Source organism: Eulemur rufifrons, chromosome 9, assembly GCF_041146395.1.
Source record: "Eulemur rufifrons isolate Redbay chromosome 9, OSU_ERuf_1, whole genome shotgun sequence".
Lineage (NCBI taxonomy): Eukaryota > Metazoa > Chordata > Mammalia > Primates > Lemuridae > Eulemur > Eulemur rufifrons.
In genome coordinates, this window is record NC_090991.1 from 33,258,958 (window position 1) to 33,327,567 (window position 68,610).

General features: G+C 49.2%; 4 protein-coding genes across 6 annotated transcripts; 2 read left to right on the plus strand and 2 right to left on the minus strand.

Moving 5' to 3' along the window:
- The first annotated feature begins 10,786 nt into the window (after positions 1-10,786).
- Positions 10,787-25,720, plus strand: LRRC59 (leucine rich repeat containing 59). The gene is made up of 7 exons (XM_069482395.1): positions 10,787-11,124; positions 13,197-13,256; positions 15,093-15,251; positions 15,483-15,587; positions 19,559-19,631; positions 21,943-22,116; positions 23,720-25,720. The coding sequence occupies exons 1-7, from the start codon at positions 11,020-11,022 to the stop codon at positions 23,965-23,967; spliced, it is 924 nt and encodes a 307-aa protein (XP_069338496.1). The 5' UTR covers positions 10,787-11,019; the 3' UTR covers positions 23,968-25,720.
- Positions 25,468-33,488, minus strand: EME1 (essential meiotic structure-specific endonuclease 1). Its single transcript, XM_069482394.1, has 9 exons — positions 33,440-33,488; positions 31,014-31,807; positions 30,801-30,928; positions 28,369-28,455; positions 28,150-28,271; positions 27,819-27,942; positions 27,467-27,582; positions 26,453-26,642; positions 25,468-26,196 (listed from the first exon to the last, which is right to left on the minus strand). The coding sequence occupies exons 2-9, from the start codon at positions 31,780-31,782 to the stop codon at positions 26,014-26,016; spliced, it is 1,719 nt and encodes a 572-aa protein (XP_069338495.1). The 5' UTR covers positions 31,783-31,807; positions 33,440-33,488; the 3' UTR covers positions 25,468-26,013.
- A 42-nt stretch (positions 33,489-33,530) lies between these two features.
- Positions 33,531-38,785, plus strand: MRPL27 (mitochondrial ribosomal protein L27). 2 transcript variants are annotated; one of them, XM_069481218.1, is made up of 4 exons: positions 33,531-33,587; positions 35,701-35,826; positions 36,209-36,276; positions 38,379-38,785. In XM_069481218.1, exons 1-4 carry the CDS (start codon positions 33,548-33,550, stop codon positions 38,583-38,585), a joined length of 441 nt encoding a protein of 146 aa, XP_069337319.1. In that variant the 5' UTR covers positions 33,531-33,547; the 3' UTR covers positions 38,586-38,785. The 2 variants fall into 2 exon arrangements, with proteins under 2 accessions (XP_069337319.1, XP_069337320.1); XM_069481219.1 differs by having other exon boundaries at positions 33,548-33,587; positions 35,695-35,826.
- A 6,023-nt stretch (positions 38,786-44,808) lies between these two features.
- XYLT2 (xylosyltransferase 2) lies at positions 44,809-58,616 on the minus strand. 2 transcript variants are annotated; one of them, XM_069482401.1, is made up of 11 exons: positions 58,468-58,616; positions 51,552-52,044; positions 51,110-51,285; positions 50,658-50,860; positions 50,125-50,205; positions 49,699-49,915; positions 49,435-49,611; positions 48,905-49,167; positions 48,415-48,610; positions 47,419-47,752; positions 44,809-46,012 (listed from the first exon to the last, which is right to left on the minus strand). In XM_069482401.1, the coding sequence occupies exons 1-11, from the start codon at positions 58,600-58,602 to the stop codon at positions 45,690-45,692; spliced, it is 2,598 nt and encodes an 865-aa protein (XP_069338502.1). In that variant the 5' UTR covers positions 58,603-58,616; the 3' UTR covers positions 44,809-45,689. The 2 variants fall into 2 exon arrangements, with proteins under 2 accessions (XP_069338502.1, XP_069338503.1); XM_069482402.1 differs by lacking the exons at positions 44,809-46,012; positions 47,419-47,752 and adding an exon at positions 47,766-47,875 and having other exon boundaries at positions 58,468-58,613.
- Between the last annotated feature and the right edge of the window lie 9,994 nt (positions 58,617-68,610).

Genomic DNA, 68,610 nt, shown 5'->3' on the forward strand with positions numbered 1-68,610 from the left:
ACTAAAAATAGAAAACATTAGCTGGGCATGGTGGCACATGCCTGTAGTCCCAGCTACACGGGAGGCTGAGGCAAAGGATCGCTTGAGCCCAGGAGTTTAAGGTTGCTGACACCACAGCACTCTAGCCCAGGCAAGAGAATTAGACTCTGTCTCAAAAAAAAAAAAAAAAAAAGGTAAATTTTATTTATGCCTATTTTACCACAATTAAAAAAAAAAATCTTTTCTTTGGAGCATAGGACCAGGAGGAAGAGAACTTTTGCTTTTTGTTACAAAGCTGTTTCTTGTTTTATTTTTTTTTGTCTTATTTTATTTTTTATTTTTTTATTTTTTTGAGACAGAGTCTTGCTCCAAGTGACTTGCGTGAGTCACTGTGCCTGGCGTCTTGTTTTATTTTCTAAGGTGGGGTACATATTTTTCTTTTTTCATATCCAGGTATTATATAAATTAGATATATGTTTTATCCTAATACATTTTATTTTATTGACAGGCCTGAGAGAGCTTTCCTAACTAATGCCATCAAACAGTTACAGGGGCTCAGCACGGTGGCTCACGCCTGTAATCCCAGCACTGGGAGGCCGAGGCAGGAAGGATTGCTTGAGCCCAGGAGTTCAAGCCTGCAGAAAGAAAAGTTACAAGGACTAAAGTGTTCCATGATGTTTTCACTATAAAAAAAATGAGTGCAAAGCGGTTGCTTAAGCTTAAAGTCAGCTTTGGCATCAGACCTGGAAAGAATCCAGCCCTGCTGCATTTTCTGTCCATGACCTTGAGCAGATCTCTTTTCTCGGGTGCAATTTTTCATAGCTCTCTGTTATAATGGACTGTTTCTAAGTAGTATATGAAAAATGGCCCTTTTAAAGAATTTCCTTCACTGTATGTCTGAGAAGGGAGCTGTCTAAGAAGAAGTGCAGTGATCATGAAGGACAGGTGGGAAAAAAGGAGAGGCTCTGCTGACACAGAAAGAAGAACCGGGAGGAGGATGAGAAAGGGAGTTTTAATTTTCAAAGAGAATAAAATGACCTGGAATATAATGCTTATACTCTGCCAATCAGGCCAATTAGATCCTACAGTTAATACAAAAAAAAAACCCAAAACAAACAGCAACAACAAAAATTAAAAACCCGGCTGTGCGCAATGGCTCACGCTTGTAATCCTAGCACTCTGGGAGGGGGAGGCAGAGGTGGGAGGATCGCTTGAGGTCAGGAGTTTGAGACCAGCCTGAGCAAGAGTGAGACCTCGTCTCTACTACAAATAGAAAGAAATCATATGGACAGCTAAAAATATACATATAGAAAAATTAGCTGGGCATGGTGGCACATGCCTGTAGTCCCAGCTACTCGGGAGGCTGAGGCAGAAGGATCGCTTGAGCCCAGGAGTTTGAGGTTGCTATGATCTAGGCTGACGACGCCACGGCAGTCTAACCCGGGCAACAGAGCAAGACTCTGTCTCAAAAAAAAAAAAAAAAAAAAAATTAAAAACCCCCCAAACTAAAAAACAAGGCTAAGAAAAATTGTTCTAAAAATAAATGTTTCTGGTTTTCAAACAAAATGAAAATAAGGAACTTGCTCTGAGCTACTGTGTAGACTAAAATTATCTTGATCACAGTTGATGGCAGACACAGGCAGATGTAATCTTAAATGATCAGTGTTCTCTTGCTGACAGTCCAAAATTGAAAAACGAATTAAGCCATAATCCCAGCTACTGCTAAAAAGTTGTGAAAACCTTGCTTTGGTAAAGAGAAAAGAACACAAAAATCTTTCTTTGGATTGTGCAATATTTTACTTTTCTTGGGTCAAAGTCAAGAGCTAAAGTCAACTGTGATGTCTTGGATAAAAACCCAGTGTTATCAGACCACATACATTCCTATACTCATTGGTTCGATAGACATTCATTGAGTCCCCACCTGGTAACAGGCATTATGCTGGGCCTTAGGGCTGGAGATATGAATGAGACAGGGTGTTCACTGTCAAGGAACACCAACCCTGATACTGATGATGGCCTACAGTGTGGACAGTGCTATATGAAGGGGGACAGGGAGAGGGAACTGCCCTAGGCATGTTGCAGAAGGTCTCCTGGAGGTTTGATCTGAGTTCTGAGAAATGAGCAGTGTGTTAGTTTCCTGTTGCTGCTGGAACAAACTGCACATATTTATTTAGTGGCTTAAAACAACAGAAATTTATTTTCTTACAATTCTGGAGACCAGAAGTCTGAAGTGAGTCTTACAGGACTAAAATCAAGGTGTTAGCAGAGCTGGTTCCTTTGAGAGGCACCAGAGGAGAATCCATTTCTTTTTTTTTTTTTTTTTTTTTTTGTTGAGACAGAGTCTCACTTTGTTGCCCAGGCTAGAGTGAGTGCCGTGGTGTCAGCTTAGCTCACAGCAACCTCAGACTCCTCGGCTTAAGCGATCCTACTGCCTCAGCCTCCCGAGTAGCTGGGACTACAGGCATGCGCCACTATGCCCGGCTAATTTTTTCCATATAGATTTTTAGTTGTCCATATAATGTCTTTCTAGTTTTTTTTTTTTTTTTTTTTTTTTTTTTGAGACAGAGTCTCACTCTGTTGCCCAGGCTAGAGTGAGTGCCGTGGCGTCAGCCTAGCTCACAGCAACCTCAAACTCCTGGGCTCAAGCAATCCTCCTGTCTCAGCCTCCCGAGTAGCTGGGACTACAGGCATTCGCCACCATGCCCGGCTAATTTTTTCTATATATATTTTTAGCTGTCCATATAATTTCTTTCTATTTTTAGTAGAGGTGGGGTCTCGCTCTTGCTCAGGCTGGTCTCGAACTCCTGAGCTCAAACGATCCGCCCACCTCGGCCTCCCAGAGTGCTAGGATTACAGGCGTGAGCCACCGCGCCCAGCCTCTTTCTAGTTTTTAGTAGAGACGGGGTCTCGTTCTTGCTCAGGCTGGTCTCGAACTCCTGACCTCGAGCAATCCACCCGCCTCGGCCTCCCAGAGTGCTAGGATTACAGGCGTGAGCCACCGCGCCCGGCCAGAATCCATTTCTTGTCCCTTCCAGCTTCTGGTAGCTCCAGAGGTTCTTTGGCTTGTGTGGCTACATGACTATTCTAATCTCTGCTTCTGTGGCCTGGGGTCACATTGCCACATTGCCTCCTCTTCGGTGCCTTATAGCCCTGTGCCTTTTATTTATTTATTTATTTTTTGACAGTCTTGCTTTGCCCAGACTGGAGTGCAATGAAACAATTACAGATGTCTGTAATCTCTAACTCCTGGGTTCAAGCGGTCTTCCCACTCCAGCCTCCCAGGTAGCTGGGACTATGGGTGCGTGCCACCACCCCCAGCTAACCTCTGCCTTTCTTATAAAGAAGACTGTGACTACATTTAGGGCTCACTTGGATAATCCAGGATAATATCTCCATCTCAAAATCCTTAATGTAATGACATCTGAAAAGTCCCTTTTGCCATATAAGGTAGCACTCACAGTTTCCATGGATTAGGATGTGGATATCTTTGGGAGCCATCCTGTAGCCCACCACAGACAGGATTTGCAGGGGTAACCGTGGACAATCAATGGGATGTTGTGAGTGTAAGGGGAAAGTGTACGTGAAGGAAGAGAGCATGTACATTCTGAAAGTTTCTACTAGTTTTGTTATGGGAGCAAAGAGTGTTTATTTGGGGGTACAGAAAAATAAGGCATGGCCTTATGAGTGAGATGGGCAGTGCCTATGTTATTAATATAATGATTATGGATTTTACTCCTAGCAAGCCCTTGGCTAGTGTGTGGCATATGATAGGTACTCAGTATATTTTGGGTGACTTGAGTAGAATAAATGGCAAAGAAATAATATTCATAGAGTGCCTACTGTACATTTGTTGGCAATATAAATATAAAAAGGATCTCCATTAGGTGAGATCCAAGCCCTGTGACCAAGAGATGAGGCTTTTCAGGCCTGGAGCTTTGCCAGGTGGCTTGCAGATGCTGGTGTCACAACCCAAGCTAATCCATCTTGCCACTGTGCCATTTGCAATGTGTAGGAAGTGTCTTCTTCCCTCAGAGTCTCAGGATGGCAGTTCCAGGCATCACATGCAGGCACAGCCAGGAAAAAAGCTTGACAGCCTTTGATTAGCAAAGACATCCTTTCCCTGGAGCCCCTCAACGAACTCCCCTCAGGTTCCATTGCCATCACTGTTACCATGCCAACAACCCTAATGCAAAGCAGGACACAGTGCTGTGGACCACGGTGTAGCCAAAAGCTCTGTAGGACATCAGCAGAAATAGCTCACTTTTGGTCAGGGTGATCAGGCAAGTCTTCCTGGAGAAGGTGGCATCTACACTGGACCTTGAAGGATGAAAAGAATGGTGACCATGGAAAGAAAGGAGAGAGCGTTCGAAGCTGAACAGAATGAATGGAGGGGAGGAGGTGGGAACGTGGAAGAAGAGATAGGTTGAACAGTTTTATAGGATTGATTTTTTGAATGCCTTCTAGGGACTGAGAACTTTGTATATTTTTTCATTTAATCCTTATTAAAAATATAGCTTCTTCTATAAATGGAGTTTTTTTTATTTGTTTGTTTGCTTTGCTTTTTTTTTTCTTTTTTTGAGAAGAGGTCTCACTCTGTCTCCCAGGCCAGAGTGCAGTGATGTGATCATAGCTCCCTGTAGCCTCAAACTCCTGGGCTCAAGGGATCCTCCCACCTCAGTTTCCTGAATAGCTGAGATTACAGGTAAGAGACACATTGTCTAGATCCTACAGATGCAGATTTATGATTGAGGAAATCCAGGCTTGGAGAGATTAGATAATGTGTCCTAAATTGGTATAACCAGATTTTTTTTTTTTTTGAGACAAAGTCTCGCTTTGTTACCCGGGCTAGAGTGAGTGCCATGGCGTCAGCCTAGTTCACAGCAACCTCAAACTCCTGGGCTTAAGCAATCCTCGTGCCTCAGCCTCCTGAGTAGCTGGGACTACAGGCATGCACCACCATGCCCGGCTAATTTTTTCTATATATATTTTAGTTGGCCAGATAATTTCTTTCTATTTTTTAGTAGAGACGGGGTCTCGCTCTTGCTCAGGCTGGTCTCGAACTCCTGCTCTCGAGCGATCCACCCGCCTCGGCCTCCCAGAGTGCTAGGATTACAGGCGTGAGCCACCGGGTATAACCAGATTTGATCTCAGATCTGTCCCAACATATGATTTCATTCAGTCATTCATTCATTGCTTATCTATTGATATTGAACTTTTCTACTTCATAATTTATTACAAAAGTAATAAGGCTCATTGCAATAAATCTTTAAGGTAAACAAGGTTAAAACTGTGGACGTTCATCTATACCTTTTCCTAAGCTCATATAAACATGTAGACACATTTATGTGTTTACCTCCTTTATATATTTTTAACAAAACATGAGATTATGTTGGACAATCAATGAAATCAGAATTAAGTCCATAGATTAGATAGTAGCATTTGTAATTTGTTGACTTTTATAATTGTCCTGTAGTTATATAAGAAATTTCCTTGTATTAATACTTGGGAAAAACAGGGGAAAAAACACACCAATATATTTAGGGATAAAGGGGCATCATGGACTACAGCTTGCTGCCTTTTTTTTTTTTTTTGAGACAGAGTCTTGCTCTGTTGCCCGGGCTAGAGTGCCGTGGTGTCAGCCCAGCTCACAGCAACCTCAAACTCCTGGGCTTAAACAATCCTCCTGCCTCAGCCTCCCAAGTAGCTGGGACTACAGGCATGTGCCACCATGCCCGGCTAATATTTATTTATTTATTTTTTTTTTTTTTGAGACAGAGCCTCACTCTGTTGCCCAGGCTAGCGTGAGTGCCGTGGCGTCAGCCTCGCTCACAGCAACCTCAAACTCCTGGGCTCAAGCAATCCTCCTGCCTCAGCCTCCTGAGTAGCTGGGACTACAGGCATGTGCCACTATGCCCGGCTAATTTTTTCTATGTATATATTTAGCTGTCTATATAATTTCTGTCTATTTTTAGTAGAGATGGGGTCTCGCTCTTGCTCAGGCTGGTCTCGAACTCCTGAGCTCAAACGATCCGCCCACCTCGGCCTCCCAGAGTGCTAGGATTACAGGCGTGAGCCACCGCGCCCGGCCTAATTTTTATATATATATATATTTTTAGCTGTCCAGATAATTTCTTTCTATTTTTAGTAGAGACGGGGTTCCGCTCTTGCTCAGGCTGGTCTTGAACTCCTGACCTTGAGAGATCCTCCTACCGTGGCCTCCCACATGCTAGGATTACAGGTGTGAGCCACCGCGCCCGGCCTCCAGCTTGCTTTTGATTAAAAAAAAAAAAAAGAAGGGGTATCATTTCTGTAAACATACTCTTAAACAGTTCAGAAATTTGTGTGTGTGTGTGTGTGTGTGTGTGTGTGTGTTTGTATAGAGAGAGAGAGAAAGAGGGAGAGAGAGAAGGTTAAAGCAACTGTAGTAAAATGGGAAATCCAGAATATCCAAGAATTCTTCCTTCTATTCTTGCAACTTTTCTGTAAATTTGAAATAATGTCAAAATGAAATTTAAAAAAATGAGATCATGCCATGCATCTTACTCAATGATTTGCATTTTTTTACTTAGCCATATACAACAGACATTTTTTTCCAGGTAAACATACATAGTTCTTACTCATTCTCTTTCATAACTGCATAATGTTCCATTGCATAAATACATCCTAATTTATTTAGCCACTCCTCTTTCAATGGGCTTGACTTTAAATGTAATCTTAATTATATATTAAAGGCTTATAGGCTGGGCACGGTGGCTCACACCTGTAATCCTAGCACTCTGGAGGTCAGGAGTTTGAGACCAGCCTGACCAAGAGCGAGATCCCGTCTCTACTAAAAATAGAAAAAATGAGCCAGGCATGGTGGTGCATGCCTGTAGTCCCAGCTACTCGGGAGGCTGAGGCAGGAGGATTGCTTGAGCCCAGGAGTTTGAGGTTGCTGTGAGATAGGCTGATGCCACAGCACTCTAGCCCGGGCAACAGAGTGAGACTCTGTCTCAAAAAAAAAAAAAAAGAAAAGAAAAAAGAAAAAATCCACCTCCTGGCCACTTGTGGTGGCTCACACCTATAATCCTAGCACTCTGGGAGGCCAAGGCAGGAGGATTGCTTGAGCCCAGGAGTTGGAGAGCAGCCGGAGCAAGAGTGAGACCCCGTCTCTACTAAAAGTAGAAAAACTTAGCTGGGTGTGGTGGCACATGCCTGTAGTCCCAGCTGCTCCTGAGGCTGAGGCAGGAAACTTGAGCCCAGGAGTTTGAGGTTGCTGTGAGCTAGGCTGATGCCACGGCACTCCAGCCCAGGTGACAGAGTGAGACTTTGTCTCAAAAAAAAAAAAAAAAAAAATCCACCTCCTTCTGTGAGGAAAAACCTTGAAGAGACCCAGCTGCCCTTATTTTTAAATTTTATTTTATTTTGTTTTTAGAGATGGGAAAGTGTCTCTCTATGTTGCCCAGGCTGGTCTTGAACGCCTGGCCTCAAGTGCTGGGATTACAGGTGTGAGCCACCACGCCTGGCTGCAGCTGCTCTTAGAAAGGTTGACTGAAGCTGCACGATGCTATTTGGTACTTTCTGGCATGTGGATCCCTGACACACTTCCGTGTGTTATTATGCCCATTTTACAGAAGGAGGAATAGAAACTTGGAGAGGTGTGGTGATTTGCCAAGATTGCCCTAGAGCTAGCAGTGTCTGCACTGGCCTGATGGGTTTTCAGGCAGCTGCTGCCTCCTGTCCTGGTCCTGATCTTTGGCTTCTCCATGGCTGGTGGCACTTTTGATATTTGGCAGCTCCCCAAACAATCTCAGACATCTAGGCACAAGGTGGCACTTGGTTTGGGGGGTGGGGTTCAGCACAGGGCCTGTCTATTACTCTTAAGGAAAAGGCTGCCAAGAGATGACAGGCTTCATTTTCTCATGAAGCTGTGGAGTTCTAGCCTTAGGGACTTAAAAAAAAAATCTTCCTCAGAGTGAATATCTGCTGTCAATTCCTCACTCTGCTACTCTGCTTCACTGGGCTGCATCTCTGCCTGTCTGAATCTGACCCACTCTTCAAATTCCAACTTAAATGCCTCCTCCTCCATGGAGCCTTTTCTGATTCCTCTTTTCCTTCCAGCCTCCTCCTTCCCACCATGCTGGGTATGAGCCCACCTTTTTCAGAATGCATTCACTTCTTTGCTGTGATTGTCATTTAATAGTTGACCCCTCTGAACCTCTATCACTTCATCTGTAAAACTGAAATATTATCTGCCTTGTAAGGCTGTTGTGAAGACTGCATTAAAAGAAATAACATATGTAAAACTCAGTCCTAGGCACAAAGAATGCTCTTGCAAATGTCAGCCTGACGTTATCACACTCAAACACACATGCACACAGCCCTACACATTCACACACAGATGTGTGTGTTAGGGCACTTATCCTTCTACTTTATATAATAATTTTTTTTTTTTTTTTTGAGACAGAGTCTCACTCTATTGCCTGGGGTAGTAGAGTGCCATGGCGTCAGCCCAGCTCACAGCAACTTCAAATTCCTGGGCTCAATCAAACAATCCTCCTGCCTCAGCCTCCCGAGTAGCTGGAACTACAGGCATGCACCACCATGCCCGGCTAATTTTTTCTATGTAATTTTAGTTGTCCAGATAATTTCTTTCTATTTTTAGTAAAGACAGGGTCTGGCTCTTGCTCAGGCTGGTCTCAAACTCCTGAGCTCAAACGATCCACCCAACTCGGCCTCCCAGAGTGCTAAGATTACCGGCGTGAGCCACCTCACCCGGCCATACCTTATATAATAATTATTTGTGTGGATATAGGCTCCTTTGAGGTAGGAAAAATAGGGTGTATCAAAAAGAAACAGGACATGGAATCAAAAAGTCAGCCCCCTACCTGGGCATGGTGGGTTGTACCTGTAATCCCAGTTACTCCTGAGGTTGAGGTGGGAGGATCGCTTGAGCCTAGGAGTTCGAGACCAGCCTGGGCAACATACTAAGACCCTGAGATCCAGTCTCTAAAAAAAATTAAAAAATGTTAGCCAGGTGTGGTGGCACATGCCTGTAGTTCCAGCTGAGGGAGGCAGAGGCAAAATGATTGCTGGAGCCCAGGAGTTTGAAACTGCAGTGAGCTGTGATGGGGCCACAGCACTCCAGCCTGGGCGACAGAGCAAGACTTTGTCTCAAAAAAAAAAAAAAAAAAAGTCTGCCCCTCCACTAAACCAGCTGTGTGGCTGAGAACAAGCTGATTTTCCTCTCTGAGCTTTGGTTTCTTCCTCCATAAAGGAGAATTACGATACATTGTGCCTTATAGTCTTCTCATGTACATTATTAAAATAAGATAATGGATACTCAGGAATTAGAGATTGCCAAATGCTAATGTATGTATTACCCAATTGCCCTTGTCTGTTTCCCAGAAGCACAGTGCCCTGCTGGGAGTGGGGCAGGGTGTACACGGTTAAGATTTGTTAAATGAGTAGGCCATTACGCCGAATTCATTTGGTCTTCATAATTCCCTTATGATATAAGCTTTAATATCCCCATTTCAAGATGAGCTAACTGAGGTTTGGAGTAGCCTCATTCATTCATTCAACAGACATCTGAGTGAGCAACTCCAATGTGTCAGACACTCAGACTCTGGGGATATTTGCATAGGGATGCAAAGCTGATTAAGACACAAATCCCTGCACTCACAGTCCCGAGTTAGAGCACAGACACATGAGGGAAAGTACTAATACAACACAAGGTGGATATGAATTGCAGCTAACATTTAGTGGACACTTACTACCTGCCAGTCACTGCTTCAGCTCTTCATGTGCTTTCCTCATTCAATTCTCCCCAAACTCTTACCAGCTAGGTTCCATTATTGCCCACATTTCTCATAGATTCCTAGGCAAGACTGAGACATGATGATTGCCTAAGGTTTCATAAGCAGCAAGTGGCAGAGCCAGGATTAACACCCAGTTGGTGTAATGCCAGAGGTCCCACTTAACCATGAAGCTCTACCATCTCTGATAACAGGTGGCACACAGGACATTGCCAGAGCCCTAAGGAGGGACCCCCTAACTCAGCCAGGTGATCACAGTGGTCAGGAGAAATTTCCTGAAGAACCAGGAATTAGGTAGGTAGAGAAAGTGAGTGGGAAAGGCAGGGCCATTGCAGGAGAGGGCAAGGTGTGGATGGGAGGGGCAGGGCCACTGCAGGAGAGGGCAAGGTGTGGAAGCCACCTACTGGAAATCTGCATAGCATCCAGTCCAGGCAAGGGCTGCAGCATGTGAGGAGGCTGCAGAAGCAGGCAGGACCCAGCCTAGAGAGGAGAGTGGTCCATATCCTAGAGGTAGCTGGAGGTTTGGAGGGTTTTAAGCAGAGGAGAGACTTGGCCAGATTTTTTTTAGGAAGATCACAGGGGGAGCTGGGTGAAGGTGGATTGGAAGGAGAGAGAGAATAGTTGAAACAGTGGGGAGGAGAGAAGAGAAATTCAGAAAGTTGAATTTTCCGGATGATGGTGATTTGGTGGTGGCTACAGGAGAGGAAGCAATATTGGAGGACACCCAGCTTCGGCTCCTAATCCAGAGGGATGAGATTGATCTGATGAAGTCAGTTTTGGATGTGAACCCAGGTCTTCTGGGGCCCAGTCGGTGCCCTTTCGCCTCCTGGCGCTGCCAGATACGATACCAGCCCACACGCGTCCAGGGTCACTGGAGAACAGAGCTCAGAATCTTTCACCCCGCCCCTCTGGCGGTGGTGGTGACGCGCAGTGCAGCATCCTGCGCGCTAGAGGGCGCTCCCAAACACGCTCGGGTCGCTCTGGCCCAGCCCGTCTCAGTGGCCGCGGAAGGTGACGTGGACACGGAAGTGGTCGTCGTCGCGGCGGCGCCGGTGGGAGCGAGGCGCGGGGCTCCGAGTGCGGCCAGCGGGCGGACGGGCGGCGGCGGTCTCGCACCCGCGACGGCGGAGGGCGCAGGCACTGTCGGTTGGGTGGGAGTCCGCTGAACCGACGAGCGGCTTTTTAGCTCCTTTCCCCTGCCCGTCGGAACCCCCGAGCCGGGGCCCGCTCAGCCGGCGTCACCATGACCAAGGCCGGTAGCAAGGGCGGGAACCTCCGCGACAAGCTGGACGGCAACGAACTGGACCTGAGCCTCAGCGACTTGAATGAGGTCCCCGTCAAGGAGCTGGTCAGTATAGTCCTGCCAGGCCCGGGCGCCCACCTGCGCCTGGCGCGCCCCTACGTGAGCCACTTTTCCCAAGCATCAGTTTCCCCGTCTTTAAAACGAAGGAGGGTGGGGTGGACCAAAGTCTCCAAGGAGGCCGCGTCCAGCCCACGGGTTCTTCCCGGGATGTACACGTGTCACTTTGGCGCAGTTCCAGAAGACAGGGAAGATCTGCTTGTCCGGCCCTGGCCTGTTTCCGGGCCAAAAAGCGAATCTGCCTCCGTTTTGGGGGCTTTCACAGCGCTCTGCTCCGTTCCTAACCCAGAGTAGGAACCCACGGAGCGGTTGCCGGATGTTTATGAGAATGAATGACTCGGTCCGGGAGTAGGCCTACTGGTAGACCTGGGTGTGGCCCAGAACCGGGCTTTTCTAGGAAGCTGGCAGTCTCAGCTGGCAGCCCCAGCCCTGAGGCGGCCTTCCTTGGAGAGACTAAAGTCTCCTGGCTTGGCTGGCAAGGCCTGGTCCCAATTCCACTGAAACTGGCAGGAATCCCGCGGTGCGACTGATGGCCCCCCACCCCAGTTAAACTGAGGCATGAGGCCCCAGGGAGATTACACACCTACTTTGTTGTCAGCGTGGAGCTAGATCCCACAATCCTGCTTTTCCCACTGTGTTCCTCAACCCACACACTATCCTCACTTTGGATGATGCACACTTTGCTTATTGCCTTTGACAAATTACATTTCGTCTAGTCTTCCCTCCACTGTGGATGTGTCGTAGGGTGGTTAGAATGGGGTCCCCAGCTCCACCCAGCTCTATTGCTTAATAGCTGAGTGCTTTTGGCAAGCTAGTTAGCCTTTATGCTTAGATTTCCTCATTTATAAAACAGTCATAATAGTTTCCATATCTTAACACTTACCTTGAGATTAAATAAAATTGTAACATAAAATGCTTGGCAGGTAGCAAATGCTGATACATGTCGCTGTTATCATGATGTTCTTTCCACGGCTGTATCCAAAACTTTTTTTAGGTGGTCAAAATTCACTCTTAAGACTTTGTGACAGAAAGTGCAGGTTGGCGTAGGATTGATCCTTTCCTGAATGTTTGCCTCCTTTCCCAGACCAGGAAGATGGCCAGCCTTCTTGCAGCCTGGCCCTGGGACTGGTGTCTGAAACCATTTGCTCCAAGCATCTGATCAGCGCAGCATTGCCCCTAGGGAGAAAGAAGGGTCAGTTTTGCTGAGCCTCTCCAGGCCTGGACACCGTTGGAAAATAGAGTTGGGCTGTGAGGGCCTCCTTCTCACTCTGGCATTCACTCAATAATTCATTCATGATTCAGCCAACATGTATGTATATTGAGTGCCTGCTCTGAGAAAGACCCTAAACTGGGGAATTTGGAAATTGCAAAACGTGATTAAGACTCAGTCCCTCCCCTGAACTTAATTGGAGTGGGGGGCGGGGGGGTGGTGCTAGATAATACTTTGAAAGTGCTAGGAAAGAATTTCTGAAAATCTAAGTTTTCCTTTCTTGGATGCTCCACGGCCAATCCCCTGGTCTTTGCATTCTTCCCTAGATCGTGGTTGACTGAGTCACTTTTCCTCTCTTATCCTCAGGAACATTATAATTTGGTGCCATTTTTTTTTTTTTTTTTTTGAGACAGAGTCTCACTCTGTTGCCCAGGCTAGAGTGAGTGCCGTGGCGTCAGCCTAGCTCACAGCAACCTCAAACTCCTGAGCTCAAGCGATCCTCCTGTCTCAGCCTCCCGAGTAGCTGGGACTACAGGCAGGCGCCACCATGCCCGGCTAATTTTTTCTATATATATTTTTAGCTGTCCATATAATTTTTTTCTATTTTTAGTAGAGGTGGGGTCTCGCTCTTGCTCAGGCTGGTCTCGAACTCCTGAGCTCAAACGATCCGCCCACCTCGGCCTCCCAGAGTGCTAGGATTACAGGCGTGAGCCACCGCGCCCGGCCTGGTGCCGTTTTTTAAAGGCCTTTCCTAATTGTGGGAACTTTCTCTGGAAAATGCTTCATTAGCAGATGTCACTGAATTGTGCCAGGTGTTGGTTTGACATGTTTTTCTCATCCCCTTTCCTAGGCTGCCCTTCCAAAGGCCACCATACTGGATCTGTCTTGCAATAAACTGAGTACTCTACCGGTAAGATTGGCAAGCAGCCATGACTCCTTCTGGAGCCCCGGATGCATCTCCTTCCTGTTTCAGGGGTGGGTGGGGGGTGGGTGGATGTCATAAGGCATAATTTCAGGATAGGCCTACAGCAGGCTACAGCTAAATCTGAGTGTGTTGGGGGGGACGGGGTGGAGTGCAATGGTTAGTCTCAGTGGGAAGGGAATCAAGCTAGAAGCCTCATTCTTTAGACCAGTGGGAAAGTCAGGCCACAGAAAACTAAAGTCAACAGGATGTTGGCTGAGTCAGTTACTAGGCTCTTCTTTTTCTGCCTTATTTTATTCCTTTGGAAAATAGTTTATCTCCCTGTTGCATAGGGGAAGCTAGAGACCATTTGATAAGTTGCTCTGCATTCCAGGGAGAAAGCTATGAACAGCTTCCTTGGCCATCTTTTGATGGGGAACATGAAAGAATGTGATTTTAATTGGACTACCTTATCATCCTCCCAAACAGGGACTTGAATTACTAGAGATTTGCTACTTTTTTGTTCAGCTCATCCAATCTGTGGTCAGATCTTTTGGATTTTCTTACACATCTCCTAGTTCTCCTTTTGCACTGTATAGGCACTGGATTCATCCAGCCCCTCAGCCTCCCTGGGTAACGGCTGATCTCTACTCCATGGCAATACTTCTGCATGGTCAGGCTGAAGTTTGCTGTCATTGTTGCCTCTTCCACCCATCGCTCTGGCCATGCCACTCCTTGCTGTACTCTAGGGTAGCGTCTTATTGGGGTGTGCTGAATGGCTTTTTGGCAAAGTGTACAGCAGGTGTGAAGCTGCAAGGAATTGCTACCTATCTTTAATTAGACACAAAATATTTCCTGGAAGAAGTGGGATTGGGCTCTGGCTCAGGGATTGAGTCCAGAAGTTGGCAGTTTCTTCATTGGATCATTGGTCCATTCCCCTTTCAGTATTCTCCTGGGAATACTATAGCATCTTCCCACAGCTCATCAAAAACTGTTTCTAACATTCAAAAAGCATCTGATATCCCACTTCTTCCAGGAAGTATTTTGTGTCTAATTAAACGTAGGTAGCAATTCCTTGCAGCTGCACACCTGCTGTACACTTTGCCAGGAAGTCATGCAGCACACCCCAAGTGCACTTTTTAATCTGAGTTTGTTCTGTTGTGTGTACTGACAACTTTCATTTCACTCTGCAGTGCAGATCCACTGGCGTTTACAAGTCCCCAGAGAGTATGAATAGTGCCTCATTAGCTGAGTTAGTGCCATCACTTTCAGATGGGCACTTAGCAAAGCTTTAATGTCAGAGGGATGCTTTAGCCCTTGCTGAAGAAGAGTCAGGATATGGGTAGGACGGGCGCCAGCCCTTTCGGTCAGTTTTCCCAAGAACACTCATGGAGCACCTATACTAAGTACTGTGCTAGATGCTGCAAATAACAAAAAAGAATCAGACTGAGTACTCAAAGAGTGCCTGATCTCTTTAGAAAGATAGGTAGGCACCCTGTTTTGACAGATTCTATGGGGTGAGCATAGGGTACCATGAGAAGACAGAATGGGTCTCTAACCACTCCAGGAGCAGTGTGGAGGACAGACTGGAGGGAGACTGAGGACGAAGGAATACATGTGACGAAGGAATACACGTGTATTTTGTGCCTGCTCTGTGCTAAGCCCTTGTATGCACATCTCGGTCACAAGCACCAAGAATGGCAGGTGTTCTCCCCATTTTCATTCGAAGAGCTGGTAAAAGAAAAGTCAGGATTTGGATAGAGGAACCTCTGACTTGGGGGCTTCCAAACTGTTACACCAAAATGTGTGAGCCCAAGTCTTAAGTGTTCTCTCTTTGGGTCCTAGTCGGATTTCTGTGGCCTCACACACCTGGTGAAGCTAGACCTGAGTAAGAACAGGCTGCAGCAGCTGCCAGCGGACTTTGGCCGTCTGGTCAACCTCCAGCACTTGGATCTCCTCAACAACAGGCTGGTCACCCTACCTGTCAGCTTTGCTCAGCTCAAGGTAACAATTCATAAACCAGTGTTTCACGGCCAGGTGTGGCAAAGGGCTTGGGGACCAATGGAGCATGGCCATGAGAAAGGCTGACAGGAATACCCTCTGGTTGGTCCTGTCTCAGATGGCTTTCCCTGTAGGTGGAACACAGAGGAGCTTTTTTCCTGCTCCTTTTGTTCCACCTTCAGGGACTGTATATGTGAGCTCGGGCTTAGCCAGCCTTTTTGCCCATCTCTTTAGAACCTGAAGTGGCTAGACCTGAAGGATAACCCCCTGGATCCTGTCCTGGCCAAGGTGGCAGGCGACTGCTTGGATGAGAAGCAGTGTAAGCAGTGTGCAAACAAGGTAAGCACGACGCTCCCAGGTGTCTCCTCACACTCCCCCAGGACTTGCCTCTTTGCCTCTCCTCTTGTTTTTGCCTCCCAGAGCACCTGTAGCTGTGCATTGATTAAAGCACTAAGGTCTCGGGGAAATATCTCCACTGTGAGCTTGTCAAGCAGAGACCTTTGTTTGTACATTTACTTTGCAAATAGCAGAACAACAAGATTGTCTTCTGCTTTACTGCAGTACTTCCTTTCTTAGGAAACCAGGAGCAACAAAAGCCAGACACAGTGGTACATGCCTATAGTCCCAGCTACTGCTTGGGAGGCTGAGGTAGGAGGATCACTTGAGCTCAAGTGTTTAAGCCCAGCCTTGACATGATAGGGAGATCCCTATCTCTAAAAAAAAAAAAGAAAGAAAGAAAAAAAGAAAGAAAGAAACTGGGACCTTGTGTGATCCAACATTGCACTGTGTTTACAGTTGTTTGTTTTTTTGGTTTTTCTGAGACAGAGTCTCACTCTGTTGCCCGGGCCAGAGTGCCATGGCGTCAGCCTAGCCACAGCAACCTCAAACTCCTGGGCTTAAGTGATCCTCCTGCCTCAGCCTCCCAAGTAGCTGGGACTATAGGCATGTGCCACCGTGCCTGGCTAGTTTTTTTCTATATATTTTTAGTTGTCCAGCTAATTTCTTTCTATTTTAGTAGAGACGGGGATCTCACTCTTGCTCAGGCTGGTCTCGAACTCCTGAGCTCAAGCAATCCTCCAGCTTCCGCCTCCCAGAGTGCTAGGATTACAGGCGTGAGCCACTGCGCCCGGCCAACAGTTGTTTTAGTGGCACAAGAGTGTTAGGGGCTGTGGCCTTTCTGAGGCAGTTAGTGTAAGAATTTTGATAATGGAGTTAATATTTATAAGTTTTCAACAGACACATCCTGGACAGACCTGGATGATTGATTATAATTGAGTCATCTGACGTAGGAGTGAGGAACGAAAGGCAGCATGCAAGGCCAACGTTGCCAGTGGCCAGTAACCTTGGAGATACCTACCCTGCTCGTTAAGAACAGCACTGTACCCATCTCTCAATGACACCAACTATCGTCATTTTTCCTTCTAGCTTTGGAACAGATTGCTGGTGCTTCAGCTGAGCACCAGATGACTTACTTGGCTATGTTTAGGGGGCATATTGAACAAAAAAGACTTAACTTTAAAATGCTAGAATTAATGTAAGCTTAATGTGTCTATGATAGTCTCCATTGTGAATCTCAAAAGTAATAGCCTTTTTTTCTTATTAGCTCACAGCTTATGTAATCTTATCATCTGTATCACCTATTGTTGCAAGAAATCAAGCACAAAGTTAATACAACCAAGTAGCTAATAAGACAACAGGTTTCCATTAGATGAGAATAGTACAAGTGATCAGTGAAATCCTGTTTGGGGCAGGGCGCGGTGGCTCATGCCTGTAATCTTAGCACCCTGGGAGGCTGAGGCAGGAGGATTGCTTGAGGCCAGGAGTTTAGAACCAGCCCGAGCAAGAGCGAGACCCTGTCTATACAAAAAATTGAAAAATTAGCTAGGCATGGTGGCAGGTGTCTGTAGTCCTAGCTACTCAGGAGGCTGAGGCAAGAGGATCACTTGAGCCCAGGAGTTCCAGGTCGCAGTGAGCTGTGATGAGGCCACTGTACTCTAGCCAAAAAAAAACCAACAAACCTTGCTGCTTTCAGAATGACGTCTGTTCTGCAGACTAACAGCAGCTACCATTGATTACGCTTCCTTTGTCCTAGCTGCTTTACATCTGTCATCTCATAATCCTCAGAACCCTGAGAAGTAGGTAGTACTTTCATTTCTCTGACACAAGAAACCCTCAGCATGTACACACCTTTCATTAATCCATTTATTTATTCAGTAGATAATATGTGGAACCATATGAAATTGATGATATCCCACAGTTTTTGACATAACGAAAATAGTTTTTGAGTGCAAAGGCCTTTTGTATTTGCATATACCTTCCATACAGAGCTCCAGGGAGCATAGTGTGGATGTGGTCACTGAAGCCAGGGTCCCTGGCACTGCTGCGTCAGAGCTGCAGCACACCTTTAGGCTTTGTAGGGAAGGGGCTTGGGCCAGTCAGAATGAGGTCACTTGTCTCCAGGAATTAGTTTAGGCCTTACCAGCTCTGACCTGGTGTGTGGGTTATGGGCTAGTCATCAGCTTAGTACGGATTAAAGCACCTTTTAAAACTAATTTGTTCAGCAGTACCCATCTTGTGCTGCAAACTAGGGTAGGTAGATAAAATCTACCCTCCAGGAGCTCACAGTCTAGACTAGGAGAGTCTCCCATTTCTGAACTGCCTGTGTTTTCGGATAATTAACTCCTGATGGTAGCACTTGCAGCCAAGGTAAAAAGTGATGTCTCTTAGCCAGCTGTGTATCCCTAAAACCAACTGAATGGTTAATGCTTATTTAATATTCAGAGTTCAGAGTGAGACAGGGACTTTGAGCTAGGGCTGCCTTTCACCATCATACTTGACCTTCCTCCAGATCCTGCAACTCCTTGTTGAGCAGCCATTTTTGTTAGCTTGACTCCATAGGGAGAGGTACCAGCAAGTTCAAGTCTTGGGTTACTCAGGACAGGGTTCCTGGTGGCTTCAGACTAGGCTCTTGAAGGGAGATCCTTTTGCAGGCCTGCTTCTGAGTCCCTCTTATGACGGCTGTTTGTGGTCTGAAGTTTCCAAGAAATAAAAAGAATTATTTTTGAATACACATGTGTGCCCTGCAGGTGGTTTATTGCAGTAGTGAAACAAAACCCTTTTGCTATCTTAGACTAGTGCAGATTTTCTTCTTCTTTCTTACTTGTGGTAAAGAAGATAAGCAGCAGTATTTCTTGAGCACATATAATGCCAGGGATTCTGCTAGGCATCTAGTACGAGTTATCTTATTTAATCTTCACAACAGGCCAGAGAATTGTATCTTATCTCCGTTTTCCAGATGAGAAAATTGGCTCAGAAAGGTTAAGTCACTTGCCAAGGTCACATAGCAAGTGGTAGTCAGGATTGCAGGGGGCTCCAAGCTTATACTCTGTCCCCTCCATCCAAGCAAGACCAGCTTCAAAAAAATACAAACAGAAAAGATTTTTTTTGTGTCCTCCCACAACCGTGTCCATAGTGAGAATCTTTGCGGCATTAGTCAGAGGTCATCTATGGGTGAGTTGATGACGATTAGAGAGCTTAGGGTGCCAAGTAGAAGGGTGTCATGTTTGGGCCTTTCTCTTAGAGCTGTCCTCCCCTGTGCATTTGGTGGGAGTGAGTGCAACAAGCTCTGCTCTAGGAACCTGCACCCAGGTCCTAGCTGTGCTACTTCTAGCCATGTGCAGTGGACAAATCACCCTACCCGTCTTGGTTTTCTTCCTTTTGAAATGAGAATCCAGTCATTCATCATACATGTATTGAATGCCACGATTAGCTGAGATCTGTGCTAGCCATGCCCATCTGGAGTACCTACGGATAGGACAACAGTTCAGCCCTTAAGGAGCTTTGCTGTCTTGTGACTGAGACAGATGGGGAGCAAGTTAATTGCAGTATCCTGTATGAATTCCATAGGGGTGGGAGGGGGACCTAGAGTAGCCAAAGGAGGGGAGGTCAGGAAGCAGTGTTGGAGGAAATGCCAATCCCAAGTTGTTGCTGGGAGGATTCTTTGAGATGAAGCGTGTGAGATTGATTGTAAATGGAAGAACTTTTTACACATTCAAGTTGGCATCATGTTTCACAAATTTTTTCCTGACAACTTTAATGAACTGGGCTCATGTGATTCTTCTCCAATTAAGGCTGGCACAGTAACTTATGATACAAAGAAAGGATTAACTTTATTAGTTCTGCATTGCCACCAGGGGCCCATGGTAATCTAGGATCCTGAAAGTAGTCTCTTTTTTGAGACTGCCTTAAGCAGATGTGAGCTGCAAAGACAACTACTTTGAGTAGTTCAGAGCCCTCCTCTCTCTTTGCAGGTGTTACAGCACATGAAGGCCGTGCAGGCGGATCAGGAGCGAGAGAGGCAGCGGCGGCTGGAAGTGGAACGAGGTGGGTGGCCATCCCTCTTCCTGTTGTCTTCCAGGTCCTTATGCCACCCAGCAGATTCTCGGGCTTCGGGAGCTGGGATCCAGCGAAGAGTCATGAAGAGCAGTTGCGGGGAGAGGGGGACAGCGTGGTGGTAGATGACATCCTCTTTATCCGATGAATCTCTCTCCAGTCCTGCCTTCTCTGCTGAGCTCCAGCATCACGGTCAACTGCTTGTGTTTGTCTCTGCTTGGAGGGTTAATAGGCATCTTGCATTGAATGTGGCTAAAACAGACTGCTGACCCACTTCAGTCCCTCCCAGCATTCCCCCATAACAGGAAGTCATTTCAAGCCTGAAATAGGGAAGATGTCCACGATTCCTTTCTTTTGTAATTCCCACATCTAATCTGTCAGCAAGTCTTGTATGTGACAGTTGCTGCACCTCCAGTGCCACGTCTGTAACCAGCCTGCCCCGCCGAGGACTACCAGAGTGCTTCTTGACATGTCTCCACGACTGTACCATCACCACAAACCCATTCTCTACACAGCAGCATGGAGATCTTTGTAAAACAAATCAGTTATACTTGTTTGCTTAAAACCCTCTATGGTGTCCCATTTAACTTAGCATGAAATCCAAACTCAGTGACGTGGCCAGCAAGACCCACCTTGGCCCAAGCCTGCTCACCTACTCTCCGGCTTTGCTTCACACACAAGGGAGACCACGGCATTAACTTCAGCCACACGAGCCTCTGCTGCTGCTTGAACACACCAACGCTAATCTCACTTTAGGGGCTCTGCTTGGTTTTTTCTTCCTGCAGTCTCTACATGTCTGGCTTCCTATAATCCCTCTTGTCTCTGCTAAAATGTTGCTTTGGGTTAACCTTAACCCGTTCAGAACCACCCAGATTAGAATTGCCATCCTACCTGTCACTCTCCATCATACCCTCTGCTGTTTTCTTTATAGCACAGATCACTGTCGTCTTTATTTTGTTTTCATTTGTTTATTGTTTGTCTCCCTCACTAGTAAATAATGTAGGCACTAGAATCTGACCTGTCTTCCCCACTGCTGCATCTTGAGCACTTAGAACAATTCCTGGCCCAGCACGGTGGCTCACACCTATAATCCCAGCACTACGGTAGGCCAAGGCGGGAAGATCATGTGAAACCAGGAGTTTGAGACCAGCCTGGGCAACATGATGAGACTGTGTCTGTACAAGAGAAAAAAAGAACAACTCCTAGCCCGTAGTAGGGGCTCTGTTGACTGGTTGGCTGACTTCTGAGCCCCCTTAGTGGACGACTGCTGTGGTCGGAGAAGGGATAGATATGTACAGTACTGATTACAGGCAGTCCCTGGGATCAAGATGCCAAGTTACAGCTGTCCTTTATTGTGCATGGCCACGGTGGCAAGACATGCCCATATTTATTCTGACCCCTGCTGCTTTCACTTCTTGACAGCACATGTTCCCTAGAGGCTGGGTGTAGTGTGTTCTTGGCATTCCCAGTGCCCAGCTGGAACTTGGAGCTTGTTTGTATGTAGAGAAGCAGTGGAAAGCTACAGTACTTACAGTACTACTATTCAGCTCACATAGGCTTTTAAGCCCTAAAAGGACATTTAACTGCCATTTGTGGCATTCTGGCTTTGGAAAAATGTATTTCAGATTTCCAAATAACTAATTTGGAAGTACATTTTTAGAACCCAATAATTTGGAAGTTGTAATTTGGAAGTTTGTAAACATACTTGGGCCGTTAAGTGAATCTGAATGTGTTCTTGAGTTCAAGTCTCAGATTCCTGAGTTCAAGTCTAGAGATTACTCTGACAAACTTAGTCTCACTTTTTTAGAACAACACTGCCATTGTCTCCAACCCTAAACTTGAGTGCTTGTTCTCTCTTCTCACTTGCCTTCCTTAGGCCATATTCATTTCTGAAGCTTGGGAAGATAGGAATCCCATAGACTCAGCACTGCCATGGTTTCTTCTCTTCACAGCTGAGTTCTAGAAGGCTGTCAACTGCTGTGCCTTCTGAATTAATACCTAGTTCTAGAGGAGCACCATGTACCACTCATGCCTTCCGTAGGTTCCCCCTTGTTATTGTGCCCTAATCTCTGCTGCCTGGGGCCAGGAACCCCTCAATAAGAGTACACTCAGCAAATCCTGAGAGCAGCTTATTGTATTTTAGGGAGGGCTTCTTCCTGGAAAGCAGAAAGATGGCTATTTCCTTTGATTATTTTTTACATGACCCATGGCACAAGGGAAAAGGCAGCTGAATCCTTATTTTTAATCACTTGGGAAAGCAAACTACTCGAGAGAAGTCACATTTTGGTATATTTTATTGTAGAGGCAGAAAAGAAGCGTGAGGCCAAGCAGCGAGCTAAGGAAGCTCAGGAACGGGAAGTGCGGAAGCGGGAGAAGGCAGAAGAGAAGGAGCGTCGGAGAAAGGAGTATGATGCCCTCAAAGCAGCCAAGCGGGAGCAGGAGAAGAAACCTAAGAAGGAAACAAATCAGGCCCCCAGTAAGTTTTCTTTCTGTTGTAAGTTTCCAGCAGGGGTGCAGTGCAGAGACTCCCTTGTTTTCAGGCCTAGATGAGTGAGGAGTGAGCCTGCAAACCTTAGTCGGATAAACGATCAAGCCTGGGAGTAGCATGGGAGTGTGAAGCAAACAAGGCCCTAAGGGTTTGGTTACAGGGAATAGGGACTCTCCTGGGGAGATGGTGCCCAGCTGGTTTGTTTCCCCAATGCCCACATATTTCTGTGCAGATACTTTGGTCAAGCATGTCTTGGACCATTCCCAGAACAGGGAGTCTCACTGGTGTGAGGTTCTAAAGTCACTGAGATAGGTGAAGATCACACACGGTCAAGTTACTTTTAAAAGTGCCTCGTTGCACAGTGCATTGGCACGTGCCTGTAGTCCCAGCTACTTGGGAGGCTGAGGTGGGAGGATGGCTTGAACCCAGGAGTTAGAGACCAGCCTGGGCAACAGAAGTGAGACACTGTCTCTTTAAAAAAAAAAAAGGTTCCTGACATCATTTCCGAAGTATACTGGGTATGTTTTGAGTAAATGGTACAGTCTCTCTGTAAAACCAGCAATGCCTGTGTTTTTTCCCTCAAGTTAAAACAGGTCACTCTCTCTGCTTGACCACCAGAGGAATCATTTGGCCTGCATTCAGGGAGGCACAATGTGTAGAAAAACACATTTTCGTATTTTGCCTGAATATGTCCAGTTGAATTTATGTAGTGATGTGGCTGAATACTAGTGAGTTTTGTGTACCCTCTGGGTCAAAAGGGACCACCTGAGGGAGAGTCACGTGAGGGTTAGGAGCCCTGTATAGATGGTGGAACCTGTGTCCATGTCCCCACTCAACCTTGCCTGGAGCAAGTTGCTTAATCTCACTTTTTTATTTCCTTGTTGAAAATGAGGATCATACTTACAGGGTAGTGATAGGGTTAAATGAACAAACAGGATCATGCAGTTCCTGGCATTGTGGATGTTCAGTCAAGTTTTTAAAAATTTTGCCTAAAAATCTCAAAACCAATTTTTTTTCTAATTAAAAAATGTAATATATGTTCATCGCATAGAATTTAGAAAAGACATGTATATCAGAAAATGGCAATCGCCTGTAATCCCCATTCCGAGCAATCGCTGTTTACAGTATGTTGTATTACTGTCCAGGCTTTCTTTTTGTGTACGTATTACATAATAATGGCGTTAATGATAAAGCTCCGTTTCCCCCAGTGTGCAGCACTCCATCCACGCTTGATGCCTCCTGATAAGCCCCTCCCCCGCAGTCCCAAGAGGCCTGAGTCATCACAATGTTACCAAGGAGAACTTAGGGCACTGGGGACTGTGAGCTACCTGAGACTTGCAGAATGAGTCCCAGTTTCGAATGTACTCCCTTGAGATTCAAGGGAAAAGGCGTTTCTGTTCCAGTCTCTGGATAGCAAAGGGTTTAAGAACTCAGATATTCTTAAGACATTTTTCTCTTCGGGATCTGGGGAGTCTTGGCTTGAGGAGGGGATGTGAGTGGATGTGCACAAGGGCACTCGCATAGATTGGTAGAGTGGATCTCCTCAAACTGACCCAACTTGTTTTGTCTACTGCGATTTCTGTCCCTCCAGAATCTAAGTCTGGCTCCCGCCCCCGCAAGCCACCACCCCGGAAACACACTCGATCCTGGGCCGTGCTGAAGCTGCTGCTGCCGCTGCTGCTGCTATGTGTGGCAGGTGGGCTGGTTGCTTGCCGGGTGACAGAGCTGCAGCAGCAGCCCCTCTGCACCAGTGTGAACACCATCTATGACAACGCCGTCCAGGGTCTGCGCCGCCATGAGATCTTCCAGTGGGTCCTCCAGACCGACTCTCAGCAGTGAGCCTGTCCTCAGTACCTGCTGCCTCCCAGCCTTGGAGCTTGGATTCCTATGGAATTGGGTTCTGCTGGACACAACCTCTTTTTAGCATCAGACCTACCTGCCATCATCAAATGGCTGCTGATTGGTACTTGAGACCTCCTCTTCGTAGGACTTCTTTGTTCCTTAGTCAGGGTTCCCTGGTGGAATGAGGAGAAATGGGAGGTGGGGGGGAACAGTTACCTGCATGCCTAAAGGAATAGGCTTGGGGATGGGGAGAGAGAAAACATAGCCTTTTCTGGTTGTTATACAAAGCTGTGTAAAGGCAAGGCTTGTTTCTACTAAATGGTCAGCTGTCACTACATTTATACTTTTGTACGTCACAAACCCTTTCTTTCATTCCTGCCTGGGTAACCAGGGCAGATCAGGAGGAAGCGTTACTGGGGTCTGGGGGAACACCACACTCAGCAAATCCAGCCTAAATTGAGGGGAGGGTGTACCTGTTTTCTGAAGGACTTCAGAAACTTAAGCATTTTAGGGACCATAGAAAGTCTCTGGCTGTGAAAGGGACTTCATGACCATCCAGTCCAATATCACATTTGCAGACAGAAAAATGGAGGCCTTCCATGACTTGCCTGTAGTCTCCCAGCTAGTTTCAGGCAGAACTAGATCCTGCTCTGGTATTCTTTCTTTCCTTTATATCATTATGCCGCCTTTATAATGTCCTGAGAGAACAGAACTCACACCAGAATTGAGTATGTCTCAGCCAAAGTATAGAGTCTTTCATGGTGGACAGACTCGAGACTCTCCAGTAGAAATCTCATGCCGCCAGAGTAAGGCAGCTCCTATGGAGTCCTGCTGCAACTTATGTGGCTTCCATAAAATGGCAGCAGTCCAGGCACCTCGTCTCAATTTTAGAGCATTAATCCCTTATTGCCAGTAAGCAGGGAGGTGGATCTCTGCAAAGCCACATTGTCTGACAGCTCTGTTAGTACCTGGTGTGACTGAATACCTCAGAGGCATCCTATCCTGCTTTTGCAGGTTTGAAGTATCGGCTGGTTGCTTCACGGACACTGAGGTTCAGAATTGTTTGATTCTAGACTATAACTGAGGGAGTGAAGGAAGGGAGACAAGTAGTATCATGGAGTCGAAAAGCGGTGCGTCAGCACAAGTAAGGGCAGCACTGGCCGTCCTCCTGTCTGCTAGATTAAGCATTTCCTTGCTTTTTTTCCTCATCTTTTGACAACAGCTGGATGGAGGGATCAGACATGACCGTGTCTTAGTGCTCAGTCACTGGAAACTCCCAGTTGCAAGCTCCTTGCCTTTCCCAGGAAGGAGCAAGAACCTGTCATAGTTCAGAGACAAAGAGGGCAGGGTTCAGCCTTTTAGCCCTAGTGGCCCCTTTGGCTAGGACTGCCACTCATGACCGCCCTGATACTGGAAGAAAGGACTTTGTTAATCTTCTCCCCCAAGGATAGTTCTGCTGCCTATGTCCATACCTTACTCAGAATCACTACACATTCCTTTAGTCTTCCTCCAAGCTCCAGAGCCATTGATAGAAATGCTTTATTGAAACTAAATACATAATACATAAGATGAGATTAAGACAATATAGAAGTCAGCATAATCATCATACCCTGCTCCTTGGCTGGTTGAGGCATCTCAGTGGCTGAGCCGAGTCACGACGCCAACCCACAGGCGATAGTTCACTCATGACTTCGAGATTTGATGATGATTCTTTTGGATTTCTACAATTATTAAATACATGTCTGAGTGGTCCGTCTTTGTTCCTTTGTGTTTTGAGGGCTGGCTGGGACAGAGGTAATGTGGTTTGTCCATCACAACTGATTTTTGCTAGGAGAGGCACATTAAATGCTGTAGATGTAAGTACCTCAGTCTTCTCCCCAAGTCGACGGGGAAGGAGACTTTGACAAGTAATGAAACCCAGGAAAGACCGGGAGCCTCACCCAGGCTTGTGCTCCAGGAGGCACTGCCAGTCTCCCTCGCTGCAGTCTGGCTCTGAGGTTGGGGAGGCGGAAATCTCCAGCTTTTCACCCTTGTCCCTGAGTGCTAGCATCTGTCAGTACTGTCTAAAGAGAGATCTGGTTGTAAACTGGTCATTTGAAGGTAGATACGCCTGGACAGCTCTGGTCCGACACGGCGGGAGGTAGATGTCACACCTTCCCCACGGCGTACTTGTATGTTTGCAAGCAAATTCTGGCATTCTTGCTCCGAAAAACACCGCTGATAAGCCTGGAAGGGGTAAATGACCTCTTAATACGGTACCATCCATGTCCGTCCCTCATCTATAAGCAAGGAGGGTGCTAAGCCTGGGTTGGGGGATGAGAACCTGTCCTCCCTCCCTGGGTCAGCATTAACAACTCTGATCTCGGCAGACCTGCTCTGCTGACCTACAGAACCCTGGGCCTTCAACAGTGCTGTCTGTGGAGATCATCTGGGGTCCTGCTGAGAGCACAGGGTGCTGGGCGGTGACCCTGGAGCAGCATACCTGTACCAAGAGTTGGGGGGAGGGATAGACATCCACGACGGCACTGGCCATCTCCAGGCTGACTCGGTTTAGCTGCTGAATCTGTCTTCTCCAGACCAGCGCGAGTCCCCTGCCAGTGCGGTCCACCTTCACCCCTCCGGCCCAGTCACTCTCCACGCAGAAGGAGAAGCTAGTTTGATCTCGGAGCTTCCTGCAGATGGCACAATTGGAGAGCTGTGTGTTACTTGCTGCTCACCTATACCTCTCCCTCACCTGGAAACTGAAAAACCCTCCTGGATGTGATATGTGTGGCCTATTTAATCCTTCAACAATCTGAGTGTTCGCTTTGTTCCCAAGCATAGTGCCAGTGATTCCCTTAAAAACTGCATCTAGTTCTTTGCATTAGAAGAGGGAGTGCCAGATTCTTTTGCTTATGTTGAGATGAGGTTGTGTTGCCCAGGGAGGCAGCGTGCACAGGGGTAAGCACGAAGGACTGGACATCTGGCAACCTGGAGACTGTTTCTGGTTCTTCCAACTTGCTAGGAGCCTGGACAAGTCAAGCTCTTCAGGCCTTCATCCTCTCAAGTATAAGGTAAGGGACTTGGACTGGATTGTCCTTTGTTAATTTTAAATTCTGTTAATTTAAAATTTAATTTTATGTTCTCTGGGGTCCTTTGTTAATTTTAAATTCTGACCATGAACACTCAAACTACAGACGCTAAAAATTTCCTTTACTAGGGCTTATTACATTATGATCTGACCTGTCCTGAATCCTAGGAACTTGGCCTACTGGTAACCCAGTATCAAACTGCAGAACACAGTTACACATAAGCTAAAGGGGAGTATTTAAAAGGGCCTGGGCCTGGGGGCCCTTCCCAAAAGTCTGCAGCATGAGGTCAGCTCCTTCTGCCTCAAGCTTGAGAAACAATGGGTTGACTGCAAAGATTGGGGGAAAGGGACATTTCCTTTGGCTGGTAAGAACCACTGTAAAGGACAAGGCCCAGCATGGAGGCTGGACTTGCTGGGAGTGCTCACTTGAAGGGTGCCTCTGCCACAGCCTTTGTGAATGCGCACGCGAAGTCGGCCAGTTCCTTCCAGCTCTGCACAATTCGAGCCTGGGCTTCTGTGTGTAGCTGCAGGTCCACCAATGCCTAGAAACCGAAAGGCAATGATGGACTATAAGGGTAGGGAGAGACTAGTTGGAAGTCCTGTCACTGTTCACTGAAGCCACACCCCAGCCCCTTGGCTCCCTGTTTGGCCCCTTCTCTCCTGCTTGGTGCCAAGGCAGAAAGCAGCGTGCAGTGGGCATTTTATTCTCCATCAATAGCAAATCTGGTTAGATGACCAGTGGGTACCCAGCCTGACTCGGGCAACAGGAAGTTCTTACCTCTTCCACATGTACCCTGGACACCATGGACCCCAAGGTAGCCTTTGGTTGTCTCTGTTGCTGTTTCTCCTTGGCCTGTTTGTTTGCTACTCCCTGTTTCCTTCTCCTTGGGGGATTCTGGGCACTGGAGCAGGGGAGGAAATGAAAGAAGGACAGCAGCTGCAGGCAGAGCTCAGGCAGAAACGGCGCAAGAAGACTGGACCAGCGCATCCCGCAGGGCTTGCCAGGGGTGCTACCTTGCAGAGTGACCCACATCTGGGATGAACAAACTCAACCCAGTTGGCCCGAGAGCTGCCCCTTCTAGCACTAAATCCCCAGCGCAAATCCAAACCTGAAGCATTTCTCCTGATCCACAATCACCAGTGACAGAGCTTTCCCGGCTGTCCTTGCTGTGATGTCAGTTACAAAGCCCCGAAGTGTTTCCTTCCCTTTCTCAGTGTTGCCCAGACTTCCCTGCATGAAGGAGCAGAAACTGCATTAACACTTGCTCCCTAGCATGAGTCAGCCCTGTGTTCCAGGCCTCAGCCCCCACCCCTCTGGCTCTGCCCACCTGTTTTAAGTTGTAGATCATGGATACAAACGCCTCTGCCAGGAGCAACACCAGGACCATTGGCTCCTCCACCCAGTCCTCACCGTCCTGCCAAAGGGCCCGGAACGCAGCACAGGGAGGGAGGTCAGCGGGTGGTGAGCACCTGTGAGTGTGGCCCAGGTCTTCTGGGTGAATGAACTCACTCCCGCCCCTTGTGCATTATCCTTTTTCTTCTTGAATGAAGTCATGGTGGCAAGAAAACCACCCATGATCCCGTCCCTTCCCAGTCCTCCATTGGTTAACCTGGTGCCCTGCATCTCACAGATGGTGAATAAGAAAGGAACATCAGCAAGTTGAAAGGGACTGAGAAGTAGCTGCCAATTTTTTCTATGCATTTTGAATAGGGGGGTGGAGGGACAGGAAACTCCTCCAAAGGATTTAGTCCAAGTAAATGACTCTGGCTTTGACGGTAGATGCTGTGAGCGGAGTGCCCCTTCCTAACATACAGGTTTTGTGTTGCAAAGATAAGACTCAAAAGGGAAACTTCGGTCTGTGAGAGCACCTCCTCTTTGTCATAGCTAGGGCATTATCAAACAAAGCCAAGGCTGCCTCAAGGCCAAGAATCCTACAGATGGTATCAAGGAGTAACTGGGGAGCAGGACTTTCGTAGAAAGCCTTCTGATTGGGTCCCTATATGCAAAAGCAAGGCCCATACTACAGCAAAGCACAGGTGGGAGGAGCTCCAAGCTCCAGTTCTGGCTGTGATCCTTAACAAGGCTTTTAACTTCGCTAAGCCCCAGTTGTCCCACCTGTCATGTGGGGAGAATTTCTACCTTACAGGGTAAGTGCGACTGAAACACAAACAGAATGTGGCAGTGCCTTGCTGTATGAATACAAAAGTTTGCTAATACCTCTAAAATAAAAAGTGTGGGTAAATGTCCCAAATTACTAAGAAAGTTATGAGATCTGAAAAAGAGAGGAAAAAAAAAATCTTTTTTTTTTTTTTTTTGAGACAGAGTCTCACTCTGTTGCCCAGGCTAGAGTGCCGTGGCATCAGCCTAGCTCATAGCAACCTCAAACTCCTGGGCTCAAGCGATCCTCCTGCCTCAGCCTCCCAAGTAGCTGGGACTACAGGCACGTGCCACCATGCCCGGCTAATTTTTTCTATACATATTTTTAGTTGTCCATATAATTTCTTTCTATTTTATTAGTAGAGATCAGGTCTTGCTCTTGCTCAAGCTGGTCTCGAACTCCTGACCTCAAGAGATCCTCCTGCCTCAGCCTCCCAGAGTGCTAGGATTACAGGTGTGAGCTACCACGCCCGGCCTGGCAAAAAATCTTAATGTATCATCTATAAACTCTTGAAAATGAGGGGTGGAGTATTTTGGGTTTACAGGTAAGAGAAGTGATAGGTATAGGAACTGTGTAACCTGGGAGCCTGGGTAGGGAAAGGATATTTACTGTGTGCCTGCTATGTGCTGGTGCTGGGTTCTCATTTAGTCCCCACAATAAGAATTTTATACATGAAGCAATTGATGCACAAAGATTTGTAATAACTGACCCAGGGTCATAGCAATAGAGCCACAGAGCTGGGATTCAAACACAAGCCTCCCCATTCCCAAAGCCCAGCTAGAGAACTAGGAATCCTGTGTGGATCATCTCCTCTCTGCCCACTCTGCTCTCTGCCTGAGGAGGTGATCTCTACAGACATCACAAGGTCCATATGTCCTCTGGCTCCCAACTGGGTGTGACCAGTGGGAAACCTCAGCAGTGGATTGGAGGGAAGGAGGAGAGTGAAGTCAGGATATTTTTTCCCTTGGTTCCCTCCCAGTGGGGTCACCTAGGGTTTACTGCACCCCTCTATTGGAGGTCAAGTCTTCTCTCAAAGTGGCCCTGTCTGTATTTCTCTCTCCTCCTGGTCTCCGCTAACCATTCCCTCCCTTCATCCCTTCTGGCAAAGGGATGATAACAGTTTTGTCAGTGGTTCTCAGCCAGGGGCAATTTTTCCCCACAAAGGACATCTGGCAATGTCTGGAGACATTTTTGATCATCATGACCAAGAGGGGTGCTACTGGCATCCAGCAGGTAGAGGCCAGGGATGCTGTTGTGAATTGTTGATATTGTGATGTTGTGAATCACAATATCATGTTGATATTGTGAATCACAGGACAGCCCCCACAACAAAGAATTAAAATGTCAACAGTACTGAGGTCAAGAAACCCTGAATTATGCTGTTATTACCCCTGAGGTACTGTGCTGTCCCTTATAGTTTCTTTGTACCCTGCCCACGCCTTGGAAAACAGTCCCTTTATTAAATCTTCCTCAAATTATCCTAAGTGGAATGTGCCATCTGTTTTTCTGCTGGGTCCCTGACTGATATATATCCTTTCAAAAAAAGCACACTTATCCTGTAAGTCTAACAGGAGGAGAGATGTCAGCCAGAAACCCCCTACCTCAGATGGCCCAGTCCTTCTCCTCCAAGTGATACTGCAAGGCACGGCCTGCGCCTCAATCACACAGCAGCACCCCATGGACTGCAAGGCTCCGAGGAGCTGGCCCCCACCTTCCATCTGCAAAAGCACTGCAACAGATGGGAAAGGGACTGTCAGTGGGTGGTCCAGAAAGCAGATCACTCAGCAAAGGGCGAAGACAGATGCTAGGAGGACCTGGATCCAGCACCACAATGATGTGTTTCAAGCATTCCTCCGGCCTCTGGGATTTCAGCCTGTTAGCCAGTGCTGCCACCTTCTTTCTTTCCTGTTGTCTCAGGGTGCTTTCCTTCTGGCTTGCTTGTCCCTGCTGCCGGCATCCCTGCAAGCCTCTTCCCTGGACCTTCTGACTACGCTTGGTTTTCTTCTGAGGGGGGAGGATGTCAGAATTTGTTTTGGCTACTGTCAGGCTGTTGCTCTGGACAGGACAGGCAGACTGGTAGGCTGGAAGCTGATGGCACAGATTGTTATCTGATGCACTCCTCTCTGGGGTGTCATGGAGGGGAACATCAGGGATCTTTGGAAAGGGCTGCTTTTTCCAGTCACTTGATGCTCCTTCATTATTTTGATGATCCAAAACACTTTTTACTGGGGAGCTAGAGTCCTCAGGGCTCAGCTGCTTGTGGGTCAAAAACTTACATTTAAGCCTCTCAGCCAGGGGAAGAAGTTCCACTTCATCCTCACTTTCACTGCTTAGCACCTTGACTGGCTCTGTTTCTGAGACAGTTTCAGCTGTGTCTGGGACAAGCAGTGAATCTTTCAACCCTGGTGATAGAGGACAGGAGGCCTCAGAATCTGAGGTGTCAACCACTACAATCTTCTCCTCCCTCTGAGGCTGCTTCCTGTTTGTTGAAGATGGTTCCTTCATCAGAAAGGCAAATGTTGGCAACTCCTCAGAGTCACTCTCACTGGAATCCAGTGAGAATGATGACTTCTTTAGGGCCATCAATAGGTGCTATCAAATTAATTCCCTGAAAGGAAAAGAGAGATGGGACACAGCCTGGAGAATTCAATTCAGTCCACTAGATGTATTCTATAGCCAAGCTTTATGAAGATAAATAGGATACAGAAAAAAGAGAAATAGGACATGGTCCCAACACATTTAATCTGTCATCTAACAGGAATCCTCCCCAAATCCTTCTAGATCAAGGTGAGGTATAAACAAAGTAGAGTCACTATTACAAAATTTTAATGGGGGTAGTAACAAGGTTCAACACTACCCCTTTGTTGATCTCTGCATTTGAAATGGAGATGCCAAAAATCATCCTTTTTAAAAATTAAAATATAATTCACATACCGTAATATTCATCCTTTTAAAAGTGTATAGTTCACAATGTTGTGCAACTATCACCACTATCTAGTTCCAAAACATTTTCATCACCTCAAAAAGAAATCTCATAGCCATTAAGCAGTCACTGCCCATTTCTCTCCTTCCCTCCCCCCCCCCCCCCCCCCCCACAAATCTACTCTGTCTCCATGGATTTGCCCATTCTGGACATTTCATATAAATGGAACCATACAATATGTGGCTTTTTGTGACCTGCCTTTGTTACTTAACGTAATGTTTTCAAGGTTCAAGATTGTAGCATGCATCAGTACTTCATTGCTTTTTATGGCTGAATAACATTTTATTGTACGGATATGCCACATTTTGTTTATCCATTCATCACATGATGGACATTTGGTTTGTTCCCTTTTTTTTTTTTTGGCTACTATGAATAATGCTATGAGGCCAGGCGTGGTGGCTCACGCCTGTAATCCTAGCACTCTAGGAGGCCGAGGTGGGAAGACCGCTCGAGGTCAGAAGTTCGAGACCAGCCTGAGCAAGAGCGAGACCCCGTCTCTACTAAAAAATAGAAAGAAATTATCTGGACAACTAAAAATATACAGAAAAAATTAGCGGGGCATGGTGGCGCATGCCTGTAGTCCCAGCGACTCGGGAGGCTGAAGCAGAAGGATCGCTTGAGTCCAGGAGTTCGAGGTTGCTGTGAGCTAGGCTTACGCCACGGTACTCTAGCCAGGGCAAAAGAGCGAGACTCTGTCTCCAAAAAATAACAATAATAAATGAAAAAAATAAATAATCCTATGAACATTCATGTAAAAGTTCTTGTGGGGGCATGTTTTCAATTCTCTTGCATGTATACACCTAGGAGTGGAATTACTGGGTCATATGCAAGACTCATTGCCTGAACACTTACTAGCACTGTAGATATGACCCTGGATGAGCAACGTAACCTTCCTGGGCCTCAGTTTCCTCTTTAGCACGATAGTGGTAATAACAATACCAATTTTGTAGGTTGTGAGAGTTAAACGAAATATCGCATCTATCATAGCTCATTTATCTGGCACATAGGTACCTGGTTAAGTAAAATAAGTTGATGACAAGGGAAGGGGCCTCATCACTGACCCCTCGCTGAGCCTCGGCTAACTACTGTAAAATAAGGGAGGTGGACAAGCGGGCCTCTGCCGCGGAAGCTCCGCGCCTCTCAGATCGGCGGTCCGCTGCAGACGCCCCCGGACGCCCCGGCCATCAAGACCCTACAGAGCGGTGCTCACAAGGGGAACTCTGACCAGCCAAGCTGCCCGCGACCCAGTGCGCTCACCTCCGATTTCTCGCGCTACTCTTTGAACTGCCAGGCAGGACCCGGAAGTAGATCTCCCGGTAGCGGAAGCAGAACCTTTCCGAGGCCGGAAGTGAGTATAGGGCAAACATGGCGTCGGCCGTGCTGTCGCTGAGGACGCGGGCAGCGGGTAAGTAACGCCGTAGCGATAGCGGGGCGAAGGGTAAAAGCAGAGTGCGGATCCAGCAGGGAGGCCGGGAGGTGGAAACCGGTCCCCGCGGAGGACCTCGGAGACGAGGGGAAGTGTGGGGGACGCGAGGTTTGAGGGGGCGGCAGTTGATGATCACTTGACATTTCCTGGGCGGAGCTGCGAGGGAGAGAGTTTGAGTAGCGCGTTTCCTTCCCTTGCCTGAGCAACGCCGTCCGCTTCCCGGGCTTTCGGGGTGTGTGTGGACGGTTTCCTTGGTAGTTGAGGGTTTGCGTGGATCCCTTCATTTGTAGAAAGGATTAGTATGTCTGCCAACGGGTCGGTCTGGCAAAAAAAAAAAAAAAAAAAAAAGGCAACATTAAAAAAGGATTAGGATTAGTAGTAGTGGCACATTGAGAGCTCAGTTAATTTATTCATTTAACAGACTGAGGGGTATGTGTTGGGAAAGTCAGCAGAAAACATGGAGACATGATCTCTAGCCCCTGCACGGTTCTTTCTAGTGTATAAGTCAGTACATAGACACACGTAAATTAAATAGTTGTAAATCGTGACACATGCTGAAGGATGACAGGAGGCTCAGCCCTGTGTTGAATGAGGGGCAGGAGAGTGACTTAATGCAATTTTACATTTTGAGAAGGAAGCTAATGCTGTTATGTAAATTGAAAGAGACTAGTATTGTAAAATAGGAATAACAAGGAAAAAAGAGAGAGAGTAGGAGTGGAAGTGAAACCGGATGGGAAGTAGTACTGTCCTGACAGAGATGATTTTAGCCAAGATGTTACTGGTGGTAGTGAACCTGGAGGAAAATGGATGGATTTGAGATCTGTTTTGGAGATAGAAGCCACAGAGCTTGCTGGTGAACTGGATATGTGAGGTGAACAAAGAGAAGGAATCTGCACTGACTCTTTGGTTTCTGCCTGAGCACCTGGATAGATGGTGGTACCGTTTACTTTGAGGAGAATGGGGAGTAGGGTGAAGAGTGAAAAGATCTGTGAATGAGATAATGTAGGTAAAGCAAAAGCCCAGTTCCTGAGCTTAATGAGTGTATGAATGAATGAATGAATAGGTGTGTAAAGGTAGGTAGATCCTGGTGCTGGGCATTTAACGTGTTATCTCTCCAAGCCCTTCTCTCTGGTCCTTTGCCCCAGCTAGTCTCTGTTCTCATGAAAATGTCAGAAAACTAGATTTCTCCAACTCTCAACTTATAGGTTCCAGAGACCACAAGGCTTCTATAAAGAGCCTGGGATGGTCCTTAAACCATGGCTGTGTCTGGAGACCTGAAGACGAAGACTTCCATCCATAGGCTTGTCATATATCAAGGGACTTCCATCTTAGTATGAACTTTGGTTCGTTTTCTTTTTTAAAATAAATGCTATTGAGCACTTTAGAATGAGTAGGGAGAGGTAAGATTAACAAAGGGCAGTGTATTGGTCATGGTTGGACCTCTGCTTGATGGGCTTTGGGAAGAAAGGGCCCAGCCTTCTGAAATGGCCAGGACTCTGTGGGAGCCACCCTCAGATCACCTGCCCTTTTTGTTTACAAGTACCTGGTGTGTGGCAGATGAGTGGGTAGCTAAGAAAATGGTGAGTGAGGCTGAAGCAGAAGCCTCTCTCTGGGTGTCCTACTGCTGGGCTCAGAGTCTGGCCTCTCTGTGGAGCATGAGGGTGAGTGAGGCTCTGAGGCAGGCAGTTCTGTGGTGTCCTCTTGCTGGCTTCTTCTGTTTCTGTGGTGTTTGTTTCTCCTCAGCACATTCAGACTGAATGTGTCAGGACCCAGCACATGGTGTTTATTTTTCATTCATATTTCGCTGCTCCCCACCCGCCCCCCACTTAACCACCCCTACCCCCAACACAGTACTTACACCCTGGACAAAACAAGGAACGAATTGACTCCTGCTGTGGAAGAAGGCCAGGGACTTCCAGGTATTCCCTGAAAACCATTCAAAAGTGGTATTTCTGCTCCCCTCACATATCATATTTTTCTTGTCTCTGCTGCCACCTCTCAGCTTAGCAAATGGCCCATTGAGGCAGAGAAAGAGAGTCTGATTGCAAACCGCTCTGTCTGAGCAGCGTTTCTGTTTTTTCTGCATTTACAGCCCTGCTGAGCCCCGCTCCAGCTACAGCTCTTGCTGTCAGATATGCATCCAAGAAGACGGGTGGCAGCTCCAAAAACCTCGGTGGAAAGTCATCAGGCAGACGCTATGGCATCAAGAAAATGGAAGGTGAGGAGATGCCTTGGCTTCCATCTCCCAGCTGCACCCTACTGCGATGTTCCTTAGGAGAACAGCAAACCTACAAACACCTGGCCCAGTTCTCTGTGCCATAGTATTTGGCTCTCTAGATTAATGGGGCAGGTAAGACCTGAAGAAGGGGAGGGGCTGAGGAGGAGTGGGTAGGTGTGAACCTTAGCCTTAAACAAGAGGCTCCTGTGCTGAGTGGAAGGCCAGGTGCTGCTTGTGTTGGACCATCTGGGAGTTGTTTTTGGCCAAGGGCAGGCTTAGAGGCTGGTGTGCAACATTTGGGTCTTCATGTTTTCTTAGCAGTTTGCTGTGCTGTCTGATCACTGGGGCCTGGAATCAGTGCACTTTTGGACTTCTCTTCTAGGTCACTATGTTCATGCTGGCAACATCCTTGGGACTCAGCGCCAGTTCCGTTGGCACCCCGGTGCCCATGTGAGTTGTTCTGTGGCTCCCCTCTTGTCTTTTCTAGGACCACATCTCCATGCCCCTGAGCACAGTAATAACAGTTGCACTTATTGTGTGCTTACCAAATGGCAAGCACTGTGCTGATTCCTATGGCTACATGATCTCATTTCATCTTTACCACATCCCTGTGTGGTAAGTATCATCTCCATTTTACAGGTGAATTGCCAGAAACTTAGACTGCTAGGATTTGAACCAGGTCTGCCTAGTTCCCAAATCACTTATGTTTCGCCTTGGTATAGTATTAGGCTGGTATTCTTGGTTCTCCTTTCTAACCCTCAGTTCTTGGAGCACGAGATGCCTAGTGATTTAAGATATTTTTTCAAGGCCAGGCGTGGTGGCTCACGCCTGTAATCCTAGCACTCTGGGAGGCCGAGGCGGGCGGATTGTTTGCGCTCAGGAGTTCGAGACCAGCCTGAGCAAGAGCGAGACCCCGTCTCTACTAAAAATAGAAAGAAATTATATGGACAGCTAAAAATATATATAGAAAAAATTAGCTGGGCATGGTGGCACATGCCTGTAGTCCGAGCTACTCAGGAGGCTGAGGCAGAAGGATTGCTTGAGCCCAGGAGTTTGAGGTTGCTGTGAGCTAGGCTGACGCCACAGCACTGTAGCCCAGGAAACAGAGCCAGACTCTGTCACAAAAAAAAAAAAAAAAGATATTTTTTGAGTCTTGGGAAACTAATTTCAATTTATTCATTTTTCATGATTTCTAACAATTCTTCCTTTGCATAAGCTTATTAGTAAGTGGTTGAAAGATAGCTTGAATTTAATAAAATATAATTCAGTGTGTGCTAGAAATTAGGTCCCTATCAGGTGGGGATTTCAGTTTCAGCAAGTTGGGATTACTTTATGAGGTAGGAAAGTTCTTTGTTAAGACAGAGCTATACTATACCCTTCACATTATTTTAAATATTAGTTTAGTTTTCTTTGTAATCAATTTCCCCCCCACACTCCTTTTCTGATAATTTTAGTGGACACAGAAAGCCTGATAATAACCTATATTTATTTCAAAGATGCTCATTTTTATGTGAATTGAATATATATGTAGTAGCTTTATCTTTTAGAACTTAAGACATTGAGTGTGTGGCTACATTAATAATAACAATAAAATACTATCATGTTTTTTGAGCTGGGCAGTGTTCTAAGCTCGTTATGATTATTAACTCATTTAATCCTCAAGATGACCCTGTAAAGTAGTTAATATTATCCCCATTTTGCAGATGAAAAAACTGAGGCACAGTGAAGTAAAGTAACTTGCCCAAGACCACACGAATAAGTAGTGTTGCTGGGATTTGAAGCAAGCATCCTGGCTCCAGAGTCTTTTCTTTTAATTAGAGAGACAGAGAATAGTGCTGGACTGCCTGGGTAAAAATCACCCCACATCTTATCTGAAGTTCTAAAAGAAAAGAGCTAAAAAAAAATTATAGTTAAAAACTGTATATACAACATACAGTTTATTTAACCTCTCTGCTCCATATTTCTCATCTGAAGAACAGTGTTGGAAATACCTATTTCACAAGGTGAAGATTAAATGAGGTCATATAAAAGGGCTTGCATCAGTATTAGCTCATGTCAGTACTATTATTTTATTAGCATATACTTTATTTATATAGCTTTGGTCTATACTTTCCATAGAACCTAAACTTTATAGATCACTATACAGATGAAAGTTCACATCAAACTAGTGTTTAATATTTTAACTCTAGTGTTTTTGAAGTCTGAGTGAAGCTCTGGGGGCCTTGATTTAGGGCATCTTCCTCTGCCTGGTTTTGGGATCTGTTAGTGTGGCTTCTGACCACTTGCAAAGACATAGCTCCAAGTATCAGCCCTCTGGGACTGAGCAGTGACTAGGATTGGCTGTTGGAGTGTTCTTTTCCCTCCTTCCTTACGTGTCAGTAAAGAAGCAGAAGGCAAGGAAGTGCTAAGCAGTGGGAAAGGGAACCTGAGGTAGAGCTCTCTGAACCCTCCCCTTCAGCCCCAGGGCCTGAATCCATGTGCGAAGTCTGTCCCGAAGCCCTTCAATGGACCGCCTGGCTCTCCGTCCAGCTGACCAGGTCTGTGTGTTACAGGTGGGGCTGGGGAAGAGGAAGTGCCTGTACGCCCTGGAAGAGGGGATAGTCCGCTACACTAAGGAGCCCTACGTGCCCCATCCCCGCAACTTGGAAGCTGTGGATCTGGTTACGAGGCTGCCCAAGGGTGCTGTGCTCTACAAGACTTTTGTCCACGTGGTTCCTGCTAAGCCTGAGGGCACCTTCAAACTGGTGGCTATGCTTTGAGGCCACTGGACAGAGATTGGAGCCCAGGTGACAGAAGTCAAGGGTTGAGGTGATGATAAGGCCTCCCAAGGAAGAGGTGTGCTTGGTGAAGGAGTCTCAGCGGGAGGCTCTGTGAAGTGGCTGCTGAGAAACCCTTTGAGAGACCTGACCTGGGGCCAAAAATAAAGTTAGCCGGAGTCATGTGCCTATGCTACTTGGGGACAGCCCTGGATGGAACTGCTTACTGATTCGTTGGCCCTTACCTACATTCTCTAGTGCACACCAAAGGGGGACCTCCAAGCAGGCAAGAGGCCCATCAGAGTGAGGAAATGAGAAGAGGGAACTTTGGAGGAGGCGATTACCTCAGCACCACCCCCCAGAGAAGGGAAGAGGAAAGCTTGTGCTTGAGGGTGTCACTACTACTTCCCCTCTTGGATCCCTTAAAAGTCCAGTGCCTGGGCCCTGGGAGGAGGGGTGGGGGGAGCCAAAACAACACAGTCATGTTTTCTCGGAGCTACATGTAAAGGGAGCTGGGGCTGCAGCCCCAGAGATGGCCACATGGTAGCCCCCTCCCTGCCTCTGCAGGTCCAGGATAGAGAGGGAGCTTGTGGGATGGCAGGAGATTCTCCTCAGAGGTTCACTCAGGCCCCATCTGCCCTGAAATACCTAGGACCTTCCAGTGGCAAGGCAGAGTAGGTAACAAATGGCTTCTTCCTGCTCACCCAAAGAGCTAGACAATGCCAAGCCCACATTCTTTTCTGGTTCTTGATTTATTTCTAGCCATAAACAGGAGCAAAGAATCTGGCTTCAGGAATCTCAGTGAGGGCCTAAAGTGGGCTGGGGGCAGACCCTCATTGTCATACCAACCATGACCTTTAGAGGCTTAGTTTTGAGTAGAAGGCCGATGAAGGAAATCTTGCTTTAGGAGACAATCTCATTCCTGGTTGTTGGAGGTAGGTGGTGTTGACTGCAGTCCAGTGGCTTCCTTTGGAGGACTCTCTGCCCTGAAGGCAGGGACAGAGAAGCCTCCCAATCCTGAAATTCTGCCTTGAACTTGTTACCTCATTCTCTCAGGGCGCAACCCTAGATTCTTCACCTCTTGCAGATCCTTGGCAAAGGTGACCTGGGCTTTGTGGGGGTTCACTTTGGCATCCTGCGTGGGAGCCTTAGGTACCATGGCCCAGCTGGAGTAGTCATTAGGGGAGATTGGTGGGGGCTGCCTCCATAAGCTCAGTGCTGTCCCTTCCAGGCCCCTGGAGAAATGGAAAGGGGCAGGACAAGAATGGTTGCTCCCTCCTACACAGTGGTGTTTCCCTGAGCAGGGCAGGTGGCTGCTTCCTGGGATGGGTGAGCAGAGCCAAGGTTGGGTGGTGCCGTAGGCAGTGACCTTAGGGCTTCCTCATAGCTTGGTGGCAGCTGGAGGGGTGGGAAAAGCAAAAGCATTAGCTATTCCCACGCCCTCCCCCCAGATACATACCACCCTTTCTTTGGGCTGCTGCTTCCTATGTCTCTTCTCCCCTAATGACTGGTCCTTCCAGGAAACAGGTTGGGTCCTAGAGCTGTTGGCTTCATGGAAACCCCTCTGGGTAGGCCTCCCTGGGTTGGGGTCTGCCATTGTTCCCTCTATAGAAAGGTACAGTGGGGCCTCTAGCCAAATCTTGGGGTTCTCCACTATTGACCCTTTCCTTGTCTTGACCCAGGGGGGCTCTAACTGGGCATTTTGTATAAAAGAGTATTATGTAAAAAGCTCAGTTACCCAGGGCACCCAAGGCTGGGAGGGCTGGAATTTTACCTCTCTGCAGGCCCAGAGCCCGAAGCGCTGCGCAATCAGCTGGTGAATTTGCTGCTGCCGATCCTTCTTTCGAACACTCTCATAGCTGGGCAGGCGAGCTGGCTGCCACAGGGGTAGCTGGTGGCTCCTGAGCAGCCCTACATGGAATATCTCGTCCCCCTGGGGATGGCCCTGTGACCAAGAAAAGCCAAGGGAGCCAGGGAGGAACGCAGCACCACTGTCCAGCTTTTATCTGGATCCTCTTCTGCAGATTAAGCCTAAGTTCAGGGGTACTGCAGTCTCCTCCCCTCCAACAAGCCACTCTAGGCTTCATCCCAGCCTTCCCCTCTCCTGCATTCTTTTTAGTCCCCCTAACCACGCTAGGTCCCTTGCCTGCCGTCAGGACCCAAGCATACTCCTCTCCAACTCCCAGGTTGCAGCCCCAAGGATCCTTACCTGCATCCCCAGGGACTCTCCGCTCCTTGCCACTGGCTGGACCACAGTGGAGCATCCCATGGTGCTCAAGTGCTGAGGGGGGCAGCCCTGGGGATCATGAAGGGCAGCTCCAGGTGAAGCTCAGGATTTGAGGTCAGCATGCAAGAGAACAGAGCCCAAACCTCTTCTTGTTCCCTATGGCCCTTTCTCCCTCCCTTTAGTCCTCTCCATTGAGGCCAAGGCACAAAGCACAAGCCCTCGGCATTTCTGAAATGCACTTGGGTGTAAAGAGATTGTTTTCCTCTCTGGGCAGTAGCTCATTCTCATGGTCTGGCAGTGAGCTCTGATGACCTTTAGAGGAAGAGTCAGAAGGCCTCCTCCTGCCCCTATCCTTCCATCCTCAGGCCGGTGCTTGGAGTTGGGGGGTCAGAGCCTGCGATGGGTGCAGCTCAGATTTCTTTTGCTTTCTATGCATGATGCCATATGGTGCCCTGTCCCTGGGGAAAGGACTGACAGTGCTGTAGTTGCCATTTATCCTGTCACACAGAAGTTGGGGCTCTGTGCTTTCCCTGGGGAGCTGGTAAAAGACCCTTGTCTTCACTGAGCAGCTCCCTGTACTGAGTCCTGTTATGACAATGGCCAGGGAGGGGCCTGCCCAGGATATTACTAACCTTTTCCACACTGCTGCCCTGAAACCCAGGCTGGATGCTGTGGAGTTCATCAGAGAAGAGATTCCGAAGGCCCCTTCCATACTGAGCAAACAATTGCTTCTCCTTGGCCAGAGCACAGGTGCCCTTTGGTTCGGATCGGGGTGGAGAGGCATGGGCAAGGGGTTGGTGGGTAGGGGTGCTTACGTGTTGGCTGGGACTCCGGAAGAAGTGGCAGGCGCAGAGGACCTGGCAGCACTGGGGATCGCGCTGATGCAGCAGCAGCAGCAGCAGCAGCAGGATGGCCATGATGAACACCAGGGATGAAACTACCCTCCCCCCAGAGGCACAGTCAGGGGGCAGCCTAGACCCGGCAAGCATGGGCCCATCTCCTCCCCAGACTGGAATTCCGCTCCAGAAGTTGGTGTAGGAATGACCCATTTGGTCTGGTGTCAGCTCGACAAGCAAGGCAACCTGAGTTGCAGGCAGCTCCCTTTTCGCCACCACATCACCTCCCTGGGGCAGAGATTTGCGAGGGGGAGCAGAGTAGCTTTATCCCATCTCCACCTTCAGCCCAGGGAAGGAGTGATGTGTGTAAGGGAGGTTTTACAGGGGGACAAACTCAGGGAGGGGAAGGCGCAGATTCCCTTAGGAACAGTGGATCTGAGGTGGCAGGAGAAAGGACCCAAGAGCCTGAACTCCCAGCCCCTTGTGCCCAGCCTCTCTCCTGTTATCAAAGGCTGTGGAATATGGTAGAACTTGGCACTGACGGGAGGGACCTCACCTTCCATAGGGATCAAACACCAACCATACGCAGCCTTCTTCCCAAGTGGCTCGGGGAGGGATATTGCCCTAGGTGACCCTATAGAGGAAAAGGCTGGGCTTCCAGTTTATGGAAGAGTGCCTCTGCCCCACCCCTGGGACCAGAATGGCAGTGGGTACTCACCAGTGGCCACGACTATGGCTAGGAGGCCGTTGTCCATGGTGATCTCTGCACATGGAGAAGCGATGGCAGGGGGTGCCAAGAAAGGGCATGGGCTCTGAGGGCAGCCAGCAGGGCCACAGAGCTGGCCCTCCCCAGGTGCCACACCCCTCCCCAGGAACCCAGGCACAGAGGACTAACTTCATTCAGAGCAGGGGCATCTGTGAGCAGCTCTCCAGGTTCTCAGCTTCTGCCCCTGCTCGTCCTGGCTGATGCTGTGCCATGGCCTAGTGTTCTGGTGACGGCACTCCCCTCTGCATGCCTGTTAGCTGTGACAGTCCCTCTCCAACCTTCTGAAGAAGGGGTTGGCGGGAACAGGCCTGGCTTCTGCCGAACCTGACAGACAGGGAAGCTCCAAGTCACCCAGATCTCTGCACTTCTCAGTCCCAGATCCCTCCCAGCCCGACTGCCCACCTCCACTTCCCATTGGCCCAGGTAACTGGGCTCTGTGTGCCAATTGGCTGTCCTCTGGTCTTGGCTTCCACCTCTAGGGTTCCCCTGGTGTCCGCCGTTGCCCTGGAAACCGGGCAAGCGGGCCACAAAATACAAAAGCCTCTCTGCCCAGGCTCTCTTCCTTCCAAAGCAGTTATTGTGCAGCTCTGGGGGCCCAGCCTGCCTGAGCCTGCTCCCCACCCCCACCCTATGTCCTGCCTGGGCTAAATCCTAATCTTGACCCCAGGGGCCCAGCCAGGGAAGGATTTCAAAGAAACCTCAAAAAACCCAAGCCTCCAGGCCAAGCTACCCCTACAGAAAGGTGAGGGGTGTGGAACAGTGCCAGGAACTCAGGCAGAGAAGCCGGCTCACACTTGCCTCAGTGACCCCGACAGGGAAGAGAAAGAGGAGCGCCTGCATCCCCAAGCGTGCCCTCTGAACCTGTCAGGAGTCCTGGAGCCTGCTGGGTCCTGACAAGCCCATCAGAGCAGCCGGGGTGGGGCTAGACTTCCCAAGTTCTCATGCCTGCCTGCGTGTTAGCACCACCCAGGGGGCTTTAAAAGCATACCATTGCTGGGTTGCCACCTCAGACCAGTTAAATCAGAATCCTCAGCCAGGATCATGGTTTGCTGGGCTAAAGAAGAATGCAAACTCAAAATGTTTACAGCAAGTGACAGTGATAACTAGGATCTGGTATAAAACAATGGAGAATGGCAGGGGACTCAATTGCCACAGCCTGAGTTAAACCCACAGGATGGTTTGTGAGTTCTTGGCCAGCAGAGTTTAAATGTTCTGATATTTACTGCCTGTGCCTAATAGGCTGAACCCACTTAATTTTTTGATGTTGGGAAATAAAAACCCTGACATTCTAGAGAACCAGAGTACAGCATCAGATGTTCACTAAAATAGGAGCCAGAAGAAATCATCATCTTAGCCTCTGAACCCAAACACCATTTCTTTTGAGTTCTTGCTGTTAGCTCCTTCCTAGTTACCTGTCCAGCCAGGCTCTCATGAGAGCAAGAGAGTGTCGCAACTGAGAGTGGCTCTGAAGCCTGCTTGCCACCATCTAATAGCTATGACTCTGGCTGGGCTCTTCATTTCACAGCTCTGAGCCTCAGTTTCCTGATCTGTTAAATGAAAATAATAAAAGTGCCTGCCTCCGAGGGTTGTGAGGATTAAGTGAGATAACTGCATGCGAGGTCAGCACAGTGGCTAAAAAAGAAACAAACAAACGCTGTTATTCATGGTCAGGAGTGCCCTCTCCTGGCAACTAGGAAACTTGACATGTGGCAGCCTGGGCAGGAATTTGTCCCCCAAGCTGAGCTAATGAGATCAGTGTGGCTGACTGATAGTGTGATTTTAGAGGTCTAGAAACCTTCACCTTGCTCCTCCCACATTAAGTAAGGTGTGAAGGGCTGACACAGAGCCCTGGCTATCAAAGGAAGGTGAGGGGGAGGGGGAATGAACAGACCTTTTTCACATGGCCCTCCCGGGTCCTACAGCAGTGGCCAGGAACCTAAGCCTCTGCTGTTCCTGCCCCTAAAGGGAAAACTCCAACGGTGACCACCAGGCCATGCCTGGAATTGCCTCTGTTCTTGAGGGTGCCCCATAAGGCAAGGCTGGGCTTCTAGGATTGGCCCTGGTGACTCTGAACACAGAGAAGCCAGCATCTGCCATGACCTGGCCTCATGGTGGGGGCAGGAGTGCTGGGTCAGGGCTCTCAAACAAAGCTTGAGACCTGCTGGCCCACTGGCCTGCTGGGTGGCAATGAGCAAGTCGCTGAGCCTCTCTGGGCCTGTGAGCCCCTTGGAAAAAGAGGGAGCTGGATTAGATGAGCTCTCAAGTCCCTTTTGGCTCTTGAATGGATTCTAACCTGTTCCTATTCTGGAGGAATGAGACCTTTACCTTCTTGAGGCCGGTACCAAAGTACCAGCTAAGACTGCTAGGAGAAGGCCCAAAAAATGGTGATGCTTCCCCGACACCCAGGAGGAAAAACACAGTGACTCAGCTTAGAGAGATAGAGATATATTTCTTCTGTTGCATATTTCAGACTTCACGCTGAGCTTCAGGCACAGTGCTACTCCAGGTTCTTCTGAGAGCCCTGACAGGGCCTTCCTCCCACGCTGCTCATGAGGGCCCACCCTTCCAGGGCCCGGGAAACTCTGCACTGGTCTCAGGCCTTGATGTCCTCCTGTCCCATCAAGGGGCAGGGTATGCTTGAAAGTCCTGGGGCCAGCCTCAGCCCTCTTCTAGGTCCCCTGGCCATAAGAGGAGAGACTGTCCCACTAGAGCCCAGCTCTGCAGTGCCCCCCACATCACCTGTTCTCTGGGTCAGAGAGCCTGGCAGGGCACCTGCACCCCTGCAGAGCCTCAGCCATGAGCACCACAGGCCCAGGCTGGGGACAAGGCCCCGGAGGGCAAAGCGGGCCCAGCCTCATTCAGAGCGACAGCGCGTGGCCGCAGCAGGCCCCTGCTCCCACAGCCATGGCCGACTTCCTGGGGCTGCTCTGAGCCCTATTGCACATCTTCTGTTTCTAGTTCCTCCCCCCACCACCCTTTTCCTTTTTAAATTAAAAAAAAAAAAAAAAAAAAATACTAGAGAGGAAGGCGAGGAAGAGCTGGGCACGGAGTGCTGCTGGAGCCCTTCTCCTCACGTCCGCGCCAACCCTCTGGTCCCTAGCAGAGACAGCCGCAGTAGTTGTGCTGCGCCCACCTTCCCTGCCGTCTGTGTGGGTTCTTGATGGCTGAAACGGGTGTGCTGCTTGGGCCTCTGCTTCTTGCCTGTGAGAGGGGACACCCCTCCATTGTCTATAAGGTGCAATTCCCCGGCTTCTCCAGGGGTGCTGGCTGGGGCCCTGCTACCTGAGTCGCCCATCTGCTTTGACAGGACCCAGCTCCGATTTGGGGTCGGGGGACAGAGAGCTCCAGCTGGTCAGTCTGCAGGGCTCCAGGGAAGGGCAGGCAGAGGGGCCCGTGGCACACAGTCCAGCCACGGACCAGAAGCCCTTCAGTTCCCCGTCTGTCCAGGCCTCGAGTGCGCGGCCAGTGAGCTCCGCGTGCTGCCGGGCGGCCTCCTCCACGAGCTCTGGCTGAGGCAGGTTCAGGATCCCACTCAGGCCCTGGAAACTCTGCTCCATGTACTCGTTGTGGGGTGGCCCCGCGTGCAGCCAGCTGGCATCATCTGGGGGTGCAGAGCAGGCAGTAAGCACACCCCACCCAACAGATTCCACAGAGCCAGACCCAGGAGTCAGGTCTGGGCACCCCGGTTCTTGTCCCAGTTCTACCACTGAGTCGCTGCTTGCTGAGCAGCCTTGGGCTAACCCACGGAATTTTCTGTGCCTGTCAAACTGTTAGTTTTATAAAACCAAGGCAGTAATCCCTGGATTCCCAACTTTAGGATTAAGCAAAACAGTAGGTTCAAGGCACTTTAGAAAATGAGCTAACAGTCTGTGTCACCTGTGCCCCTTCCTGACCATCATCAGTGGCTCTCAGAACCCTCAGAAGCCTGTACTCAGGCCCTCCTCCCCTCATGCACAGACATCGGCCAACTTTGTCCCCTTGGCTTAGAGCACACCTCTCTTTCCCTGAGGCCCAGCCCCCGTCCCCACCTGCTGTGCAGCTGGCCTCCATTCTTCCCTCTGTGTCCTTCCCTAGACTGGGAGTTCCAGGAGCACAGAGGACATGGCCTGCCCACCCTGGATCTGCCGCAGCCCCAGCACCCCCTCCTCTAGGCTACCCCTGCTCTTACACACCTTCTTGTGATAGGACGCAGTGGAAGGAAACATCTACTGATTGAGCACCTACTGCAACCCAGCCATTCCTCCCCACACACTTGTCCCTAGTATCTCCCAGGGGGCAGTTACCTGTACCAGGCCTTCCCTTGCAGGAACCTGCCCAGCCTATGCCTCTGTTCAGAGCCTGTTCCTGTAGCCTCAGCCAAGTGAGTGGGGAGCCACGTGACCCTGCCCACCCGCAACATGGTAGACTAGGATGGCCAATCAGGTTTGCTATCCCAAGAATGTGGAACCTAGGGACTAAGAGGCCCTGCCCAGTCTCTGTTGCACTAAGAAGCCACATATGGAGAAGCAGAAAGAGCCAGAGCCTGAGGCCACTATGCAGAGACAGGACAGGATGAGGGACAAGATGGCCCCAGAGAGATGGAGAAAGTACCTCTGGTTCCTGGTGAGACCTGAGAGATTTCCTGGGTTCTGTGAGGGGGAGCCCTGCATTCTTCCAATAATTTCCTTTTTTAACTTGAGCTAGGTTGAGTGGATTTGTGCTGCATGCACCCAGGTCTCCGTTAATTGTACTACTCCTCCTTTACATGTGATAAGACAGACTCAGGAAAGCCAAATAGTTTCCAAGGACAAAGCCAATCAAACTGTCAGAGCTATGTTCCAGACCCAAGTCTGCCTGACCCTAAAGCTTCCCTTTTTACCAGAACACAGGGCAGGAACCTGGCATGCTAAGGGATAGTAGCTCAAGGCCCAGCCTTCCCCTGGTCCCTTACTCTGGGGCTGGGGTGAGCTCCCTGGCAAATCCTACTCTGTCTGGCTTTGAGGCATCATTTGGGAACTACATCCTTACCTTTCCTGAGAGGTAGTTTGCGGTTGAAGGTCAAGGGCAGCACAAGGAAGCGGGTCTCACCCAGAGGTTCCCAGAACTGAAGCAGTCGAACAGTCCAGGCCCCTGGCCGCAGGGGCCGGCTCAGGGGAGGCTTGTATTGCGTGACCTCAGTCTCCGCGTCTACTGTGATGTCGTAAGATGTGGCTACCACATAAGTGGGGTCGATCCAGACCACGGTAGCTGTGAGGTTGGGGCCCCGGGCCCAGCGCTGCATGGCCACGGGCTCATCCAGCGGCCCCAGCAACCCCCCAAAGTTCCGGAAAAGACGCTCTTTGGGGTCCCACTCGGTGCCAACCTGTAGGGAAGGATGCAGCTGGGCAAGAGCCTGGGGAGAGGTCCTTCTCTCTACTCTGACGCTGCCTCTCACTGTGTAACCTCAGGCCAGTCACTGTCTCTTTCTTGGCCTCAGTTTCCCCATCTGCAAAATGAAGGGGTCAGACTAGGAAATCTTTAATATCTCTCCCAGCTCTGAGATCTGTTCTAAGCTTTCACTTTGAACTGCTCTGCAGTGGTGGGGACATAAGGTAGAGATGGGGTTCACGGCCCTGCCCAGAGACCATTCCCGTGACGCCAAGGCCTCTAAGAAAGAGACTGAGGAGCCACCCAAAAGCTTAATCATCTGGCCCAACTTGAATGTCCAAGTCTCTCCGGAAGAAATCTCTGTAGTTTAGAAGACCAGGCTTGCACTGTACTGGAACTAACACTCCCTCCCTCCGCACTGCGTAGCCTGTGTCTCCCAACTGAGAGCTGCTCCTCAAAGTGCACATGCGGGGGTGACACAGGACGTCTGCATGGGACATCACCAAGGCTGCCAGTACTGGGAAAGAAGAGCCCAGTGAACCCAGTCCGTACAGGCCTAACCAAGTCCTTACCCCTCCCTTGGTGTCTGTACCTCTCATCCCGCTACCCTGAGTCTTGCTGGGGGTCAGGAGAAAGCAAGGGGGGGACCTGTCCCACCTCCAAACTCTGGAGCCGGCTGGCCTGGTCACTGCGCCCCAACAGCTTCAGCGACCCCTGGGGCATCAGCCACATCTCAAGCGTCTCTGCTGGCCCCTGGGCTGAGGGCTGCACCGCCTGCGTCACCAGGTAGCCCTGGAAATGGTCGTCATAGAAATACAGGTGCACGCTGGACGGCAAGCCCCTGGGCTCAAACCTAAGAAGGTTCCAGCAGGGAGAAAGGGAGATGCCATCAGCACACTCGACTTGGCCTGGAGTCCCAGGGAGGGGGCTCTGAGGAGTCCCATCCCCAGGCACTTCCTCTGCCCCAAATCTCACACCCCACAGCACCTACGTGCCTGGCTCTTGCCTTCTTTTTTTGTAATTGCATTTTTCCCTGCCTCAGACTGGGGGCTCACTGTGGGCTGGGGCTGTCGCTTTCTGATTGGCCTCCCCATAGGGCACCAAACCTTGAGGGCCTGCTGTATGTCAGAAGGGGGGGGGTTCTCACCTGCAGAGCTGGGTAGCCAGTGGGGGCGCGGCAGTGGCGGCGTGGCGCAGGCTGAGGCGGGCAAAGGCAGTGTAAGCGGTGAGCATGACATCACTGAGCCCACTGGGGCCGTCGGCTGCGTCGTAGGTGTTCTCCCAGTAGGCCTTGAGGGCTGGCGTGCCAGGGGGGTAGCTGCCATACAGGTGGAAGTCCAGGATTTCTAGTACCTCCTGGTTCACAGTCGACTCGAACTTCCGGGCAAAGAAGGTGGGTCTGGAGACTTGCTAGAGTGGGAGAGGCAAGGAAGGTAAAGGGCTCTGGAGGTCCCAGAGAGCACGGCAGGGGCTGGCCCCTCACAGCACTGCCCAGAGATCAGCCTCCTGCGGCTTTTCCTGCTGCTGTTGTAGCCCCGGACCCCTGAGGGCTGCCCCAGCTGGAGGTCCCCCGGATTCTCTGACTGGCCTACCCTGCCCTTCTGACCTCGGAAAGTTCAGGGTGAGAGCTGGGGCGAAGCCTAGCAAAGGGCAGCCTCCCTGGCCACGGACAAGCACCTGCAGCCGTAGGAAGTCCTGTGGCTTGAAGTCATTTGGGGAGCAGCCACACCAGTCCACGATGTGCTTGTACTGGCACTTGCAGCCCAGCTTGCGGTTCCAGTTGGTGACCCGCAGGTTGTTGTCTACGAGGGTCTCACAGGCCAGGCTGTTCTCCAGCACCGTGTGGAAGAAGGACTGCAGGGAGCAAGGGAGGGCGGAAGGTGAGCTGTGGGCAGCCCAGCCCACGCCCTCCCTGGCCTTCGTGCCTGTCTGGTCACCCACCTCGGCCGGGAGCAGTGTGTATGTATAGAACTGGCGTAACTGGGCCACAAGTAGGTCGTCTGTGTACACCACATATTCCACGAAGCTGCGTGTCAGCACAAACCAGTCGGAGCCACCATCCACCACGATGCCCGCTGGGATCTGCCGCTCACCCAGGCGCCACATGTGCGAGTCACACTCATGGAAGAGCCGGTCCAGGCCCTGTTTCTTAATGAACCTGCGGGTGGCAGAAAAGCCATGGCTGAGGGTCCTGCAGGGTAGGGTCTAAGTTCTTTCACCCACCTGGCAACCAGCACTCCTCAATCTGTGACTGGCTGGAGGCTTTGTAACCCAGGGCGGGGGCCACTGAGCCCCACTCAGCCCCACTGTGTGGGAGAGGTTGGGATGAGACCCCAGCACCAGGGCCTCCTTCCCCAACCCTCTCACCTGGAATTGTCCCGGCCGTGTGACTTGAGGAAATTCTTGTCCCGGTTCTTGGACAGGAATGCTACCAGCTCCTCATTGGTCCTGGGGAGGAATGGGTGGCCGGCAGCCGTGTGTGAGGGATGCTCAGTCACTGGCCCAGGGCAGACCCTAGTACTCTCTCCCTGCACCCTGGCCCTTCCTTCCTCACTGAGAGCTGTCTGGCCATGTGCCCTACCCCCAGCTGATGCTCTGGGTGGTGGGCACTTGAGGCCCCTGAGGAAGACCACCCCATCCTTCCTCTACCCCCTGCCACCTGACCTGGCACCCCAGGTACTGACCTCTGGCTCCTCTTCCTGCCCTTCTCCTGTCATTCTCAATTCTCAGATCATCCTGCAGCAACCCCTCCCCTAGAACATGGCTGGGGCCATGTCTGGGCGGCGCAGGTCCCAGAATGAGACTTGGGGGAGGGGAGGGAGTGCATCAGGGCCCTCTAGCCCAAGTGTCCAGACAGGCCTCCCCTCCCATCCAGAGGATTCCGAGCCCCAACCCCACACCTGGTTGGGTAGTCGGTGGCACTGAGGTTGATGAAGAAGTCCCAGGCCCAGCCTGGCACCTCCAGCAGGTCCTGCATGCTCCGCAGGTACATCCTCAGGAGGCTGGCCCCGCCCCAGATGGTGACCATGCGCCAGGGTGTCACTCGCACGTTGTCATACAGCTGGGCTAGTTCCACCACCTCACGGTGCAGGTAGTTGGAACGCTAGGGAGAGGAGACACTAGCAGATGCAGCTGGGCATTCTAACTGCCCCCGCTCCCACCCCAGGACAGAGTATGACATGAAAAGGAGAAGGCACAGGGCAGGGCTCCAGCTCCTAACCACTGTGCCAGTGTGCTGGCGCCCCCCCCCCTTTCTGGGCTCCCCTCCCTATCTCTAGGTCAGAGACTCTGTGCCCTTCTGTGTCTCGTCTCTGCTCGCTCCAGATCCCTGGCCTCCCCCCACCCACAGTACCTTGTCCACATGGATATAAAAGAAGTGCTGCTCATGGTAGACAGCCTTGAGGAGACGTTTCAGCTGGCGGATGGCGCGGCCGTGAACCACCAGCATGTAGGCAATCCGTACCGGGGGGCCACCCATGGGCTGCTGGGCCCGCATCTCGTCCCACTGGATGCCAGGACTCATCTTCCCTGAGAGCAGAGAACAGGGGCATCGGTGAGGCCCTGCGTAGGTCACAGGGTGGGGGTGTGAGGGGAAGAGGGGGCTGCCTGCCTTCCAGAGGAAGCCTGGATTGGAGCCCGATGCTCCTGGGTCCCTGCTTCACCTCTGCCACTTAGTAAGTACATTACACGAAAACTCTGAGCTCTTTCTTCCTCTGAGAAGTGGGGGTGATGATCTGGGCTATGCCACCTCCCCACCCAGGCCTGGGAAGGACTGGAGCGTCCCCGTCCCTCACCAGACAGCTGGCAGTGCCGAGGCACAGCCTTGGGCATGAGGCTCCCAGCCTGGTGCAGGCACACCACGTTGGCAATCTCCTGCTGGCACTGCTTGGTGCTGGCCCGGGCCAGTGCAGACAGCGCGTCCTTGCCCACGATCTCGCACTTAGGGGTGAAGCCGTTGTCAGTGGGCTGGGGGGCGCCCTCCACGCTCCCTGTATCTCCATGTGGTGGGAAACCAGCTGCCCCTACCAGCGCCTCCCCGGCTGCTGCCCCACTCAGGTTCTGGCGGCCTGGGGCCTCCGGGGGTGGGGCGGGCGGGACACGCCGGCTGGCTCTCTGCCGGCTGGTTACTGCCCGTACCACCTTGGCCACGGGCACGCCTGGGCTCTCAGCACGGCCCCGCCAGCGCCCATGCCTTCTGCTCGCACTGCCCCGCCGCCCTGCCGAACTGTCCGTGTCCTTGGAGCCCTCGCCAGGGTCCAGCAGCCGTGGCTTCCTCTGCCTTCCTTTCTGTAAAAGATATGCAGATACAGATCACTGGGGAAGTCACTCACCTCCTGCTCCTTGAGCTCCACCTTGGCCAGGGGCACCCTCAGACCTAGAGGCTCCTGCCCACCCTTTACCTAGACAAGTTCTGTTCACCTGAGGACTCTGCACAACAGCGCTGCCACTGGGACACCTGCCTGACCGGCAGCCGAGGAGGCATCAGCCCTCCCTCCGCTGTGCCGTCGCACCTCCCGTCCCCACTGGCTCTCAGATCACACGGCACTGTGCTTCTATTTTTGCTGTGAACTCAGAGACCACTTTCTTTTTCAGCAGATACTAAAATGAATGTCTACATGTGTCCCAAGGGAAGGGAGTGGAGACTCCCTTACAGACGACACAAGAGTGTCGACCTAAGACCCAGAACTCCTACCAGGGGCTGGGAAGAGACTGTTCTTCAGCAGACTCTAATTTCCAAACGAATCCAAAGCATTCTGTCGACTAAGGCATTTCCATGTGGGAATATTGAGGCCACAACAGGGTGAAGGAGGAATGCCCAGGCGGGAGGACTACAGGTGAAACCTGAGACTTCAGGATTGGTTGGGTCCTCTGGGAAGCAGAGATCAAGACAAGAGATTTGCTGGGGGTACACCAGTGGATGACGGGGGAGCAGGGCAGGAGCTGGCAGGGAAAGGCTTCAGAACACAAAGGAGACGGCCACGCCAGGAGAGGGGCAGGAGAACTTCAGCCTGCAGCGCAACGCGGAGGAAGTCCTGGCCAGCTCAGTGGGAAGGCAGCACGGGACAGCCTGCAGCTGCGACGCTGACACAGGGCCTGAAGGTGCCGGCAGCTGGAGGCTGTCACCTGAGCGCACCTGCAACAGGTTCTCCCTTGAAGGGAACTCTGCAGTGATGTGCTCCTCGGCTGCCACGCCCCTGCTTCCTGGCTGTAGGAGCCCTGGCCCCCGCTGCCTCCCCTCAAACCCAGGCGCTTCCCTAGATGGCCTGGTCTTGCTTGAACCCACCTCCTCCCCTGCTCTCCCTGTCGCACTCTCCCTGCCTGACCAAATCCCATCGTGCTTTCAGATCCAGGTCCCAGTGCCCTGGCGTGCAGCTACCGCTTCTGCCCCAGCGGGATGCGCTAAGCTCCGAGGCCCTGGATGTTCCTCCAGCAGACAGTGAACCCCTTGAGGAGAGGCACGTCAGCTCCATCTCCCAGGGCCTGGCGGAGCAGCTGGCACACAGGGGATGTCTGGCTGTGTCTGGTGGGTGAGACGCGTAGGGACAGAGAAGCAAGAGGCACGAGTGAATGCTCTGGAGTTTCTGGGGCGGGTGCTAAGCCTAGCTCTGCCAACTCACTAGCAGTTCCCTCGCTTGTCTGAGCACAGTCCCCCAGCTGTGAGTATCACATGAGATACAGCATGAGATAATGCGGCCAGAGGGCTGTCTCCCCCCGCCGTCCTCACTCCTTTCTCCCTGTGCACTGCAAACCCTCTCCCACGGGCCTTCCCCTCCACCACGGACAAGCTCTCCGCTGCTAGGTCCTCTCCTTTCTTGGCCTTTCAGCAGCATGACTTAGAGATCACGCTCTCTTCCTTGAAGCACGCTCCTCACTTGGTTTCCAGGATACACGCCTGGCTTCTCACCTCTCTCTGCTTCCACTCCCTGACGTCTTCTTGGTACCTCCTCTGCTCCCACAGCGTGCCCTGGGGCCTCTCCCTGTCCCAGCTCCTCCGCTTCCCCAGTGATCTCCTGCAGTCTCTGGTGTCTAAACTCCATCCACACTCCCAGACCCATCTCCGGCTTGGATTGCTCCCTTGAACCTCCAGGCATTTAACTTCCACCAGCCTCCCTGACAGCCCAGCCCCCTCGGGAGCCTCACCGCCCTCCCCAGGCCACCTCTCCAGCACTCAACCCCTGCGCTGCCTCTCCAACCTGCCCTGCTTCAGCCTGCCCCACCGCAGTTCACGACAACGCCATCCCTCAGGTTGCTCAGGCCAAACACTTTTGGGCGTCATCTTTGACTCTTCTCTTTCCCTCCCACCCACCTCCACTCTATCAGGCCATCCTGTGGGGGTGACCTTCAGAACACACCCGGACTCTGATCCCTCCTGCTGCCCCCTCACTGGCTCCTGCTCCTTCCGCTACTGTCTGTTCTCATCAGAGCACCCAGCGTCCTGCTGAAACTTAGGTCCCCTCTCCCCACCCCTCTGCTCAAAACCGCTGGTGCCTTCCCCGCTTAGGATAAAAACCAGCGCCCTTACAAGAGCCTGCAGAGGCTAGCTGAGCTGTCTGCCCATCCCCTCTCGCCTCTTGGTCCTTTCCGACCTCATCTCCTACGAGCCCTTTCATGGTCACTCTCCTCCAGCCACAGTGGCCTTCTCCACGTCCCTCTATCCCACTGGCACTCTTGGCTTCAGACTTTGCACTCGCTGTCCCTGTGCCTGGCATCCCCTCCCCACCACCCAGCTCACTCCTCCCCGCTTTCAGATCTTTGTTCAGAAGGCGCCTTCTTGGTCGCCCACCCTGACCACTGGCCCACCCTGACCACTGCAGCGAAAGCTCCAGCCCTCCCTCATCCTCTGTTTCACCTTCCCTGCAGGACTTCGTATCTTCTATCATTCTATCATTTGTTTTATACAGTGTTATTGTGGGGCTGTCCCCTCACAAGATCGTACGCTCCACAAAGGCAGGGATGTTTGTTGTTTTGTTCACTGACGTATTAATATTCCTGCGGCCCAGGACAGTGTCTGGCAATAGTAGACACTCAGTAAGTATTTGCTGAATGAATGCATGTAGAGCTCTTGGCATAGGTGTGGCATTCAATAAATGCTGCTGTCCCTGTCATTATTACTACTGGAAGGGGAGGAGGAAATAGTCAACTATGAAGTCAAGAGAGAGGCCCAAGACCCTCAGACACCGTGGACTTCACTGAGGACTGGGTTCTCTCTGCCCCTCACTCCCTAAGACCTTCCTTCCCTCCCCTGTCTGAGCATGGCAGGAATCTCACATTGTCAGGCTGACAGCCACCTTCAGCCAGAGTCCCAGCCCCACAGCCTAGACCCCAGGCCCTCTGTGCCCAGCGCCCGGCCAGCCCTCTGATCTCTTGACGTGGCCAGAGAGAGCTGGGGTGTCCATCCCCATCTGAGAAGAGATATCTGCAAGAGGAGGCAGCAGGCCCTATTCTAGACCCACCCTGGGAAGGGCACCTGGGCTGGGCAGCCCCTGGGAAGGTGAATGCAGCCCCACTGCGCTGAGTATATGTCAGCCATCTGACCTGGCCACACAGGAAGCAGAGAAGGACATGCCCAAGCTTAGGGGGACAGAGATGGCAGAGCTGTGGGCTCTCAGGGTGGAAGCCAGTGTCAGTGAGTCAGGAAGCTGGTCGGGAGGGCAGGACACAGGGCACAGGGCCAGGCTGGCTGTGGTGGGGGACAGGATGTGGGAGGAGACGGGCATGGTGGTGCCCTGCACTGCAGCAGGGAACTGGCTGACCCTGAGAAGGACAATCCCAGAGGAGGCTGGGGGCCCAGGAGGCAGCAGGGAGGGATCAGGGAGGCTCTGGAGGGCAGTCAGCCCCTGCCCCGCACCGTCCCAGGCACCTCCTTAGCATCAGCAGGCTCCAGGCTTGTGCCCCTGAGAGCTGCCCCCAGCAGCCCCTGAGGTGAGGGACCCGGCTGATTACTGAGGGTGGGGACTAGGCCTCTGGCCTCTGGCCTGGATGCATTCTGGCTTTAGAGGCCCCCTCCTCCTCATCAAGGAGGCATTTAAAGTCCTCTGCCACTTCCTGGCTCTGTAGCTCTTGAAATCCTTCTCTGAGCCACGAAGACAGTGAACACAGAAATGCTCACCCCACACCCCACACCCCACCTTCTTCGGACGTCTCAGACTGCATTTAAAATAAGTGGTGAGACAGTGTTTGTGAGAGCTTTGAAAACTATCAAGTGGCTCTTTGGAGGCCAGTGATCATCCCTGGTATCCACTCTGGCCCCCTCCAGAGTGCACGTCTTAAATGCACATTGGATCCTGTTGCTGCTTAAACCCCTCCGTTCTCTCCCGCTGCACTTAGAATAAAACCTGAGCCCCTCACTGTGGTCCTTTCAGTCACTTGGGATCCAGCCTTCTTCCAAGGAAAGCACCACACCCTCCTGTCCATTCCTCAAGGGTGCCCAGCTAAGCCCATACTCCCTGGGGCCTTCTGCCTGAACTCTCCTGCCCACCTCTTCCTGTGAGAAGCCTTCCCCACCAGCTGATCCCAGCCAGCCCCTTGTCATTCTATTGCATTTCCTTTCCACTGTCTGGCTCTCCCTGTACGCTGCCTGCCCATGAGGCCAGGGCTGTCATCTATGTTATTTCTGTATCCCCAGTGTTAGCACAGTGCCGGATACGAAGTAGGACTTAATATTTGTCGAATGAATGACTGAATGACTGAATCCATATTCCCAATGTGCAGTGCTGAGATGATAATGAGAGTCATTTACTGACAGCTTAGCACGTGCCAGGAACTCCTGCAAGTGCTTCGCAGGCACTGCTTTCATTTTATCTTTGTAATCACCCAACATGAGAGGGGCTATTATTATCCCTGGCTTGAGGAGGACACATGAGGATACAGAAAGAGGTGAGGTCATTTGCCGGTGGTCTACTTGGTAGCAGAGGTAGAAGAGGATGGTGTGTGGGCTGCCCGACTCAGTGCTCACCTTCCAAGCACTATGTTATGCTGCCTGGCGAGATGGTGGCTGAGGGGGTCCAAGCATCAATGGTTGCCTGGACTGCACAACCTTCAGTTCATCGGGAGTCTTTTTCCATCCCACTCCAGGATTCCCCTGTCAACTTCAGCCAGGCAGCTGCAGAAGGAGGTGGGGGTGGGGGGCGGTATCCCAACCACTCCACCGCCCCAGTTCTCCACCCAGGCTGTGGGCAGGGCGGCAGGGACCTCAGCCCATTCAGAGACGCACAGACCCATGGCGCTCAGAGTCATTTGTTTTGGAGAAGACTCAGATGCTTTGACATGCCCCTCCCCAGAGTGGTCCCCAGCCTCTGCTCACATACCCTAGTGTCAGAGGGCTCCCTAACTGCCTTGGCAGCCTGTACCATCTTCGAATGTCCCATCTGCCCAAAGAGGCTTCTTACACCAGGCCTGAAACCCTCTCCTCCTCTTCCTCCTACTTAGGTCCACACAGAACAAGCTCAATCCCGGCAGATGTCACAGAGCAAGCCTCCCCAACCCCTACCTCCTTTTGGAGTTATGGTCTCATCTGACTCAGTTCCAGCTTCCCTCACCACCCCACCCTCTTGGTTCTCCCAAAAAAGGCAAGGGTAGCTCTTCCAGTCTCCACACTAGGCCTTCCAGACTGCCAAGATGCAGGAAGCGAAGTGGACATCAGGGCTCCCTTGGCCTTCACCCTGCCAGGTGAGAAGTCCAAGAGGACAAGGCAAGCAGAACCTCTGACCCAGAGCCCTGAAGGCACCAGAAAAAGGGGGTGGAGGCAGGGAAACCCTGACCTCTGGCCCACAGCTTAGGGTTATGGTTTGGCCTGTCCTCTCTGCCCTTCCAGGATGAACTCAGACCCCACTGGACCTTTGTAACCACATTGGGGAGAAGGTATCTGGGCCTCTAGGTGAAACCACATCAGCCAAGAGACTGGGACCCGGGGACCGAGGCTAGGTAGGACCTAGGGACTGAGCATATGGTGGTTGCCTCTGCTCCAGGGCCTGGGGCTCTGCTAAACCAGCTGCTGCTGTCCTCATTCCCTTAGAGACAGAGGGACCCCCTTCCCAATTTCCTAATGTCCTGGGGCCAACTCACCAGCTCACTTCCCCTCCCCTACCCTTCTGAAGACCCACCCAGGTTCTTCAAACCCCTGCTAAAGAAGCCACACCTCCAGTTCTCTCCCTCGGGGTCACTCCGTGTTCCCTCAGTTCCCGGGTACACACTTTGTCCCAGGCTCGTATTCCACCCTAGAGCTCCACTTCCTCACTGGCCGCTGCCCCTCAGGCATAGCTGGGCAAGGATGCCCAGGGTCCCTTGGCCCCACTCCTCTGCCCATGGCGCGCACACTCCCGCCCCCTCCCAACTTCAGAAAGTTTGGCCTGGGGCTCCCCAGCTCCGTGCAGGCTCGGGCCCAGCCCCGCCTCCCAGCCCCGGTCCCCTCGCCTGACCTTCATCGCTCCCTGGGCCAGAGACCACCCCACCACGACCTGCTCCTCCCGTCCCAGCCCCCAGTCTGCCCGCGGCCCGGGTCTCCGGGTCACGCACCACCCCCGCGCGCAGCCCTCTAGGCCTGCCTGGGAAGGGGGCACCAGGGGACGGATGCCCCGCTCCAGGTGACCGCCAGCGCCCCGCACGCACGCGGCCCGTGCCCCACTTCCCCGTCCGGGGCCGTCCGCAGCCCCGCCAGGACCCCGCGCGCCCCCGCGCCCGGCCTGCCCGCCCGCCCGGCAGTCGGAGCACCTCGCCCGCTTCGTCCTCCTCCAGGCCGCTGAAGCTCCACACCACCAGGCCCTGCAGCAGCAGGATGGCCAGCGCCGTGGCGATCGCCAGCTTGTAGCGCCGCACCAGCTTCTGCACTCGCGCGCTCGCCACCATCTTCCTGCCGGGACGCGGGGCGCGCGCCCAGCCCTGCAACCCGGCCGCGGGCGCGCGCACGGGCGCGTGGCCGAGCCCCCCGCCCGGGGAGGCGGGCCGGGCGCGCGCCGAGGCGGGGCCTCCGGAGCGCCGCGCCCCGCAGGCTAGGGGCAGAGCTCGGCCGGCGTGCGCCCGCCTTCCCTGCTCACCCCTTGGGCCGCTGCTGGGTCCGTGTGGGTCTCCCGCGTGTGCTCACCTCTTCCTGGGCAGCAAACCCATTGTACTGGGGTGCGGAGGGTCTGCGGCCCGACCTCTCTTGTCTGATGTCGAGAGTCGCGGGGGAACTCCGCCCCGCGCGGGGTGTGCTCTCGGCCCCAGAGGCCCAGGAATGCTAGAGCCCCCCGAAACGAGTAGGGAGAGGTGTGTAAGTGGCATAGCCCCTGCTTAAAAACCTGGAGGCCGCGCCTACGGGGCAAAGTCTAACCCCCTGACTGGCATTGGAAGCCCTTCACAAATCCTTTCCTTTCTCCCTCTCATCCTAAGCATCCTCAGGCCTCTACCAGAGTCGTGGTTCTCAAACTCTAGCGTGTTTCAGAATCACCTAGAGGACTTGATAAAATAGATTCTAGTCTCCACCCGCCAGAGTTTCTGCTTTGGTAGGTCGTGAGTGGGGCCTGAGAATTAGCATTTTCAGCAAGTTCCCAGATGATGCTGATGCTGCAGAGAAGCACTAGACTTTGGCGCATGCTGTTCCCCCCAACGCGTCCCAGCGTCCTAGTGGCGGTCCCCTCCCCCATTCCCATCAATGGCATCTTCTGTGCTTCCCCAGCCCTGTACAGTGAGCACTGATGACTAATCTGGTCGTGATTTCTCTAGGATCATGCCTTATTCACTTTTGAATGCTTAGCAAGTGAAGACCAACTTCCTGTCTAACCTACGTCCGTAACATTTTTTGAGAGCCTGGCATGGTCAAGCACCGGCTCAGACAAGGTCTGAGTACCTGTGACCCTCCCTGAACCTGGCAGGTCCGTGGAGCGAAGGAAGGAGAGAAGAGGTAAAGCAGTGCCCACCAGAGCGAGGTGAATTACCACCAGTGAAGCCAAGCACTGTGGGAAGAAAGTAATAAAAATAGCAAAACCAAGATAGGTTTAAAAAGTTTGAAGGCAGTGATGGAGGATTTTGGAAGTTGCCAGGAGATTAGGTTGGTGAGGGAGTTCTAAACTGTGATGAGTACAGGAGATGCAGTCGTTTGATGGCACTTAAATAAAACCTGCTTTAATCATCTCCCGAGGCTTTGGCATTTGCAATCATTCCATTCCTCAGCGTTTGTTAAGTGGGAGAATTGTAAACAACCTTCAGATGGCAGTTTGGCTACATAAGAGAACCTACACTTCAAGGATCTTGGAAAACATCAGTTGACATGCAAGCAATTGATGTTATTAATAATTAAATATCGATCTTATGTGCTCATTAGATCAGGTCCCCTAGGGACCTCTACCTGCCAATACTTACTCCCCAACAATGAAAATAGCTTTATTTTTCACTGATTTTGTATATATAATATATATTCATATAACATTTAAACCCTAAAAAAATAAGAAAAAAGTAAAAGTCACCTGCAATCCCACCCCCCGAGATAATCATTAACATTTTGGTGACTGTCCTTTCCCCTATCTCCTTATGTGTACATAACTTTGCATGGATGGGGTCACATCATATACATTGTTTTTAAATATCTCTTTTTAAGTATTTCTCTCTCCTCCCCCTCCATGTTAATAGCTTGGCTTGCTTGCTTCCTTCCTAACCTCCTTCTTTCTACCTTTCTTCATAACAACTCATAGACACACACACACACACACACACACGTTTTTATTTTTGGAAGGAGTCACCAGATTTAATTTTTTTTATATTGGGGTTTTATTATATTTAAAAAGTTGAATCATATTACATGTACTTCTCTATATCTTGCTTTTCTCCCTTAACCATAAATACATAGTAGAAATTTCCCAAGTTGGATCGGACAGGTCTAACTCATTCTTGTTAATGGCGAGTAATATTCTTCTTCCTTCTGGAATGGGCATTTGCTTGGTTTCCAGGGTTTTGCCACTGTCACACAGCTATAATAAACATGCTTCTATGCCTGTCCCTGTGCACTGATGCTTTTACTTCTGTGTTAGAGTTTCCCAGGAATGGGATTACTGGGGGAAGGGGAATTTTTAATTTTAATAGATACTGTTACCAGCTGGGTCCGATGGCTCACACCTGTAATCCTAGGACTTTGGAAGGCCGAAGTGGGAGGATCACTTAAGGCCAGGAGTTTGAGACCGGCCTAGGCAACATAGTAAGACCAATTTTTACAGGAAAGGGAAAAAAAAAAAAAAAAAAGGAGCCTGGTGAAGTGGTATGTACCTGTAGTCCCAGCTACTCTGGAGGCTGAGGTGGGAGAATTGCTTGAGCTCAGAAGTTCAAGGCTGCAGTGAGCTATGATCCCACCACTGCACTCCAGCCCTCTAGCCTGGGTGACAGAGTGAGACCCTCTCTTAAAAAAAAAAAAAAGAAAAGATATTGCCAGATTGCTTTCCCAAAATGCTGTGACAATTCACATTTCCAACAACAGTATGTGAGGCTATTGTTTTCCTGCAGCCCTTCCAGTAGCAGGTGTTATTCTGTTTTTAATTTTTGCTAATCTGATAGGTGAGAAGTGACCTCATTGTTTTTTAATTTACAGTTCTCTGCTGGGCAGTGTCTTGTAATTGGTTTATTGACTTTTTGTTGTTGTTTGTTTTTGATCTCAAACTCCTTGTGAGGAAAAGTTTTATTGACTGGATTTGCTCTTCAGGAGTTGCCTCTTCACATTCTCTGCAAATGAACCTATGGCTATTGCATTGTTTGTCTTTTTCTTGTCAATTTTTAAGAGTATTTATATATTTAAAATTTTCCTCAATTTATCATTGCACTTTGACTTAAGGCCATTCTAAAATTTTTAACTTTTTTGTAATAAAATATGTTCCTTTTTTTATGGCTTTTCAGTTGATCTCCCTAGTTCTTGATAATGTATATGATTTCATATATTTTCTCCTATAATTTTTATTTTGTATTTTTTTTACATGTAACTCTTTATTTTATTTTATTTTATTTTTGAGACAGAGTCTCACTCTGTTGCCTGGGCTAGAGTGCCGTGGCGTTAGCCTAGCTCACAGCAACCTCAAACTCCTGGTCTCAAGCAATCCTCCTGCCTCAGCCTCCTAAGTAGGTGGGACTACAGGCATGTGCCACCATGTCCAGCTCATTTTTTCTATATATATTTTTAGTTGTCCAGATCATTTCTTTCTATTTTTAGTAGAGACAGGGTCTCGCTCTTGCTCAGGCTGGTCTCAAACTCCTGACCTTGAGCAATCGTTCCGCCTTGGCCTCCCAGAGTGCTAGGATTACAGGCGTGAGCCACCGCGCCCGGCCTACATGTAACTCTTTAATCCATCTGGAATTTGTTTTAATATATGGTATGAATTAAGGGTTCAGGAATCTTTTTAAATTTTTAATTATTAATGGATACATACTAGTACATATTATGGGGTATATGTGATGTGTAGGCATGCAATGTGTATCGGAAATCTTTATTTAGCTTATATCTAAATAAAGCTTCTATCAGTATTATTAATACTTAGATTTTATTATTTTTAAACAACAGATTTGTTATTGAGGTATAATATGCATGGTTCAATTTAGATTTGACTATATAAAAATACAAGCTTTACTGGTCCCCTTGGTCCCCTTTTCTCTTCAGGTTCCCCTCTAACTTCCATTGTGCTTTTTTCTTTCATTGTAAAAAATCTTGAAAGTAGAAAATGGTTCCTCAGAAAATCAGAATGGGAAAGCATTCTTTAGTGTTAAGTTGCTCGTATGATATATTCCTTCTCAGGTGAGGGGATTCTCCTTTGCAAGGTATTTTATGAGGCACGGACGCTGAATGTTTTCAAATGCATCTTCAGCAGCAAGAGTCCCAGCTTTGCTGGGTGCCAGAGGACGCAGAGGCCCCTGCAGGAACGCTCCAGGCTGCGCCTCCGAGCTGCTCCCCGGGCTCTGTCTTGCTGCCTTTATCTGGTTTCTGCTTCTCTGTCCAGTTCCTTCCAAGTGACACTTCACTGGGCTGTCTGCTGGCCTCATCCTGGCTTTACCCCTGGATCTACCTTTCAGGGCACTCTCTGCCTGCCCACACCCAAGCCAGCTCACGATCCCCCGGATCCCCGCTTGTCAGGACGTTCTGATGTCTATTGAAAGGATCATATGGGTTTTTCTAATGTGGCCTATTGAGATAATGAATTATTTCAAAAATAATTTCCACATTAAAGCATTTCTGGGCTGGGCATAGTGGCTCACACCTGTAATCCTAGCACTCTGGGAGGCCAAGGTGGGAGGATTCAGGTCAGGAGTTCAAGACCAGCCTGAGCAAGAGCAAGACCCCATCTCTACTAAAAATAGAAAAATTAGCCAGGCATTGTGGTGCAGCCTGTAGTCCCAACTACCCGGGAGGCTGAGGCAGGAGGATCCCTTGAGTCCAGGAGTTTGAGGTTGTAGTGAGCTAGGATGATGCCACTGCACTCTACCCAGGGTGACAGAGTGAGACCCTGTCTCAAAAAACAAAACAAAAACAAACAAAAACAGAACAATGGCCTCCTATAATTTTTATTTAACATGGTCAACATTGTCATTTATTAATGTTTTTATGGAGAAAAATGTAACACTATTCCATCTCTCTTATTTTTCTTTTGCAGTTATTTTGTTGTATCAGATGTTAATAGTATGAATTGTTCCAAAAATGAAAGGATCACATCTTTGGTTTTCCTATTTAACCAGCTGAGAGCCCACATACAGTATTACCTTCCTCTTTTGGTTTTCTGAGTTGTCTAAAAGCCTGTCCTGGGCACATGCAATTCACAAGAGGTGTATAAGCAAGCTGGGCTTTCATCCCCAAGCAGAATAGCACTAGGGGTGGAACATTCTGCTCCTGCAAGTCATCTTATTGCCACATGGGGTCGCTACAGGAAGCTGGTCCATAATTAGAAGTTGCTCAAGTGGGCTTTCACTGGTCTGATCCACATACTTGACCAGCCTGCCAAGCCCAGACAAAATGCCTATCACCTGGACTCTTAGAGTTACAGCTCAACGTTCAGCTCTTCCACTCCCAGACTCTAATGGGTAGTAGTTTCCACTGTGAGAACTAGAAACTCCATCTCTAAGCGATTTACATGTTAATGAGAGAAAGGCTGGAAAGTTCATGCCTTGACATTTCTATGTTACAAACACATAACAATGAAAAGTAACGTTTTTAAAGGCATTAATAAGATATAGACAGGCTAAAAAATGAGATAAACATCTCAGTGGACAAGAATTAACTGGAAAGCAAAGGGGTGAGTAGGACCAAAGCCAAGGGCCTGGGGAGTAATGGGAGCTAAAATGTTGTGCAGGGGATAGAGGATAGAACCAGACCCTCAGGCTGAAGCCCTGGACTGGAGTGAAGCCACCTTACTTGTGAAACAAGGCTGAAAAAAAATGGCAGCTGACCAGATCTCAGGAGCTATAGCCAAAACTGTGGGCCTGGGGAGGCAGCAGAACAGAAACAGCCTCACAATCAAGAATTGGGTCAAGCCATTTTTTAACTTGCAGGCTGGGTCTGCCAGTTTCCCAACGTTAATGAAGAACAGGAGTTCCCAACTGTCATCACAAGACCAGTTCCGGATGAGGGCACAGTAGATGCAACCACAAAACTAAATCCACCATACAAAACAGGAGAGAGAAAAAACAAGGCACAAAGCAAAAACAAAAACTCCCAGCAATAATGAGCCTGTAAACCAAAATTCCAAAGCACATTAAGAAACTGAATGCTAAAAAATGTAGCCAACCAATTCAACAACTGGAATATAAACTCACTCTAGATGAAATTCATTTCTTGGACTCATTTGGCAAAGACTTGAAAATAAGAATGCTCAAAGAGATAAATGAAGAAACTGCTTGACAAACAAGAAATTGTGAAACAGATGCAGATGAAAATGAAATGAACATATAGACATGAAATATAACAGTTCTACATCTCAGAAATAAAAATATAGCCATGCAATAAAAAATATCTCAAAAGATTGGATGAACTTTAGACTGGATATAGTTGAAGATAAAATTAGCGAATTGGAAGATAGTGCTGAAGAATCTATACAGAAGGCAGCACAGCAAGGCAAACATTAAAAATAAGAGAGAACAGTTTGAAGAGCAGGAGAATAGATTGAGAGACTCCAAAATATGTCTAATAGGATTTGCAGATGAAGAAAATAGATAAAATGGCAGGGAAATAATATTGAAGACATGATAGCTGAATAGCTGAGATTATTCCAGAATTGAAGGAAAACATAAGTAACATACAATAGGATTTTGATTTTTTTTTACCCAGTCTAAGACTCTATGTCTTACTAAGTGTATTTAATCAGTTTACACTTATTGCCATTAATGATTTATTTGGATTTTATTTGGACTTTTATTACTATTATCCTATATTTTCTGCTCATTCATTTTCTTCACTTTTTTTCTCCTTTCCTATGTTCTGTTGAATTGATAAAATATATTTTCCTTTTTCTGTCCCATTTATCAACTTATTTGATGCCTTCTGCTTAATATTAATATTTTCTTGTGCTTTAATCACCTCCTATTTGCCCCATTGGTGAGGGAATGTTATGGAGATGGATGAACCCACAACATTTGATTCTGGGTGGATGAGAATGTCAGCAGTTTATTAGTCACGTATACTTACAGCCCTCACAGCGAGGACACCACATACCATGTACGGCCACACCGGGGTTATACTAAGGAAAAGAGCGAACAACTAGGGCTATGGAGGCAGATTTTGCAGTATCAAGAGGACAGGGTGTCCGTTAGTTTGTGCAGGGGTACGTGACTGGCTTATTTGAATAATTATGCAGTCTGCAGGCTAGCAGGAAACTGAAACCCACTACTCAGGAATAAGCAGGAAGTATTCCTGGGCCCTTTAATAAGAGGGGTTATTTGTCTGGGGGACTTTATCCAAGGAAGCAGCGTGGGGAGAACTTGTGGTTAGGTCATTCAAAGCCCTCCCAAGTTCACCACGTGTTAGGGGAGCATATAACGTTGGGCCTGAGTTTTAGGTCTTACACACATTTTGTTGTTAATTTTCTTTTTAGTGCTGCATAGGCTGTTTGTTTGCTGTAATCTTCCTCAATAATTTAGAGGGCAAGAATTAGAATATATTTTTAAAGATTTTTGGATGTTTTTGATACGATATTCAAGATCACAGGCCATATAGAACTAGAATTTTTATTTCCCTTTGTAGAAAATTAGTTTCTTCCCATTCATTCCCACTTTTTATTTTATTTTTTTATTTTTTTATTTTTTTTTTTGAGACAGAGTCTCACTCTGTTGCCCAGGCTAGAGTGAGTGCCGTGGCGTCAGCCTAGCTCACAGCAACCTCAAACTCCTGAGCTCAAGCGATCCTCCTGTCTCAGCCTCCCGAGTAGCTGGGACTACAGGCATGCGCCACCATGCCCGGCTAATTTTTTCTATATATATTTTTAGCTGTCCATATAATTTCTTTCTATTTTTAGTAGAGATGGGGTCTCGCTCTTGCTCAGGCTGGTCTCGAACGATCCGCCCACCTCGGCCTCCCAGAGTGCTAGGATTACAGGTGTGAGCCACCACGCCCGGCCTCATTCCCACTTTTTAAAATTTCAACTGAGATTATGAACTTTGCCATTTTTGTTTGCAACGTAGCTAATCTCTTTTAAAGGAATACTTTTTTGAATCTTGAATTTTAAAACTATTTTTTTAACAACAAATGTTTAAAGTAATGCATGCATATTAACTTGTTTAATGCCCTTTGCCAAGTAGATAATTTTAAATTTCAAAAATAAGGCAACAAATCCATTCAAAAGTGTTTCAGAACAGCCAATGATCTCTCTGTCGTTCCCCTCTGTTCCTCTTCTTACAGTTAACTAGCCTTAACAGTTTGCTTTGTTCCTTCCACATTTTTCTCTCTGCTCATATAAATATATGCAGATGTAAATTCTTTAATATTAATAGATTCCTCCTCTATGTTTTACAGAAGGAGGATTATACAGAAATTATTGCCTTTTTTTTTTTTTTGTTGAGACAGAGTCTCACTTTGTTGCCCAGGCTAGAGTGAGTGCCGTGGCGTCAGCTTAGCTCACAGCAACCTCAAACTCCTGGGCTTAAGCGATCCTACTGCCTCAGCCTCCCGAGTAGCTGGGACTACAGGCATGCGCCACTATGCCCGGCTAATTTTTTTTTTCTATATAGATTTTTAGGTGTCCATATAATGTCTTTCTATTTTTAGTAGAGACGGGGTCTCGCTCAGGCTGGTCTCGAACTCCTGACCTTGAGCAATCCACCCGCCACAGCCTCCCAGAGTGGTAGGATTACAGGCGTGAGCCACCGCGCCCGGCCTTATTGCCTTTTTTTTTTTTTTTTTTTTTTGAGACAGTCTCACTCTGTTGCCCAGGCTAGAGTGCCATGGCGTCAGCCTAGCTCACAGCAACCTCAAACTCCTGGTCTCAAGCAATCCTCCTGCCTCAGCCTCCCACGTAGGTCGGACTACAGGCATGCACCACCATGCCCGGCTCATTTTTTCTATTTTTAGTAGAGACGGGATCTCGCTCTTGGTCAGGCTGGTCTCAAACTCTTAACCTCAGATGATCCTCGGCCTACCAGAGTGCTAGGATTACAGGTGTCAGCCACCACTCCCACCCCACTTGCTTTTTTTAATCATTATTTTATCGTGGACATCCTTCCAGGTTCATTTTATCATGGACACTCTTCCAAGTTAATACATATATAGCTAATTTCTTTAAAATAGCTACATGATGTTTATTACTTTGCTATAGATGCATCATAATTTATTAAACCATTAATCTGTCATTGCTACTTATTTTGCCACAATACATATGGTTGTAAGAAGCATCTTAGTTCCTACTGTCTGCGATACTGTTATCTTTATTTTTGTATGATAGATTTCCAAGAGTGAGATGTACATTTCAATTTTAAAAGAGATTTACAGCAGATTGCAAAAGGGTGCTAGCAGTTCACATTCTTTTGAGAATACATGAAGACTCTCCTTCCCCTGTATCTCTAAGCAGGTGCTTCAAGCTGGATTTTTTCTCATTCTTGGGTTTTTGTGTCTGATTTTTTCTAGTGTCCTAGCATACATCTTCAAGTGATTTATTCAAGAAGAGGACCCAGGAGGGATTATTTTTTAAATAACTTCCACACCTGAGGTCATTTGTCTTCATACGTGAATGACCACATGGCTTTTCCTTTCAGTTTTTCTAGATCAGTGTATTTCAAACTGCGGGTCACAACCCATTCAATTTAATGGAGTGTGATTGAATGTTTAAAAACGTAGAATGATATAGACCAGAATAGAAAATACTAGAGTACATTAAAGGACAATTATTATATCATGAATATCTGAAGATCCAGTAGGAGGGAGATTTAAATTTTCTTTTCATATCCTTTACCCTGTTTAAGAAAATATATAAATAGGTTACAAAGTAAGATGCATTTTTAATGATGAGTTGAAGTAAAAAGAAATTGACGTTTACTTCTTTTGGATGTTGTGAGAAGTATGAGATCATTTTAATTAAGGCTCCTGGTTATTTTTTTCCCATTTGTCCATAAGATCCTTATTTATCACCACCCCCCAATTTAAACTTGTTTTAAAAATTATAAAAGAAATATATATACATGGTATTAAAAAAGAAAACAACAGAACAGAAGATATAAAAAGAAAAGTAAAATCTCTCTCCTCCTTCAGTTTCCTGTTCCAAGGGTGAGTGTATGTGTTCCAGAAATTTTCTTCACTTTTTTAACTTTGAGAATTCCATCACAGTGTGTCCAAGGGAGGCCCTCTTTTCATTAACTGTGCTTGGAAGTCAGAACATATAGTCTCCAACCGAGTTCTTTCTTCTTCTTCCCCCTCCCATTTCTTTGATTACA

Excerpts from the sequence above, each read along its gene's own strand:
- LRRC59 (XM_069482395.1), top strand. The coding sequence starts at position 11,020 with ATGACCAAGGCCGGTAGCAAGGGCGGGAACCTCCGCGACAAGCTGGAC. Across the intron at positions 19,632-21,942 it reads GCGGCTGGAAGTGGAACGAG|AGGCAGAAAAGAAGCGTGAG; the intron begins GTGGGTGGCCAT and ends ATTTTATTGTAG. Across the intron at positions 22,117-23,719 it reads GGAAACAAATCAGGCCCCCA|AATCTAAGTCTGGCTCCCGC; the intron begins GTAAGTTTTCTT and ends CTGTCCCTCCAG.
- MRPL27 (XM_069481219.1), top strand. The coding sequence starts at position 33,548 with ATGGCGTCGGCCGTGCTGTCGCTGAGGACGCGGGCAGCGG. Across the intron at positions 33,588-35,694 it reads GCTGAGGACGCGGGCAGCGG|TTACAGCCCTGCTGAGCCCC; the intron begins GTAAGTAACGCC and ends TTTTTTCTGCAT. Across the intron at positions 36,277-38,378 it reads GTTGGCACCCCGGTGCCCAT|GTGGGGCTGGGGAAGAGGAA; the intron begins GTGAGTTGTTCT and ends TGTGTGTTACAG.
- EME1 (XM_069482394.1), bottom strand. The coding sequence starts at position 31,782 with ATGGCCCTAAAGAAGTCATCATTCTCACTGGATTCCAGTGAGAGTGAC. Across the intron at positions 30,929-31,013 it reads CATTGTGGTGCTGGATCCAG|TGCTTTTGCAGATGGAAGGT; the intron begins GTCCTCCTAGCA and ends CATCTGTTGCAG. Across the intron at positions 26,197-26,452 it reads CCCCCCAACTCTTGGTACAG|GCTTATCAGCGGTGTTTTTC; the intron begins GTATGCTGCTCC and ends TACCCCTTCCAG.
- XYLT2 (XM_069482401.1), bottom strand. The coding sequence starts at position 58,602 with ATGGTGGCGAGCGCGCGAGTGCAGAAGCTGGTGCGGCGCTACAAGCTG. Across the intron at positions 49,916-50,124 it reads CACGGCCGGGACAATTCCAG|GTTCATTAAGAAACAGGGCC; the intron begins GTGAGAGGGTTG and ends TGCCACCCGCAG. Across the intron at positions 47,753-48,414 it reads GCCGGCTCCAGAGTTTGGAG|GTTGGCACCGAGTGGGACCC; the intron begins GTGGGACAGGTC and ends CCTTCCCTACAG.